We start from the raw sequence: 72,089 nt of genomic DNA on the forward strand, positions 1-72,089 counted from the left end.
CCAGCTTCCTCACCCCTTAAATGGGGTGTTCACACAATCTCCCAAGGGTCTCCAGTGGGATTAACCACTGTGAGTTGCTCACAGTAAAAACTCATTAATGTAGCCACATTAGCGTCTTTCTCTTCCCTGTGTCACATCTCCACTTCTTTACCAGTGCTTTCTGGGATTATCTTTCAAACAAACCACATATACTCAAATCCTATCTCAAGGTATGCTTCTGGGAGAACAGACAGCTCAAATCACATGGTAACTTGATATCAGGTGCTCAGTTTCTTTTCAGAAATAATCAGGAGCTTTATCTCAAGAAAATATTTGTATACGAAAGCATGTTTGGCTTTGCTCTGAAACCTAAATCTGCACATAGCTAGTAGACTAGATTTCCCATCTCCCTTGACGTTCAGTGTGGAAGCAAATCTGAGTTCTTGTCAATGGAATATAAGCAGAAGGAATGCGTGCTACTTTTATGAGCCCACCTCTTGAAAAAACAGCAAAACACCTCCCATGAGTACTCATCCATGCTCTACTTCCTTTCATGCCACCTTCAGTGGCAGTACTCTATGCAGCATTGGAAAGCACATGATGAAGACAAAAGACTTGTCAGCCTGGGTGCCTGAGTGGCCATATGGAACAACCCTTTGCTCAGCTGCCCTAGAATTTCACTAGACTGTTATGTGGATAAGAAGTAAACTTCTATTTCCTTAAGCCAATCAAAGTATAGATTTTCTTTTTACCTTCCCTGATATATATATATTTACTTGAAAATTAATATTTTGAGTATAAAAGATGGGAAACAAAAAACAATGAAAACAGTTTCAGAGAAAATCAAATCACTAAACTAAGCTTGATTTTGTTGTTCTAAACCTCTAATTTTCTCCACATGAAAGCTGCTCACAAACAAAACACAACAGAGCAAACAAACAAATCTATAAAAGATCATCAAACTTAAATCTCACCAGCGCATACTGGTCATCCCAGAGTCAGGCAGAATCATTTTGCTCTCTCTGAGAACAACTGCTCACAAACCATGTGGCCTTTGCCCACTTTACCAAGAGGAAATCTTTATTCTCCTCTCCAATATTTTCTACTCAATTTGCTTTTCTGTCAGGAAGATGTCTTTTTCAGTCATCTATAGAGAGTTTCTCCAAATATTGTACTCCCTAGTTTCCTCATGGGGCTGCCCATCCCACCACTGACAGATTCAAATTATAGGTTGGAAGTCTCTCATTGAATAAATGGACTAAAGACAGAATAAATGGAAGTTCCAATTCTCATAATTGTGAAATAGTTTATATCTGATTAAGCTGTATGAAGATAACAATGATAATATTGGGACAAAAAAAATAAAACAAAACAAAAATAACAAAGAACAACCTTTCTGATGGTACTGGAGAACAATCAAAAGCAGGTAGAAATGAGAATGGACTCAATACTTGAATGAAAGAAAATGCACTGGGTGAGAGCTATGTTTATATAGCTTTTCCCCTGAGGGCTATTCCAGTATGCTCACCATAGATTGCCTAGAACTCAGACAAAAATATACAGCCTTCTAGCCTGAGGTGTCAGAGGGAAGAATTTGGGGCTTCCAGATAGCTGAAAATTTAGGGAGAGGAGAATGTTTAAAAAGAAGGATCCACAGAAAGAAAAGTCCTCAAATCTGTGTGTAAACTCCCCTCAAATCCTTGACTGACATCTGAATTATGCATATGTGGAGAAGATGGAGAGACACCTAGCAAAGAGCAACTGTTGAAAAGTTGGAAAACTTGAGCAAAGATTTCAGCTGTGACTATTTGAAGAGAGAGTTCAGAGTTTGAACCTCATCAAGTTACAGCATGTTGGTAAACACCTTGAGCTTCCTGTTGATTTCTAAGAAGGGCCATGCCTTACATGTAAAGACTATTGCCCAGGACCAAGGATTCATACTAAGACTAAAAGAAAAACTGAAACAGACTCACTCTAACAAAGAATAAAACAAATTATCCACAAGTTCAAGGTACAGTCATGTGCTGCATAACAATGTTTTGGTCAGCAGCAGACTGCATATACAATGGTTGTCCTAGAAGATAAGTCCCATATAGCTTAGGTGTGCAGTAGGCTCTACCACCTAGGTGTGTGTTAGCACAAGGTCAAAATTGTCTAAAGATGCATTTCTCAGAACACATTCTTGTTGTTAAGCAATGTGTGACTGAAATTAGCCAGGAATTAGATCAATGCTAGAGCAAAAACCAACTCATCCAAAGAAGATGATAGAATTCAGAGTTTCTGCAGCATCCACAATGTCCAGTACACAATCAACAATTACAGGACAGGGAAAGAACAGTGAAATGCGATCCACAGTCAAGAGAAAAATCAGTCAATAGACTAAGGCTACAGATAACTCAAAGTTGTAATTAGTAAACAAGGACTTTAAAGCAGTAATTAAATATATGATCAAGCACATAAAGAAAATGGTTATAATTAGTGGACAGAAAATGAATACCACCAGAGAAATAGGAACTATAAAAAAGGAAAGAATCAAAATTAAATTCAAGAACTTTGAAATATAATATTTGAAATAAAAAATTCACTGGATGGCAGATTAGATACAGTAAAAGAAAGTCATTTTGAACTTGAAAGAGCAAAAATTGAAGTTCTCAGAAACACGTGGGACAATATCAAATACTCTAAAATATATATAATTAGAGTCCCTGAAAGACAGAGAAAAAGGCCAGAAAAAATATATGAATAAGTAGTTGCTGACTCCCCAAGATTTGGTGAAAACCATTAACTTACAAATCCAAGAAACTCAGAGAACCCTCAGTAAGATAAATATAAAGAAAACCATAAGTAGGTCATCACAGTTCCACTACTGTAAACCAAAGATAAAGAAAATGTCTTCAAAGCCAGCAGAGAGGAATGACACATTATCCACAAGGGAACAACAATGCTATTTTTATAATTAACTTATCTTTTGAAACAGTAGAAATCAGGAAACAGTGAAACTGTCTACCTAAAATTCTATATCTAGTAAAAATATTCTTCAAACACGAAGACAAAATAAAAAACATTTCAGATAAACAAAATTTGAAAGAATTCATTTTCTGCAGATCTGGATTTAAAGAAATGTCCTCAGGTTGAAAGTAAATGAAACCAGCTAACAGTCAAATTCTGAAGAAAGGGATGAGGAATGCCAAAAATGATAAGCCCAGTCAATCAAAATTATTTATGGATTCTACTTGTGAACTCATCTATTTGCTAACATTTCTGTGTAACTATAACCCAAAAACGAATACTTGTGGCTTTTCTTCAGTCCTTCACAGACATGTACAGAAGGGTGAAAGCTCCGAGCTGTCAGATGGGCATCTTCACAGCTGAGGCAACACTCTGCCTTCTTGTTTTAGCTCTCATATCATAAAAAACTGACTCTTCCATATTTATTTAGTGCCGTGTTTTCCCCATTTTTGTGGTTTTGGTTGGTGATTTTGCAGTTTAGAATGGTCCCTAAGTGTAGTGCTGAAGTGCTGTTTAATGTTCCTACGTGTAAGCAGGCTGTGACGGGTCTTAAGAGAACATATGTATGTGGGTGATCTTCATTCAGACATGAGTTACGCACTGTTGGCCACGAGTTCAATGTTGGGAAGCAGCAATATACACGAACCAAGGTGTCTTTAGACATAAAAACACATAAAACAAGGATAGCTATTGATCACTTGGTGAAAACGTTCTGACCAGAGTCTCCCAGGAACCTAACCTCATATTTCTCCTAGGAACAACAGCTCAGTATTCGCTAACTCACTGTTCACAATGACTTTATAGACTTTCTCGGTGTTCAAAATGACTTTATTTATTACCGTGAATAATGAACACCAACTATTTGTGAGTAAATAGAGAAGTCAATTGCTTCTTATTAAGTTCTTTAAAGACGCATGACTATTTGGTGCAAAAATGTTGATACTATTTTGTGAGTTTATAAGATAAGGAGATGTAAAATAATACAACAACAATATAAAACACAGGGGAACTGTGAACGGAGTTCTATTGTACTGTTGCAGGATTCTTATATTTTATGCAAAGTGGTGCAATTTTAAATCCAGGTAGATTATGATAAGGATGTGTGTTTTAATCCCCAGAGCAACCACTACAAAATTAATACAAAACAATTACAGTTTAAATGGCTATTTAGTGAAGTAAAATGGAATATTAAAAATATTTAACTAATTCAAAGAGGTCAGGAAAGAAGGAACAGAGGAACAAAACACCAGGGAGAGATATAAAACAAATAGCAAAATGATTGGCTTAAAGACAACCATCTATCAATGAATACATTAAATGTAAATAAACAAAACAGATTGAAAAACAAAGAATGTCAGACTGGATAAAAAGAAGGATGAATGAATGAATAAACAAATGAATGAACAAGCTGTCTTGGAAAAATGGATCAAATGGAGTTAGTGAACATTTTGTCATTACTGGAACCCACTTACAGAACTCTTATCCCTCATTCTCAGCTCGCACAATGTAATGCTGTCTCTAACCCCAATCCTGGCTCCAAAACTCAGCATGTAACCCAGATCTGGGCAGTCAGAGTACAGTTTCTCCCTATCTATAGTTATTGATTAAGAAACAGGCATATGGGGGGGCCGGCCTGGTGGTGCCGCAGTTAAGTTCGCACGTTCCGTTTCAGCGGCCTGGAGTTCACTGGTTGGGATCCCGCGTGCGGACATGGCACCGCTTGGCAAGCCATGCTGTGGTAGGCATCCCACATATAAAGTGGAGGAAGATGGGCACTGATGTTAGCTCAGGGCCAGTCTTCCTCAGCAAAAAGAGGAGGATTGGCAGTAGATGTTAGCTCAGAGCTAATCTTCCTCAAAAAGAAAAAAGGAACGGGCACATGACCCAAACTATACCAATGCAAATCACAGCCTACACTTTTGCTGGTATGCGGGTAAAGAGAAGCTCTTTTCTCACAAGTTTCTAAGCTGATAAAATGTAAACCTGGATCTTCTGGTGGCCATTTTTGCCTGTTTGATGATGAAGAAAACACAGAAAAAAGCAGAGTTGAAAAATATAAACATGTTTCTGATGTCAACGTTTTGGCCATTTGGATCCAGGCACACCTGAAGCCTTATACACCCTGTCTTTTCAGTTATTCTGGTAAAGAAAAAATCCTCCTTTTGGTTTCTATCATTTTCAGCCAAAAGAGACCTGACTAACACAGGTAGCAAACCTATTGTTTTCCAAATAATCTGTAACATCAATTGAAATAGGATAAATTTGTTAAATGAGTTTGTTTCTAACTTCTGCCTCAATTTTTCAACCAAGGAGTTGAGAAACAACTAAAGGAGTTTGAGGAATCCTTACAAACTCATAAACGGGAGATGACATAAAGAGCTGCCTTCAAGTCAGTTGATGGGTATCCATCCTCCAATTGATGGATATTGTTCGTGAAAACATTGTGCCTTCTAATTTGCGCATGATAACTTAGTAGGCCCCCTAGGGTATGCACTCAACCATCAGCAGTTGCTTCTTGGCTGTTCCCCTTACAAGGATTCTTCACCTTTTTCCCAGACTATTTACTCAATGTCCAGGGCTAGATCTACATATAGGAACATTAACTCTCTCTTCCCACATCACTGACTATTTATACATGTAGAAACTAAACCAGGAGGAATTTCAAGTAGATCCCTACTTGCCTATCATTGATGTTTTAGGAATTTGACATTATCAGTAATTTGCATGACTTAAAAGGGAAGTTATCTCCTAATCTTCATAAATTACCTCTCAAATACTAGACTTTCTGCTATCTCTTTACTCTGTACTGGAAGAATGAGTTTTTAGGGTCTCGCAAGGTTAGCTTCTCTGTTTTGAGATCTTTCTCTACAACTATCTACTGTCACAGATAAAGAGAACAAGTCGATGCTAATGGAGTAATAAGAGTACACCAACGTAGATATGATTTATTGATCAGCACTCACGTTGCATTTCATTCAAGAAGCTGTCTTGGGAGGTTTTACAAGTAAGAGCAAAATTGCTAGAGCGCTATTTGTTTATTCATACAACATGGTAAATTTTCAATAAAAGTCCGATGTATTGAATTAAATATGCATATGTTGGTATAGATTGTGCACAGAATATAAGAGGAATTCGTTGTTAGTGCTCTCAAGGGGATTCTGACTCCTACTGACCGTGTGTACAGTGGGGCAGTTTTTCGGCACCCTCCTCTCGTCTTCCAGTGCTGTATTGGACAATGCTCCACTGTTATTTATAAGGTTTTCATGGCCAACTTTTTGGAAAGTGGGTGGCCAGTTTCTCCCTCCTAGTCTTTCTTAATCTGGAAGCCCTACTGAAACCTGTCTACCATGGATGACGCTGCTAGTATGTGAAATACTGGTGGCATAGCTTTCAGCATCACAGCAACACACAGCTACCACTGTATGACAACCGGCAGATGAGTGGTGGGGTTCCCTGACGGGGTAGGGAACCCGGGCCACTGCAGTGAGAGCCCTGAATCTTAACCCCTAGCTGGCCAGGGTGACTACAATAGGAATACATGTGAGGCAACTACTTTCTGTAGCTCAGGAAGCTGAAAAGGAGGGCATTACTGTCTCTGCCTTGGAGGATAGAAACAGAGTTTCTAAGGAGGAGGCATTAAGCTGGATTGAGGAACAAGGAGGTGACCGGAGCTGGGACAAGGCTGAGAAAATTGAGGGCCCAGGGAACAAAACAAAGGATGCACTTGTTCTCAGGTGCTTACAGGATCAGGAGAGTGAGCTGTGCAGTGTGCCATGGATGCCTCACCTGCCTTGCCCTAGTCCTGGCCTTGAGTGTGGGGCATGCATCACAGCCAAAGAAGGAGGGAGATAGCATAGGGAACAATGTGTGCCAAGGACTAGAGAGATGAAAGCAGGTGTAGGTAGAGAAGGAGAAAGAAACAAGTCCTTTTAATTACAGCAAAGAATGCAGAGGTGGGAGAGGAGGGGGCAGAGATGAGCCTAATGGGTGGGCTGCAGCCAAATTGCAAAGTTTCATATGCTGGGCTAAGAATGTTTGACTGCTTATCATAGACAAAGGGGGAACGGTCTACAAATTCAGGGTTGTTTTTAAAGGATCACCGTGATAACATGGCGTGGAAAACTGGCTTGGAAGAGAAAGACCAAGGCTAGAATGAATGTGATAGGAAGCTGCAGTAACTGCCTGTGGAAGAGAGGACGGATGCCTTGGAGGGGCAGGGAGCTGACTTCACGTGGGGTTGGTCACTGAACGTATCTGATGGGGAAAGTCCACATGGAACTCCACGGCCTCTAGCCTGTACAAGAGGGCAATTCTATCAACTAAGAAAGACGAGAACAGGAGTTGACTAAGGAAGCATGCTGGAATTTTGAGTTTGGAGCATATTTTAAAAGATTTGACTAAGTTAGCTTGCGTCTTACTCAGCTCATGCTGCTGCAACAAAAATACCATAGACTGGGAAGCTTAAACAACAGAAATTTATTTCTCATAGTTCTGGAGGCTGGAAGTCCAAGATCAAGATGCTAGCAGATTCACTTCCCAGTGAGAGCTCTCTTCCTGGCTTGTAGACAGCTGCCTTCTTGCTGTATCCACACGTGAACTTTCCTTTCCTTGGTGCATGCACATGGGGTGGAGGAAGAGACAGAGAGAGAGAAAGAGTGAGCTCTCTGGTCTCTTCATATAAGGGTACTAATCTCTTCATGGGGCTCCACCCTCATGATTTCGTAATCACCTCCCCAAGTCCCTACCTCCACCAACCATTACAGTTGGAGTTAGGGTTTCAGCATGCGAATTTTGGGACAACAAAAACATTCAGCCCATAGAAACTTGGATAACTTTTTGATTTCATTGGCTGAAAAACCGGACTCAGCTCTTTGGCACTCCATAAACACAGCCAATAGAGCTGTCTTTAATCTATTTTTCACATTTTCACAGCTGGCCACTAGGACTTGATGGGCAAATGAGATCTCATCGGTGACTTGAACCACTTTAGCTCAGGAAATATAAAAGAAGCAATTCGCAGTTTAGCTTGGAAAAAGTAAGCAAGCTTGTCCCTGGAAGCCCAGCACTGACCCCACGGCCCCAGCTGACAATCTCTTGGCTTTGGAAATTCATGTAAAGTGTCTCCAGGGTCTTACCATTTTTCATAACCTTTATTTTCAAATCAGCTCCTTGTTTCTGATCCTCTAGGCCTCTGCTGAAGAAAAGCTGACATGTCTTAGAAGAAAAGCACACACACACGGTGCATACCACTCTAACATTAATCAGTCAAATGTCCAATTCTCCTACTGCCTGTTTTCAAAGTTAACCTTCCACCCCCTTCTCCCTCAGCATCCCGGAGCTAAACTCCCATATTACTATTATTATTTTCTTTTCTTTTTTTTCCCCCCACATCTCTTGGATCTCCAGATTTAGCTGAAGGCACAGCATTGTTCAGGGTTGATTTCCAAAGCCATAGAAACCCAGGTATTGTTTGCTTTTTCCATTCCACCTCTTGTTAGCAGAAATGCACACACTGAAATTTCATTCTCAGCTGTGAACATTATGAGACAAAGTACCTTTTTTTCCCTCTAGAGCCCCTCCCCTGTGGAATTCCTCCAGCCCCCATCCTGGCAGAGACTCTGCTCAGAGCCCTGTGCTGTCTGCAGCTCTGAGCACACTCTCCTCTCCAGTAATTTATCCGTTTCCTCCCCCTGGCTCCTCCATGAGAATGGGATCTATGTTAGTACAGAGACCCAAACTATTTCACATCCTGGCCCTAGGACAGCAGGAGACACAGGTATGGGCTCGAGAAACGCCTGTTGACTAAATGAAAGAATGAAGGATGAGCAGGCTGTCCTGGGTGGAGTGAAATGCCCAGCCCCTGAATAGCAAAGTGCTGCCATCAGTGGGGCCTCTCTGCTCCGCTGTTTGTACCAGCAAAGGCCCTGCCCTCCCTGGTCCTTCACACCCTCCTTATTGACAGGCTTGCAGGGTAGCCGGTGAGGGTGAGAGGTGCCTTGAGGGACCCACCCAGAGCACAGGCGGTGGGTTTACCAGTAAAGGAAACCCAGCTGTGACCTTGTTAGTCCTGAGCCCTGGCTGCAGTAGCTGGCAGTGGCTCCCCTATGAGGACCTTCCCTCATCTCCTTCCCAGGGCACTCCCAGGTAAGCCCTCTGTGGCCCTCCACTGGGCCGTGAGAAAGGCAATTTCTCTCCACAGCTGTCTTCTTATTTACCTTGAAGCCTATAAGTTCCAGGACTGCACATTCCAATTCAGAAACAGCCAGAAAAATGATTACAAAAGGACATGCTGATGTTCTGGTTTAGAAAAACGTATGTTCTCTTCTGATGCATTTGAATATGCTCTTTCTGCTGGCTGATCTCGGTTTTTCAAGTTGATAAAAATCTACTTGGGGGCCAGCCTGGTGGTGTAGTGGTTAAGTTCATACTCTCTGCTTTGGCAGCCTGGGGTTCATAGGTTCAGATTCTGGGCGTGAACCTACATACAGCTCGTGAAGCCATGCTGTGGTGGCATCCCACATACACTATAGAGGAAGATTGGCACAGATGTTAGCTCAGGACCAATCTTCCTCACCAAAGGAAGAAAAAAGTACTCTGGCATTCATGTACTCATGCATTTAATCAACAAACATGGCCAAATACCTGCCATGGGCCAGATCCATCTCACATTTTACTCCCTTTGATGGATGAAGCCTTCTCTGACTTGCTAAATGGAAGTTAATGATTCAGCCAAAGTGCATTTCACATTCATTTTCATTGCCCTTTCATGCCCTTTCTTCCTGCTGAGGAGCAACTGAACCTCAGAAACCTTTAGATGCCCAGCCCCCAGCATGTCGACTGGTGCACAGGAGGAGCGCGGCAAGGGAGAACATGGAGTTCCCAGTCCCACATTGGATGTGAAAGCCCACTCTTCAGAACTGGAGATTTTTCAAGGGTAAATACTATATTTTTTCCCACAGGTTTTAAATGTTGCCCATGGATTTCCAGTGGCTTCTTTCGATGCTAACGAGTGGCTTCTTTGTGAAGAACCCCCTGTCATGCACCCGCGTTTCAGGCGAGTCTCACACCATCGTCTATATTATCGAAGAATAACCTTGGTCTACAAGTGTTGGGTCCTAAAAGGAAAACAGACAAACAAACAACAAAACTACCATTTCCTGAGAATACTTACGGGTCAAATCTGGAATCCGCAGGAATTTCAAGGTTCAGAGGATAAGCCAATAGTTCAAAATGTGTGGTCAGGTCACAGCCAAATGTTACGTTGGAATAGCAGGTGTCCCAAGTTTATGAAATGGACCATTGTGTTACCAAACGCCCTAAGTACTCCACATTGTTATTAACCCCTGAGATCCAGCATGCCTGAGAAGGCCCAGCCCAGGCCAGCATCATCCTCAAGATGGGACAGAGTGTTGAGGAGCACCGTGATTTCTAGGGTATCTTCCAAAAATAGGCATGTGCTCACTTTCCAAATCAGTAGCTGATAAGTCCCTTATCAAGTGGCAGTGCTTTGTTAATGGCCTTGTGGTCAAACAGCTAGGTTTTCCACAGACACAAAGGAAGGAGATGAGAGAGAAAAAAAGAGAAGGGGAAAGAATTAGAGACAGAGAAACAGAGACAGAGAGAGACACAGAGACAGAGAAGGGGAGGAATGCCTTGAGGGAGACACGGCTGACGCTAGTGATGCTGCTGGAGGTGGGGTGGAAGCAGAAAAGAACTCTGGCTTCTTCCAATTTACTGCCTTCAGTTTCTCACCGATTCCTCCATTGTCTGAACCCAGAGAAAGTCAGGGAAATGCAGTCTGCAGGCCAGGCCCCACAGGACAGAGCAAACTGGGGAAGGTGAGGCAGGCTCTAAGGTTCCAGAGACCCCAAGCAGACACAACAGCTCTGGAGCCTGCACAGCTCAATGGGACCAAGGGCTGCAGGTGCAAAGAGCAATGACTTGAGCATTGTTTTTCAGGCAGCCACTGCCTGTAGCAAATGTTCTTGAAGATATTTATTCACCTCGGTCAGAGTAATGGAGAACTGACCGCAATACCTTGCAATTCCTCTTTGCCTGCATAGACAAATGGATGTTGAGTCCAGAAGTCCCACCCTGTCTCTGGGAAGCAGCCTGGGCTCTTCTAGGACCTCAGGGACTCCTGAAAAGCTGAAGCATCAGAAGACCCCGTGAGAAGGAACTGCTGAGCCTGGACCAGCACACAGTCTCCCCTGCGGGGCTCATTAGAGCTCCAGTTGGACAGAATATATTAACACCTCAGAGAACCCTTTTCCTGTGCAATGACACAGTGAGGAAATGTCTCATATCTTCCTCCCAGCGTGTGTGCTAGTGTGTGTTGGGTGGAGGAGGTGGAGGTGCTTTCCCGCCAGTTCATAGAGAAGAAGGAGGACCCTTTCCAGACGCTAGTTCTTGGTAGTGTAAGAGGGTAAGAGCTAGAGGCCATGAGCACCAGGCACACACCAAGCTCCCCGGCCCTGCCCCAGCTCAGAACCTCCCCCCTGGATGCTGCAATCACAGGGGTACAGTTCTGAAACTCAAAGTTTTTAGGTCCAGAGGAGAGCTAACTATTAAACTTGCTAGATTTAGGAGACCTGGGTGTACGGCTTAGCTCTGCCAATTTATTTGTTAAATGACTTTGAGGCAGATGATGTAAACCTCCTTAGTCTCAGTGTTCTTATCTGCAAAGTGCCATTTCTCACATTGTTGGAGAGATTTAATAAATAGCATCCCAGAAAAGTGTGAGTGCTAAATAAATGCATGTATGTGTTTTTGTTAACTTTCCAAAAATGAGATTATGATAGGTATGCTTGACTCAAAATGATGATGACAGTGATTTCTATAGTTGTTTTGGTTGGAGCAAAGGAAATGATTCTCTATATTTTAATTTGATAAACTGAGGCGTCTGAGCATAGGAAAATGGGGAGGACACTGCTCCCAGGATGTGAGGGGGGCTGCACATCATCCCTGCTCTGCCACTCTCCTTCTCCCCTCAGGGGAGCATCGCTTGTTCACAGTGGCTTGGGGAATGGAAATTTTGTTGGTCCGTAACAGAGTGACTTGAAATGAAGCTCTACTGCTCAGGAGGGATGTTGACTGGCAGCTGCATCCTCCAACCAGATCCATTCTGCTCCTGGCTCTCTCTCCAGCTGGTCCCTTCCCACTGCTGTCCTCAGAGCACAGCCCCCTGTTTACCAGTCTCCATGGCAGCAGCTATGAGAGTGACAGGATAGGCCACAGGGAGGTGACAGTCACATGATTGATATGTCAGGATCTGCTCATCTCTCTTGCGTCTTGAATCCTGCTTACAACCATTTACTCCTGAACACTGGAGTTGTAAGCAGAAGACTAAAGACTAGCTCTTATTTTCTTGGATGTCCATTCCTTTTCATCCTTTGTCTCTTTATTTTTCCCTTAAGTCCTCCCCTACTTACCTGCTCCATAATATATTTGCAAGATATCCACTTTCATCCATCTCTCCTGCCTCCACCCTAATCCAAGCTGCAAACATCTCTCAACAGAACCATTGCAATCGCCTCCCAACTGGTCCATAGGAATCTCCTCCAGCCCCCATCATCCATTCTCCAGGCTGCAGCCAGAGTGAGCTTTTACAAACACAAATCAGGTAATGTCATCCCCTTCTTGAAGTTCTTTAATGACTTCCCATTGCTTGGAAGATCAACAGGAAAATTCTCAATACGGCCTCCCTGCTCTTGTGGGGTCTGGCTGAGACCTCTCTCTTTATCCCCACCCTCAACCCCATCACCCCATCATCAACCATCCAAGCAGCCACACCAGCCTTCCATTCTTTAGATGCTCTGAGTTCTCTCCCCTCAAGGCCGTGGCACATGCTGTTCCTTCTGCCTGGGATTCTCTTCAAAACCTGCCCCACTTCTGTTCTTCTTGAGAATGCCTACTCATCTGATCTCAGCTTAACTGTTTCTTCCCCCTAGGAAGGCTATTACCTCCAAGAGGAGCTCACTACCTCTGCCCACCTCTCCAAGACCAGTTGGAGTCCCCTGTTTTACACCCTCCCAGCTTGTTGTTCTTTTCCTTCAGAGCATTTTATCAGGGTTATAATTACATAGGATCTTTGGTAACCAGGTATGTGCACTTAATGAATGCAGGGATCCGTTCTGTCCTGTTCTCCACTGGATCTCCAAAGACTGCACAGGGATTGGCAATGGTGGACCCTTACTCAGTATTCACTGGATGAGTGAAGGCATGAATGGTGTTTGGCAAGAACAATTAGCCTCTCTGGGTCTCAGTTACACATTCTGTAAAATCGATATAGTATTACAATCATCCTTGTCTTCTTAGAGGTGCTGCTTTGTAAAAAACCGGAATCCCCCACTACACGAGATACACTTCCTCAGCCCAAGGACCAAGGCGCACCCACCAGCCTGCACTTTGTGTCGATCCTCATTCCAAACTTTTCATTGATAACAAAGAAGCTGGAAATCAATGCCCAGTCCAGGTATTCCCTGCCTGTTTGTATATCAATTATTAAGACTGATTAATTCCTAAAGGCCCTTTAATATCTGACTCATTTCAACACCAATTTCCTCTCCTTTGGTTACCATCCAAAGTCCTGGCATGTCTCATACCAAGACTGAACAAACGTTATGTCAGCAGAAGTTCCAGGAAAGCCACGAGGAAACATTGCCTGCTCAAGTCAGTGGTGATCTCCTGCTCATTCAAATGCCACTTCCCCACACTCCAGGCAGCAGCTGGCATATGGATGCCCTGAACTGCATGTTCCAGCTCTGGTGTGCTGGCCAGTCCGCAGACTTACTCTGGGAAGACCTGGCCAGTCTCAGATCTAGAGCACTTACCATTCCATGGCTGCAAAACAGAGGACTTGATTTTAATTTCTTTGGCCAAGACTGTCCAACCATAGGAACTCTCATAGGACCTCTCTCATAAGAACTCTGAAGCCAGTTTCTATCCTTAATTATGCAACTCAAAGGCCAACCCTGACCACATTCACTGGGCTTGGGAATAGAAAATCTTTCTTCGCCAGCAAAGGTCTATTTGACTTTTCAACCTATGACATTTAAACCTCTGTGTTTGTTTTGTTTTAAGCAATTCTGGAGCTTCAAGTGCAGCTCCTCAAGATGACACCTCTAACTGGAATGGTGGCTTTGCAAATTGATGTGAGAGTACTTGGCAGTGTCTTGAGATGCTGAGTTAACAAATCTGTCCTATCAATCATGTGAATTCAGTGTGATACCTTTTGGCCCATTGTCAACAAACACTGTGAATGCATGTGGTTAGAGAGCAGGGAGCTTACTCAGCTTAGTTAGATATAGATTAAAAGAAACAAATGTTTGCATTGAGAATTGGATTTAGGATTGTCCTCTATTTCCAACATGTCTAATGTTATTGCATAATCTACATTTCTATGAGCATTCTCGTCAATTTCATGGATTAATTTATCCTAAAAATATTTTTAATCATGTTGCCCACAGGATATATGTGTAATTCTCTCTTTCCTTTCTTGAAACATAATTGAGATCTAGTTTTGTGACAAGCCTTGTGTTATGTCCTTTGATAAAGAAATACTGTTGGCCCGGCCTGGTGGCACAGCGGTTAAGTTCACACATTCTGCTTCGGCGCCCGGAATTCGCTGGTTCAGATCCCAGGTGCATACATGGCACTGCATGGCAAGCCATGCTGTGGTAGGCGTGCCACATATAAAGTAGAGGAAGATGGGCACGGATGTTAGCTCAGGGCTAATCTTCCTCAAAAAAAATAAAATAAAATAAAGAACTAGTGTTATTACGTATTTCTCTCTCATTTTGCAGTAAAAGAGAGAAAAACTAAATGAATGATGGCAGTGCATTACAATACACCTACTATGGGTATAAGCAAAGTCCTTAGACACTCAAAAGAGGGAGGTTTTAAATCTCTGTGGTAATCAGGGAAGGTTTCAGAGAGGTGGTGACATTTAGACTGGGTCCCATGTGAGGAATACGGAGGGGACTATTAGGAGAAGAAGAAGGCAAAGTCAAGAGGAAAGGGGGCAAAGGATATAGACAGGAAATTGACAGAAGAAATTTCAAAAGCCAAGGAGCATATGATGATATGTTCAAAAATCACAGTAATTAATTCCTATCAGACTGGGAAATTTAGAAAGCTAGATGGTGCCAAGTGTTTCTGAGATGCGGAGGATATAGATATTGGTGCAGCCATTCTGTAGAACAACCTGTTAATATTTAGCCAAATTAGGTACACTAATGACCCCTGGGCAGCAGTTCAACTTCTGAGCCTCTATGTCCCAGGGAAATTCTCAGTACAACCTCATCGCAGCATCATTTGGGGTTCTGGGGAGCTAGAGGCAACCTCTTGCACAGACAATAGCGTGCAATGAATTAAAACTGAGCTTAACATAACTCTAAACCTGAGACTATGAAAGGAGAGAGACAGAAAGAGATTGAAAATGGGTGAAAGGCATTGGAGACAAAGGCAATGAGGCTTGGGAGAGAAGGTGTATTGTTTTCTGAATATCAGAAATTTTGGTATTTCTGCTGCATTGGGTATGCTTAGAAAGCAAAGGAAGAAAGACTTGGACAGATAGGTTGAGGAGAGATTGTAAAGGGCTTTGTAAGTCATGCTAAAGGGATAGATATCTTATTTCATAGGCATTCAAGTTATAGGGCAGACAGTAACATGACCATATTTGGATTTTTAAGCTAATCACTAAAGTACCAGCTTGAGAGAAGAACTGAAAGGAGGTGACAAGTGTCGTATACCAAGGGCCAGTGGAATCCTAGTAGCAGTAGGGAAGTTCTCGGTGTCTAGCTGCATTTTTCTTCCATTGATAAGTAAAATGGCAATGACATATGAACAATGTCTCTAAGGCACCCAGAGGCCCACCTCTGTCCATCCCTCAGGGGCATCTCCTATCTCTTCTCCAAAAGCCGTGAAGCTATCCCCAGAGCTCTCCCTACCCTTCAGCCAAACTCCATTCATCAACTTCTTCGTATTGGCACAATGCAGATAGAGTCCAGGGAGTGACTGGCTAATAAGGCTTGGTTTTTACCTTTCATACTTAAAATTTTCTTCCTCCCACCGCACTTGCTCTGGGTCACATCCCAACTCTTTCCTCAGGAAATGGAGGAAAATGGATGGTGACTTATCTTGATAACACAAAAAGACTTCTGAGGGAAGTTTTTCTTGGGGTTTAACATTAGAAAATCAATCAACGTAATTCCCCATATTAACAAACTTAAAACACACACACACACACGAACATCTCAATAGATGGAGAAAAAGCATTTGACAAAATCCAACATCCACTGCAGATAAAAACTCTCAGCAACTTAAGAATAGAGGGGGAACTGCCTCAACTTGGTCAGGACGTCTAAGCAAAACCTAGAGCTAGCATCACATTCTTAAGAGAAAGGCTGAATGCTTTTCCCCTAAGGCCAGGAACAAGACAGAGATAGTTTTCACCAGAGGTTCTAGCAATGCAATTGGGTTAACAAAAGAAAAGATTCTAAAGAATGAAGTAAAACTGTCTTTATTACAGATGCCATGATCGGAATGTGCTGCCCAAAAGTCTGCCACTTTGGTGTGTGGATTATTTTGAGCTGAAGGCTATTGAGAATCAACAGATACAGAAAGAAGCATTTTTGGGGATTCCCTTAACCGACTAAAAGCAGAAACTTCTGAGAAATGAGACTGCTCTAAATCCCCTCTCCAGGGGAGTTTTATGGCCATGAGGAAGACCAAGTCGGAATCAAGATGAGTCTGTGCAAACAAACCTTACTAAGATAACTCTCATCTTCCATTAGTTTCCCCATATATTTACCGTCTTATGATTTACGGCCCCTAGAAACCCAAATTCCCCTTTCCTTTGTCTAGTTACTTCTCCTTATCATGCTTTGTTAAAATGGTATATAAAGTTCAGAGTCTAACCACTTCTTTGGGTTTTCACTTCCTTTCTGTGTATCCTTCATGCATGTAAAATTAAAAATATTAATCAAATTTGTATTCTCTTTTACCCTATTAATCTTTCTTTTATCAGTTAGTTCACAGGCCCTAGCTACAGAACCTAAGAAAGTCAAGGAAAAGCTTTACCTCCCCTACAATTGATAATGTAGAAAATAGTATAAAATCTCTAAATACCTAAGTGAGATGAGCATGGTTGCTGCATATAAGACCAATACACAAAATTCATTATAATTTTATGTATTATAAATGAACAATGGAAATCTGAAATTAAATTAAAAATATATTTTATTAAACATGAAAAAATATTAAATATTTAGGGAAAATATGACCAAAAAAAAGACCTGTATACCGAAGACTAGAAAACACTGAGGGAGATTAAAGAAGGCTTAAATAAATGGAGAAACACACTAAGTTCATGGGTCAGAAGATTCAATATCATTAAGATGTCAATTCTCCCCAAATTGAGCTATGCATTCAATGCAATTCCAATTGAAATCTCTGTGAGCTCTTTCTATAGAAATTGACAAACTGATTCTAAAATTCATATGGAAATGCAAAGCACCTAGAATAGCCAAACAACTGTGAAAATGAACTAGAAAGCTAGAGAAGTAGCATTATTTGATCTCAATACTTATTTTAAAGCTACAATAATCAAAACATATGGTTTCATGTCAAAATAGGTGATTAGATCAATGGAACACAAAACAGTCCAGTAAGAGATCCACGTATATATGGACAACTGGATTTCAACAAAGGTGCAAAGGCAATTCCATGGAGAAATGATAATGTTTTCAACAAATGATGCTGGAAAGGGGATAACCCCACACACAAACACACGTCTATCCATATTTAACAGCATATAGAGAAATTAACTCAAATGGATCATACAACTGAAGGTCAAACATAAAACTGTGAAACATCTAAAAGAAAACAGAAAATAATTCATTATGAATTTGGGTTACCCAAAGACTTCTTAGATATGATACCAAAAGCACTACCTTTAGGGCCCTGCCTGGTGGCATAATGGTTGAGTTCACACGCTCTGCTTCAGTGGCCCGGGGTTTGCAAGTTTGGATCCCAGGTGCAGACCTAGCACTGCTCATCAAGCCATGCTGTGGTGGCATCCCACATGAAATAGAGGAAGACTGTCACAGATGTTAGCTCAGCAACAATCTTCCTCAAGCAAAAAGAGAAAGATTGGCAATACACATTCGCTCAGGGTCGATCTTCCTCACACACACAAAAAAATAGCACTAGTTTTAAAAGAACAAATTAATAAATTGGCTTTTATAAAATTAAAATCTTCTGCTCTTCAAAAGTCACTATTAAGAAAAGCCACAGACTTGGAGAAAATATTTGCCAAACATATATCTGATAAAGTGCTTACCTCCAGAATATAGAAAGAACTCTCAACATTCAATTAAAAGAAAACGGACTAAAAGAAATATTTGCAAAAGATCTGAACAAAAAATGTGTAAGGTTGGCAAATAAGTGCATGAAAATACGTTCAACGTTATTAGTCATCAGGAAAATGGAAATTAAAACCACAATGTGAAATGGCTAACATTAAAAAGACTGACTGTACTAAGTGTTGACAGGGACTTGGCAGAACTGGAACTCTTGTGCCTTGCTGGTGGGAAAATAAACAGGTACAACCACTTTTGAGAATATTTGGGTTGTTTGATTAAAAATTAAACATGCATCATATGTTTTGGCCATGCCACTCCTAGGTATTTACTCATGAGATTTTTTTTTTTTAAAGTCCATAAAAGACTTGTACATTCTGAATGTTCATGGCAGCTTTGTTTGTAATAGCCAAAAACCAGGGACAATGCAAATGTCCTCCAGCAGGTGAATGGATAAGCAAATTGTGATATATCTATACAACAGAATACTACTTATAAAGGAATTAACTACTGATAGACACAACAAGAATGAATCTTAAAATAGCCCCGCTGATTGAAAGTGAGACAAAAACAGAGTACACCTTCTATGAAATTCCATTTATATAAAATTCTAGAAAATGTAAAGTACTACCTCAACTCAGTGACTAAAAGCAGATCAGAGGTTGCTTGGGGTGAGGGTGGGTAGGTGGAGAATGCAACAGGACACACAGACACAATAAAACTTTGGGGGATGGTGGGTATGTTCATTACCTTGATTGAGGTGATGGTTTTGACAGGGTTCAGGCTAGGCTGTCCCAAAATATGCCACTTTAGCATATTGGATATGTTGAATTAAAGTTACTTAAGAAAGAGCCAATGCAAGAAGGACACTCCAATCCTCCTTTGTTCCCCTGAAAGAGGAAATAAATCTCTCATGTGAAAGTTATCCTCCGCAGGAGGTAGAGAGACATCCTTATCACCAGAGATATGGAATTCAGGGCTAAGAAGTCTGTGTAAACAAACCACTTAGTTTCTTCACTAATTAGTACCCAAACCTAAGTTTCTCTGTCTTGCCAGTTCTTCACAAATTCATTGTTCTTTGTCTAAAATGTATAAAAGCTGCCTGCTTTGATCACTTTTCTGGGCCTCATATTCTTGTGAAGTCCCGTACACACAAAATTAAATTTGATTTTCTCCTCTTAATCTATCTCATGTCAATTTAATTCTTAGACTAGTCAGAAGAACCTAGAAGGGTAGAGAAAATTTTTTTCCTCCCCAACAGTTTCACAGGTATATTCATATGTCAAAACTTACAAAACTGTGTACTTTAAACATCAGTAGTTTATTATACACCAATTACACCTCAGTAAAGATGATCAAAATATTCTTATCCTAATTTTGAAAATGGAAAAGTAATAGAGAGTGCCGGGAAAGACCAGGAGATGCTGGTGATAAAAACCAAAGGGAAGATAGCAGCTAAGGAAAGAGAGAGTGAACAGGAGCTGGAATGCCAACAAGAGGTCAAGTCAGAAGAGAAAGAGAGTGTTCTCATGTATAAAATGAAGCCAGTAAGAACATCTAACTCATAGGACTACTGTGAGGATTAACTTGAACTCTATGTAAAGTAGAATGATTGTAATATGCAACCAATAAACGTTAGTCATTGATATTAATGAGACATTCAGGTCAATGCTATGGAAGTTGAAATTATAGAATAATTTCCAGCTGGGAAGAGGGTGGAAATCAAGTCTAGCTTCCTGGAGGAGGTGCCATTGATCAAAGGCACAAAGGACACAATGCACTGTTATTAAATGTTAATGACTCTGTGACCTGTTTGTACTCATAAACTCTCCCTCTCCGTGGCATATTCAGCGTGTTCTCTCTTTGTATCTTCCCTCACCAGCTCAGCCCCAGCCCCCAGCACAGTACTGAACAGTGTTAAGATGTCAATGAATGCTATAGTCAGAAAGTCATGGAATTTTAAATTTGCAAGAGACCTCAGAGATCAGCTAGTTTGACTTTCTTATTGTTCAAGCAATTGAATTTTATTCTGAAAACACAGAGCAAAAAAGAAAGACACTGAAGCAAGAGGCAGGTTTTTTGACCTCTTGGTAGCCTCAGGCAAACCTCTTAACCTTTGTGGGCTTCGAGTGGGTGTTTTGCACGTAAAAGTAGGGCAAACTTACTGCCTGAGGATAGTGGGCCCAACCTGACATCTCCCTCCCCCCTAAGACGACAGCAGGAATTCTTCTATCTTCCTCCTTTCAAAGTCTGAAGAATATTGGAGTTTCAGGCCAGAGGTTGCTTAATCTTATAAGTGATCAAAAACTAAAATAAAAAAAGAATCTACAAGAGAAGGCGCATAGATGTGGAGAAACCATGCTGGAAATTCTAGAGTCTCAATTTCAAAGCCGGCTCCAGCATGTGAATCTGAGATGACCTTGAGCATATCAAAGCATGCTAACCATTTCGCTTCTTAACCGGATATCATCACCAGGAGATCCTAAGATATCCAAGGATGAGCCTCTCGTCCTCACCGCCACCGACAAGAGGACTATAAGCTCGGAAACGTATCAAAAAGGCATGGGTAGCATCTCTGATTGTGAACTTTGTAAATATTACAGATGATTCTCACTATTCTCCCAGGCTGCGTGCAGTGAAGTCACGGCAAGCACTGGACTGGCAAATACTGAATCGCTGCTTCTAGAGGACGTGCAGAGTTATTTTCCTGCAAGCCTCTGCTCACATGTCCATCAACCAATCAATACACAACCTTGTTTTGTGTGTGCTTCTGTTTAAAGACACCTTGGTTAATATATATTGTTGATTTATTACCACGGAACAGCATTATAACTCATGCCTGAACCAAGCTTGTCTACCACATCGCGGCCATTTTGCACTCAGGAACGCTGGACAGCACTTCAGCATCCTGCTTGGGAGCCATTTTAAATAACAAAATCACCAAGAGAAAAGCACAAAAATGAAAAAAATTTTTAAAAAAGTGGCACTAAATAGACCATGAAAAGGACAATTGTTCAAGGTATGAGAACTGAAACAAGAAGGCAGAGTGGCTCCTTGTTCGACCTCAGCTGGAAACCTGTATGTTGAGCAACTCAGATTTTTTGCTGCTCTGCATATGACTGCTAATGACCACAAAAATACTATGAATATTGATTTAGGGTTACAAATAATTTTTAGTGAGCGCGTGGGTGAATTTGCAAATAGAGAATCTATGAATAACAAGGATCGACTCTATGCCTTGGTAGTCAGTATTTCCCCCCTTCTAAGCTCTCCCCTGTGCTGCCAATGACAGGAACTCACATTAGGTGTGGAGAGGGGAGGGAAGCAGGAACAACAACAACCCTTGGAAGTAGGTGGGCAGGTGCATGGATTTCAGGGGAAGACTGCGACGTTTGCACCCCCAGCTTTGCCAAAAGTCCTATGGAGCAACTGTGATGTTGTGATTTACAATAGGAAACATATATTTGGTCTTTGGCCCCATTCCTGGCACAGAGTTCCTGAAATCCTTGTAAATTCTTAAGCGATAAGAGTACTAGGAGCATCTTTTGTTCTGATGAGGTGACTCTGGATAGGCTCCTAGACGTTTCCTGGGTGGGAGTTGGTCACCAGAAGACCAAGCCATGGTTAGAAGCTTGGAACTTTTAGCTGCACCTTCATTCTCCAGAGAGGGGAGAGGGGCTGGAAATGGAGCTAATAATTGATCATGTCTACATGGCATGGCAGCCTCTGTAAAATCCCCATAGTAGGGGTTCAGAGATCTTCCAGGTCGGTGAACACATCTGCACCCCAGGAGTATGATGTACCCCAACTCCACAGAAACGGAAGCTCCTGTGCTTGGGACCCTCGCATGCTTCACCCTGTGTATCTGTTAATCTAGCTGTTCATCTGTATCCTTTATCATATCCTTTAATAAACTGGTAAACATAAGTAACTGTTTTCATGAGTTCCGCGAGCCACTCCACCAAATTAGTCAAACCCAAGGAAGGAGTCAGGCAAGCTGTGGTTTATAGCCCAGCCGTCAGAAGCACGGGTGGTGATCTGGACTTGGTGATTGACTTGTGAAGGCGGGGCAATCTTGTGGGACTGAGCCCTTAACCTGTGAAATCTCCAGGCAGATGGTGTCAGAATTAAGTGAAATTGTAGAATACCCAACTGGTGTCGTAGAGAACTTCTTGGAAGAGGCAAATTCCCCGCAGATCTGGTGTCAGAAGTGTGTTGAGTGTGGCAGTAGTGTGAGCAGAAAGGGGAGACACGGGAGGTTTTCCTATTCGGCACCTAATTCCCCATGTTAAAGCTCCTCTTGACAGCAACACGGAGAGTGGTTTCTGGGTCTCAGCCTGAGATCACAACAGCAAACCTGTATCTAATTGTATCACCTAGATAGAGTGAAACCTACCACTTTATTTCAGAGTAATACATTTGGGGACAAACACTCCCAGTGAGCGTCTAACGAGAAAATTGCCCTCTCAGCATCCCAATTTGTTTCACCTCGATGGTCATGTTCTGAACAGTATGTCAAATGATTTGTGTTATTACATATTCAGATAGAAGCAACATTTATAGGTTGCTCATTAAGTTCCAGGCATGATGCTAAGTACTGTAGAAAAATTACCTGATTTGATCCTTACCACAACCCGGTGGGGAAGGCAATATTAGCTTTCACAAAATGAGTCTCATAGAAGTTTAATTCCTTGACCAGGGGCATGAAAATAGTAAATGGTGGAACAGTGATTCAATACAAAGTTTCCCACAATGACCTGCTGCTGCTTCCCACAGCTGAGTCCTTCCAGATGATTCCATATCCCCTCGTTCCTTCCCACCACCTCCATCTTTCATTAGCCTTTAACAATCTAGGGGGAGAAAATTGAATGAAGCCAAGTTTTGATTCTGGGAAAGAATGGTTTATGTGTTTTACATTTTATCCATTGCTAACAGTTAATGACAGAGGACACAGTTTTCTCAATGACTGAGGCAATTATGAAATAATCTTAGGGACAACAACCCTGGCTTGTATGTCCCATCTAGACTAGTTAGAAAATGAATGCACCCTTTTCAAACTTGCAAAGTGCCGGTGGGGATTGGAGAACATCTCCCTGGGTAAATCTTTGTAAGGTACACAATTTGAAACACTTCTCTACCGACTCTCAAGTCTTCCAGGCTCTGGGTCACCCACTACACAGCTCTGAGTTTATTCACCACTTCATCTGAGCCTTAACAGTCTGAGCAGTGTTATGGGTTGAATGACACGTATTCATTTAATTCATTTATGAGCACCTACCATGGGATGGTAGTGATGCTTATGACTGGATGTGCTCTTAAAGTGGAGGAAAAAAAACTTCTTTATGGACAAGCATGAACATCTCATTTACGGTATGTAATTTGCCCCTTTATGGGACTCTTAGAATCTTTGATGGTAGAGATGGTGAATGATGCTTTGAGCTCTTACACTCTTAGAATAAATGAGAAGACTATCGTTGTGGACTGAATGTTTGTGATTCTCCAAAGTTCACGTGCTAAAAGTCTTAACCCTCAGTGTGGCTGTACTTGGAGATGGGACCTCCAAGGAAGTAATTAAGGTTAAATGAGGTGATAAGGGTGGGCCCTTGACCAGATGGGATTGGTGTCCTGCTCCTTGGCAGGGAGGGAGCAGGAGGATACTTTATACTCTTCTCCCGTGGCAACAGCAGCCTTGGGTTTCCTGGGAGCGGAGGGATGAGAACTTCCTTAAGAAAGTCAACTCAGAGTCCCTAAGGAATTCATACAGGAGAAAGTAACCAGGATGCCTGAGATGGGAAAACGTCTAGGTAGCCTTTACGAACTTCCTTGGCTCAGTAGATAAGGTTGGGCTAAACTGGAAGGTGAGGGAATGATTGCAATCTCCTCCCCAGTCTCCAGGGTTCCTGTACCTTCAGCTCTGCCCAGGCACCACCTGGACATTCTGCAGGACGTGCTGGCTGGATACCCACAGTTCTCTTTACCAACAGCCTTACCTAAACAGCAGCATCGAGGCCCTCTCTTTCGTCAAAAAGCTCAGTTACAAAAATGTCTCTTCTAAATGCTCTCTGTCACGCTCCACTTATCTCTTTTCTTAAGCTCATTTGTCTTGATGCTAATCGTTGCTAAATAGTCATTAATTGAGTGAACATTTGCTGCTTCTCTATAACGTGAGGTGGAGGAGATGGCAATGCCGGGACAGGTGAGCTTTTCATTAAACTCCCCAAAACTTTGCTTTCTCACCAATCTCATCATACTCACAAAAGTTGGAGTCATAATATCAGTATCAAATTTGTTGACATTTCTTAGTGGGAGTGGGGGTGGGGAGGGTTCTGATCAATCAACTGAGTTGAATCCCATCCTGCCTAAAATATCTAGAGTAGTTTGTGATTTCCTGATCAAAACCAACAAACATAAAACTGAAATTTATAGATTGATTTCAAAGTAGTAAATCTGAGGTCAAAATTTCCCATTAACTTTTCATTCCTCGGGTCTTATTCCCTTGTGTGTGAGCCAGGAGGCCTAAGGGTGCTGCCTTAGGGAAATCAGTCATTTTATTTGGCCTCAGTTTCCTCAGTTGTCTCTGATATTCCAGAGCTATGCTGTCCAACACAGTAGCCACTAGCCTTACATGGCTATTCAAATTAATTACAATTCGATAAAATTAAAAATTCAGTTTCTCAGTTGCACTAGCTGCATTTCAAGCGGCTGGTGGCTACCATATTGGACAGCGCAGGTACATCATATTTTCACCATCACAGAAAGGTCCACTGGATGACACTGAAGCTCTAGTGAGGACCACAGCAAAGATTTATATACAGGCAGTTTGTCCAATGATTAAGAGCACAGAGTTTGGGATCAGACAAGCTTGGGTTCAAATCACAACTCTGTCTCTTTCATAGTAGCTGTGTGACCCTGGGCAAGTTGTTTACCTTCTCTGAGCTTCAAGGTCCTCATCTGTTATAAGGAGATAACAACATTCACAAGGTAAATTGTGAAAATTAAATGAGATAGGATATGGAAAGGGCTAACTTCAGACTTCAACACTTGAAGCCACGATCCTCTCTAGTTCTAGGGCTTTGTGAAATAGGCAGAGTGGGTCATTTTGCTCAAGTGAGAAATCTGGAGGCTAATAGTAAGGGACTTGCCTGCGAGACTTGTACGGTGAAAGGTAGACCTAACACGTTTAGGGATTTAGGAAGAAGATTTCCCATCTGGCTGGCTTCCTTGGGCAAGTCAACTTGAACCTTTCATTTCTGAAAGGGAAACAGCACAGGAGGTCAGAAACTTGGCAACAGCTGGGTAGAAACGCCTATTGGCAGCACAGCCAGCAACTTTGGATTTCTGCGGGACGTCCAAGTGAGTAGGAGAAACAAAAGCTATGAACATTACCTTATATCTGTGGTTCGTATTCCTTTAAAAAATATCTGACTTTTAGGATTAATTCATCACTCTTTCTTCAATATTTGCTTCGACATTTGTGGCTTGCCTACTTCACATCAATGGTAGCCTTTGAGTGAGTGCAGGAGCCACTGGGTGCATGAGAGGATGATGGGTTGGTGGTTATGCAGGTGGCGGATGGGGTGTCAACAGATGGCTAAGGCCATGATGCAGGCAGCCGATTCACAATGGAAGGAGGTGAGAGGACAGAAGCCACACATGTCAGCTCTAGATGCTTGGACTATGGTGAGAACACTGGACGAGAGTCAGCAGATTTAGATTTTGTTCTCTGGATTACTGCATCTTACCCACATGGCCCCCAGAATACCGTCATTTAGTCTATTCATGCCTCGGTTTTTTTCTTTTTTTAAAGATTGGCACCTGAGCTAACAACCGTTGCTAATCTTCTTTTTTTTTTTCTGCTTTATCTCCCCAAACCCCCCTGTACATAGTTGTATAACTTAGTTGCAGGTCCTTCTAATTGTGGGATGTGGGACGCCGCCTCAACGTGGCCTGACGAACGGTGCCATGTCTGCGCCCAGGTTCCAAACCCTGGGCTGCCTCAGCAGAGCACTCGAACTTAACCACTCAGCCATGGACCCGGCCCCCATGCCTCGGTTTTATAGAGGAGGGCATCTATAAAGTGGGACTAATGATGTCTGTTCAGCCTGTGTCACAGGTTTATATTGAGGATCAAACGGACTCATGCACGTGAAGTGCTGTGCAACCGTGGTCCACCCCGCCCCCACTCCTCTGTTTAGCACCCCCCTCCCTCTGCCTCTGCCAAGATGACAGTTCCCTGGATGCAAGTACACTAACGCTTCCATTTAGTGCTTTTACAAATACTGTTTACTTATCCAATGTCACCCTCCTATCTTCCTTACTAACGGAAGTCCGAGAGGGAGCATGACAGGTCAAAGCTAATCATGACAGCCCTGTCTCCTGTCCAGGTTCCCTCTCACCTAGGGCGTGACCAGTGACTTTATCTTGACCAATGATCCATAAGGAGGAATTGGCTGAGAGTGAGTGATGTGGGGAAGTTTATGTTTTCTTGATAAAAATGTCCTAACTTGGCTGACAGCCTTTCCTTCTTCCTGCCTTGACGTGGAAATTATGGCTGGAGCTGCAGCAGCTATCTCGAGATCATGAGGAAGAGGCTCAGCAAGAGCAGAAATATCATCCCAAACATCATAGAGCCTATTAACTAATACCAGTAGCTATTTGACTCCAGCCATCTTGACGTATAAGAAAAAGAAAACCCTTATTTATTTAAGGGACTTTCGTTAGGCTTTCTATTACTCCAAGCAGAATGCAGTCCTAACTGACATACAGCTCCAGTTCTAGCACCTGCTAGTAACTGGTTAATAGCAGGTGCTCAAAAAGGCTCGCTGAATGAAGGACTAGATGAATGCATGAATGAATAAATCATTGATCTTTATACCTTCTGCAGCTCTTAGCTCAGAACCTGACATCTAATAGGCACATGATAAATATTTGTTTAATTAAATTGCAGAACCAAAAGTTATCATTTAGAACATTGAAGAGAGGGGTCAGAAATACTTCTCTGAAAAACCCAACTGCCCTTTTAAACAACACAATAAAAACTGCCAGATCTCTGAGTTGAAGGAAATAAGAAATTGAGAATATCAAGTACCCAAAAGCAGTGCTCCAATTTAGAAAGCCTAAAATAATACCGCTCATCACTCTCGTCTCCTGGCAAAGTACAAATTAGTGGCTTGGAAAATTCCTCCAAGCTCGAGGGTGACATAGACGTTAGCCTAAATAGGAAAAGCCCTCGTGGCCTTCTAGGCCTGCTCCCCAGGGAGGGTTTACTGGGCTCTACGAAGTCCAGAGAATCCCAGGGTGCCTAATTTAAAACAGTCGCTGGGAAATGTGAGATAAGAGAGAAATGCTCAGCAGCAGAGAACGTCCCAGCGCGGAGAGCGGCAGCTCCCTGCAGCCGCCAGGCTGCCAGCACAGAGCACGAAGGGCCCCTAAATGAGAGGCTGTTCTCCCCCAGTCCTTCTCCCTACCTGCACGGGAGAAACAGGCTCACCAAGCCCTCCACGGAGACAGCTCTGCAGATGGCCTGGCCTTCCCTCCAGGAAGCATCATCCCTGGTCTACTTTGTGCCCCAGCAAGGAACAGGGATGGAAAACACCAGACAGATTACTGACCCTGAATTGTTCATCCTTATTAGCATATGAAACTGCTCTCAGTGACAAGCACTGCCAAAATATCGCTCCTGGCAGCTAGGCCCTCGTGCGTGGAGTCAGCGAGACTCACATGCGTGGAAACTAAGCATATGTTCAAACAGAGTAGTGATGACTGTGAAGTGGCCGCTCTGCCCCAGACATAGCATTCAGAATGTAGGTACAGAGATAGCAAAGTGCGGCTGTGAGTTTGGTCCGACAGGCGGGATTCTGACGCCAGCGAAACCGTCTGTTAGCTAGCTCCTTTTGTGAGCCTCAGTTTTCTCATTGATAAAGTAAATTTAATAATATTTAAACCCCAAAGCTAAACGTGACTATTAAATAAAATAGTGTTGATAAAATGCATTGCCGAGTGCCTAACTACTTGCGTGATCAATAAATATGCACACATATGCACACACCTACTTACAGAACAGACACTGTTCTTGACAATACTCCACAGAACAGGAAGCCGAGGCTCCAAGGGGAAACATGCAAGCAACAGAGCCAGCAGGCTGCCAGGGCTGGAACTGGAGCCCAGACTCCCTCACGTCGTAGGCAGGGCTTCCCAGGGCTCCCTCTCAAGAGGTGGGAGCCCAGCAGAGAACCAGGCAGGGAAAAAGTCTTCGAGACACAGCGCTGCTGCTCTTGGAAGCCATAGAAAGTCTCTTTCCAGATCCCTCCTCACCCGCAGCCCAAGCTTAGTTCTGGACGACACCTGAGCCCAGGAATCGCCCAGCTCTTTCGGGGTCCTCAAGGCTAAGGAGCACGCTGAGCCAGATCAAGTGGAAATTGAAAAGGGCCTCGGGGACTGCAGGCCCAGGCTTCATCAAGACCTAATGAAAACCTGCCATGAGGCTCAGCACAGCCACTTTTTTCCTCTTTCCTTTATGGCGGCCTTTTATATGAATCCATGTCTGGAAGGCCACAGTGAACCTAATCAGAGGCAGAGCCAGCAGCCTGGGGCGACTGCAGCCACACTTTCCAAACCAAAAACCGGCAGTGTGGCCTGATGTGCATGCCTGAGGTCAGGGCAGTCCTTAAAAAGGTAGAGCACAGGTCACTGGGACAAAGGTCACTTCTGAGATGAACGTGAGTGGTTATCACATTATCAAAAAGTAAGATCAGCAGCTCAGGCTGTGCACAGGGAGATGGATGGGGTAGAGAGAGAGGTGGGTGGTAGGAAGCATCCAACATTTATTATGCACCAACTCTCTGAGTTCCTGACTAATGGTCACTTCACCCCACCACCCAACCATCACGACCCTCCCCACCAAAAGACCTCTGAACACCTTGAAGATCTTCAGACCAAGAAGTCCAATATAGGGAAACTTGTCGAGTTTATAGCTGTTTAGTGTCCCTTTCGCCTTAACATTAGCATCTTGATTTCCTTTGAGGAAATTGCCTCTCTCTCACGAGATGCAGTCTGGAATAGCCAAGAAGCAGAGATATGGCACCTAAGCAGGCTCACTCAGATCCTCCACACCAGGACGAGAGTTTTGAGCAGTCACAACGAGCACAAAGATGGTACATGCTGATTTATTCCAGAAGCTGTGTTCTGATGGGGCTATCAAAATTCATACTACCTTGAGTTTCCTTGGTCCTTGTTCTTTCGGGCTGTTTTTTAGCATTCTGTCATTCCTTGGAGCTCCCCCTCCTCCAAATCATCATAAACAATGGCAAAACACAACTAATTATGTTATGGCCAGCGTGCCGTCACCAGGGGTGACCAGCTTGGACTTGAAGGGGTTGGCAGTGTGATAACATACCTCTAGGAGGTCCTCCAGCTACCTGGTGGCAGGTTAGTTACGATGGGCCCTCCTGTATTGCAGGGCTCTGCAATTTGTCCAGTTGAAGCAGACTTTTATTCCTGGATTTGATTTTACTTCTGCTTCCTGGCCTGTCAGGCCTCTGCCAGCACTGTCATCTGTCAAGTTACTGAATACATTATTCACTGTCTCACACAACATTGCTTCTGACCAAAGAATGTACTCCCCAGGCAGAGAAGAAAGGCAATGAGCTGGTGCCCAAGCAATGCAGTCTTCTCATGACTCCTGTCAGCCAGAAGCATCTGCCTTTACGGCTTGGCGGAATGGCTTACTGATGGCTCAATTACAGTGCCAGCTGGAAGATGATACATTCCAGCTTGGGCACTGTCTTTCTGAAGGCTGTGCACCAGGGTCCAAGATATGGTGCTATTTCCCCCATGGTTGGAGCACATGGGCCCAGTACAAGGAGGGGCAAGTGAGAAGGGCCTCTCTCATGAACATACCTAATGACCCATTTACGAACGTTTTACTTCCTGTACCCATAAGTCTGACTCTCTTAGGAGAGAGATTGGAATTGGAAGCTGAGACTGCCACCCACGTATTTCCTGCTATTCATTTCACTGGGAGGAAAATGGTTACCGTGCTGGCTGGGATGATTGACTGGAGTATTAAGGGGGAAATCGGGCTGCTATTACACAGTGGGGAATAGGAAAAGTACAGACAAAACTCAGGGGATCCCAGGGAAAGTCTTAGCACTCTGACCTGCAATAAAGGTAATGGAAGACGGCAGCAGCTCTGCACAGGCAGGTACACCAGATTCAGGTCACGCTAACCTTCCCGAGAGCTCTCCATTGGCTGAAGTGCTGGGAAAAGGTGAGAGAAAGTAGAATGGGCACTGGAAGAGGGAAGCATTACAGACTGGTGGAATACCAGCTACGGCCCTGTAAGCAATTCAAGCACACATCCATTCATTCGTTCATTCATTCATTCAACAAATATTTATTGAGCACCTCCTATGTGCCAAGCACTGTCTGGTCCAAGGGGCGAGTGATGAATAGAACAGGCAAAATTCCTTTTCTTCGTGGAGCTTATGCAGATAATAAACCATATAAAAGTAAAACATATTATGCTGAAGACAATAAGAAATATGGGGGGAAATAAAGGCAGAGAAAGAGAATTTGGGCTTGGAAGAGGGTTTAAACTATGTGGTCAGAGCAGGCCTCTTTGAGAAGCTGGCATTTGAATAAGGACAAGAAGCATTTGCCAGGGAGCAAGCCCCATGGATATCTCCAAGTAGAAGGGATAACGTACGCACACATGGTGTGGTGGGGACAAGCCAGGCGTGTGAAGAGGCCAGGGCTGCTGGAGTAGAGTAAGCGAGAGGGCTGGGGTCACCATCAGGGAGTCACAGGCACCTGATCAGGCATACCCTGCAGGCATGATGAGGAATTTAGTTTCCAGCTGCAGAGTACTGGAGGCCACTGGGGGTTAGGGCAGGATGCTGTTTAATGATCTGACAACCTTTTCACAGTTTGCTCTAGCTGCTGTGTTGAGAATAGACTATAGTAGGCAAGACTAGGAGCAGGCAGAGGAGGTAGGAGGTCATGACAACAATCTTAGCAAAAGTTGATGTGTTTGCATCAGGGTTTTCACAGAAAAGGTGCAGAGTGTTTGGATTCTAGATGGACTTTGAAAGTGAAACCGATGAGACCTGCTGATAGCTTTGACATAATATGAAAAAGAGAGGGGTCAAGGGGGTCCCCAAGGTTTCTGGCCTAGGCCCAGAGGTGGGAAGACTGCACAGGTTTTAGGGGGAGGTCAAGACTCACTTTAGACATAAAAGTGGCACACAGGCATACAAGTGGAGATAGAGAGGGTCAAATGGATATAAACAAGGCGCGTGGCCAATCTCAAACTGCATTGTTGTATCTTATTAATTTCCCTCCACTTTCCTCCTCTTTTTGCCTCACGTAGTGTGTAGGCTGGGAGGGTGATAGTTAAATTAACCATCTGCCTCACAGACTGTCGAATATCTAGATGGGCTCACACAGAAGTGGCGGTGAAGGAAACACCAAGCAGAGATTCTGGACGTGGAGCTGCAGGCGTGATTGACAGGAGTGTCATATGCTCCTTTTTGGTAAAGAAGTCAGAGTGTTGTCAGTTGTACCCAGAACATTGAATTATGTGAAGTGAAGGTGTTTGGAGAATACGCATAAGGGGAGCAGGGTGGCTATAGATGCTGCATTGCAGTGGACAATGGTTAGCTTCTGGTCTTTTGGCACCCATTCCACCTTCCTCCTGCTTCTTTCTGGGGAGCAACCTTTTCCAACTTATGGACCTCAGGTCTCTCTTCTGTGTAACAAGGATAATGATAATGCCTGGGCCCACGTTCCAGGTCTGCAACTTCCAGCTTTGGGGACATTAGACCAGCCTCTCAACCTGCATCTTGAAAATGAGGACTGTGACACATGAGTGAGACTCATTCTGAAACATACCAAGCATGGTCTGTGTCTGGAGCATTTGTCTGGCTCTCTTTTCACCCTGAATCTGACTTACCTTTTATTTCCCCAGTGGACATAGCTCTCACCTCTGAGCCCGATCTAGTGAACTGTGTGGGTCTTGTCCTTTTTTCCTAGCTCCAATAAAACTTTTCCATCCGACCAACATAGGATTAGACCCTGACTGCTGTCCTTTATCGGAATTCACTTTCCTGGAAGGGTCGCACAGGGTCAGGGTGAATGGAGATGTGGAGCCAAAAGTGTTTGCCAGAAAAGAGTCAGGCTGGCCAGACGAATACCCTGCCATCTGAGAAATCCAGACTATCACGAAAGCAAAGGAAGCCTGAGGTGGGTATCAGGAGCCAAAGAATGACCTAAGGGCTTAGAGATTTGGGGAGAAGGAGTTAAGAGATGTCCAGGACAATGGGTTCATGGGAGGTTAATGAGAATACATGCCAGCGCCAGAAGGAGGGTGATGCTGCTCCTGACCGGTCTTGGTGCTCTTCTCTGCACTGAGTCACATGAATAATCTGGACCCATTTAACTGCTCAGAGAGTCAAAAAACACCCATTGTCTCCATCTGAGTGGCTCTCCTGGGTCTATGATTTCGACAGTCCTCCAAAGGGAAGTATGATGCTGCCAGAAGCTTCAGATGCCACACACCCTCTGCTCAGATACTCCAAAACTGCCTCTTAGCCACAATTAGCCATGATCTTTGCACAGAGAGCTTTGGAATCTTGGCACTCACTGCTGAGAGACCAGGTTCTCCCAGTCCCGGTGCTATATTGGCCCTAGCTCAGTGCCACCCTCACTGTCCCCTCCGTCACCACCTTGGAAATGAACCATTGCTGTCAATTTCCCATCCAGAGTGACTTTCAGAGTAACACTAGGGAGCATTTTATTGAAGTTGGGAAATTGGAAAGCACTTCAATTTCTCTTGCACCAAGATTTTATTATTTCCTTTGAAGTGAATTTTCAAATATACCAGACGAGTCTCTGCTCAAATGGAAGTATGAAAATGCATGTAAAAATCAAAAAGAAGAGGGTTTTTGGTTGTCTCCTGTTTTATATCTGCCACGCCTTTGCTTGCCTGCCTTGCATTTGTTCATGGAAAGATTATCCCTGTCCATCCCCATGCAGATGGTCAAACAGAGCACCAAAATCCTGGGGACAAAGAACTCTGAGATTTGTCTTATTTCATTCACAAATTTTAGCTATTTATCCTTCAGAGATAGTGGTCATCTTAATAAAATACTGCTTATTTTTATGAACACTTTTCTCTGTGTTCTATGCTGACCATGTATTATATTTATAATCAAATAAAACAACAAGCTATTTTAATTACATACCATAGGTCTCCGCTCTGTAGAATGGAATAATAAAAAAACACTTATCTTGGACTTGGAAGTGACATTCTAGGTCATGAAGAATCCTTCCACAGCACCCCTGACAGATGAAGATCCTTTCCAGGGAAATTCTGGAGGTCAGTCAGGAGACTCTTCAGTTACCATTACCAGCCTTCTGGATCTAAGTAGAAAATGTCTCCGTGAGAGGGTCAGGCCCAAAGGCGCTCCCCCCTGGTGGTCTTCCTCAGCCCCTACTGCCTGGATATTGAGGGATCCCACAGGGGAGCCAAGGTAGGCATAGGTCTGCTCAAGCCAGGTTCCCACTGACCTAGGATGGGGTGAGCCCTGACACCTGTGCCGCCTAGAAGTCAGAGCTCTTCTGGCACACCTGGCCTGCCCGGCACTAGCAGCCAAGCACCAGCCTCAGCTGGAATCCCACTCTTCTCCTCGCTGTCCTTGCCTCAGTAGATCCAGTATTTTCGCTCTGAGTATCTTTGCTCTTCACATCTTTGCCACAAGTATTTTTGCCACAAACATTTTCACTAAATAACTAATTGGCTGTAAGGCAGTTTCTCCATAAAAGATAAAATAACAAAAAATAAAAGAGGGACATTAAAAAGAACATAATGAAACATGAAAAATGGATAACAAAATTAAAAAGATTTTATTGTGAAGTACAAAATGTTTGAATATGTTTAAAAAGTGTGTAGACTCATGACAATACTGCACAAATAACTGATTTTATTTGGTAGGTTGCACCCAAGCACTTGCCTTTGAAGTCTTTTGTTCATAGTTTTATACTTTTCGGTAGTTCTTTCGTGTGTGGATTAGTCTCCTCATTTGGCATCCATCACACTTTTTCTTTTTTGCTAAAATTTCTTCCTTCATTAAGAGAGATATCAGTTTCCAAATGCTAGGACGCATGTTTGCGACTGTGCTTTGCGTTGCATTGTGAAGCCCTCACCACTGCTGCTGTTCTTGGCATACTATCGTGTGTCTGTTGATAGACGTTTCAAAGTTCTACAGGAAATGTGGAACTAAGACATAGAATACAAAGGCAGGAGTATGTGTCAATGGAGAAATGAAATCAAACTGTCAACCAGTTGAAACCAAACTGTCAACCAGTTATTTTATCTTTTACAGCAAAATTACCTTACAGCCGATTAGTGATGTGGTGAAAATGCTTGTGGCAAAGATGTTTACAGCAAAAGTACCCCAAACCCCTGCCTCATGCCCCAATCTTTTTCAGGGTTCCAAGCCCTTCCTGGAATGCCAGCCCACCGAAATGAGATCTCCATAGTTCTGCAGCTTTTGTAGTCTTTGCAGTGCTTAATCCTGGTCTCTTCCTGGAAGCTCACTGGATCTTACTCTGAATGGAGAGAACTCACCTAATCTGGCCCAAGTCCACCCAACCACTCGCGCGCACCATGCCCCCGTCTCGCTGAAGCTGGTAAAGATGCTGCTGGTACCAGTGTCTGCTCAACAATATGTGAGCCTCTGATCACCTTTAAACACCATGTCTCAACCTCTGGGGCAAATTTCTGACACTGGTGCTGTCTCTGGGCCTTCTGCCTACAGCCTAGTGATCACTCTTGGCTGCTTCTCCTCCCCACTGACCCTGAGTGGCCACCTCTGCCTCACACATACTTGAAGCTTTTCAGATATGTGCAGACGAAATCTGATCTGTTCAGTGTTGAGTGGCACTCAATGTACTCACATTTCATTGATGTACACATCGGCAGCACTTGAAGATCATGTGCAGAGCTCATGTCTCAGCAATTCTAGACCAATCCCTGCCCAGAAATAAGACACAGCCTTCACGGCGACAGGAATGGAGACGATTCACTCTCCAGCCAGAATATCTCAAGCCAGTAGTTGTTTGAAGGCTTTGACAAGGAAGCAAGAGTAACTGGGACTTTTCCTAGCTCATTTCTTGCTATCAAACTCCTGACTCCATCCAGCTGTCATCATTTCTTGATGAGTCAGCATTTCAGAGCTAGGTTTGTTGCTCTTCCCCCATATGTAAGAAACTCCATTCTAGGCAGTAAATGAAGCCACTCCTCAATTCAAGAACCAAGGTCTTTTGTTCCCCTAGTAAGGATATTCAACTCAAAGTAAATGAATGGGAGACAGGCAGAACAAAGTTTGGAAACCCTTGGTCACTGGCAGGTGGTACAAATAATTCTCTCCCTTTACATAAGGCAGTTTAGGTGGCAACATGACAGGAAGTTCCACAAAGCCCTCTCCAGCACTAACGCTAGGGGAAGCAGGATGTTCTCGGGAAGGAGAAGAGCTGGTGTGCATTCTCCAGCAAAGAGCTACAATGAAAGTCCCTGTGGACTCACCATTTTTCACGCTCTTCACCGCAGGCGTATTTATTAAAAGAGAACTAGAGCTTGGCTGTTGGCTGAGTTAATATACAGGTTTGGAAGCTCTGATCTGCCAAGACAGGTCTGAGGAGCCCCCTCTGTGGGGTCAGGAGACCAGCAGTATATTTCAGGGAAGCAGAAGCTGTGAAACAATACTATCTCAGCCTCTTCTATGCCTTCCCCACATCGGCGCTCTCAATTAAAACTAGCCATTATTGTGTAAGTAAAATACTTTCAAAGTGAATGCTTTATATTATTCCCTCTATCCTACCCAGTTTATCTGCCTGGTCATTGTTTGTGATAAAATCTCAACCTTTATTTCTATCTAATAGGTCTCCTTTATTTGAATCCATAGTGACTGGATTTAATGGAGAGCTGGTAAAAAGCCAGGGAAAGTGATATGATGAAAATCATCTACTCAAAACCCACTGGTGCTAAATATTATCTCGAGCACAAAGATTATACATCCTAGGTCAGCATGCAATGAGCTCCATAATCTGACTCTGATGAATCTTTCCAACCACCTCTTCCATAACTTATACTTTGTATTTTGAGGCATCTTTCATTTCATCAGCCTACACTCTTCTTATTTCACCCAGGGAAATACACTTTTTATTTTTACCCCCTCCCTCAACTTCTTCTCACAAATGCTCCTTCCCAAGTCCAAATATGTGGTTTGAGAAGTGACATCCATATTCTTTCCAACTTTATGTTTTTACAAGGTCCACCCTCTCTGTAGTTGGTACAGGGTTGGGCAGCTGACCTAAGCTAGGCACCAGCATAGGATTTTAGAACTTGAACCAGAGTCTGAGTTTCTGCTTGGTAGCACACTTGGAAGGTGGGCTAACAGAAGAAGTAGAGCCATGATTCCAACCAGGAGGATAAAGACAGTCCAGAAGAATGAAAATGACAAGCTGAGAGAATCAGAGGGGGTGGAGAGTGAGTTCTGGTGATTTTCAAGCCATTTGTCCCATTTATCGTTACAACCAGCTGTACTTCTGCCTGTCCCACAATTTTGTGAGCCTTACTGTTAATTTCCATTTTTACCTGAGCTATGGCAAGTTGATCTTTTTAGTCACTTGCAACCAAAATAATTTCAATGAACACATATGCTCGATGCTGTTTCCTCTGTTTGCCTGCCTCTGTAGCTGCTGTTTCCTCTCTGAGAATCCATCCCTCACCTCTAACTCACAGAATCCTACCTTTCTTTCAAGACCCAGTTAAATGCCAAAGTCTTAATTAAAAATGGCAGCCAATATTTCCAGGCGAAGTGATCACGCTCTCTTCCGCTCTTTTGCACTCAGGACTCCTTATGGCAGTTCATTCTCCTGTATAATAAAGCTACATACGTACTTGTCTGATTGTACCACTTGTCCTCCATTAATTATAAAGTTTCCTAAGGGAAGAGACTGTGTGATCAGTGGTTTGCCAGTCCCCATAAGATCTAGCACTGGACTGTCACGTGAGAAGAAATATTCATTTAGCTTTTTCTTGAGTTGTATATCCATCTGAGTCCTCCAAGACACGGGAGGAGAGTTCTAGAAGTAGATAAGTTTCCTAATCAAGCAAATTCCATCTAACAACAGTATGTTCTAAGCATGAGTTTCAGGCTCCTGGAATAGGCACTTTACCCACAGCAAAGCCATTGGCATACAGCCTCTTTCTTCAGTTCCTGCTCAAAACAGGTATGCAAACACATCGTTTCTGCAGGGCAGCATTACCCATGGGGACCTCCCTTATGAGGTCCATTATGAGCCATTATGAGGTCATGGAATGCTGCTGCTGGTGGGCCTCCAAAGAATACTCCTCACTCAACTTTGGGACAGGATCAGGACATAGGACCAACCTAGGATCTGGAAACTAACAAGAACCAGCTATCTATAGAAATTGCTGCCCTAAGAGATCCTCGAGATTCCATAGCATGAAAGGTTAGTGGTGCAGATGAAAGATATCCCATGCTTTTGCACACTTTGTTACTTACTCCTGGAATGGCCTATTCCAACCCTTTTTCCCTGACTATTGAAATCTTTCTTATCTTTCAGGATATCCCTCAAAACCCAAGTCTCCCTTAAACATTCCCTCTGCCTCCACCATTTAAATTATTTTTAATAACTAATAATTTTTAATAATTAATAATTATTTTAATAATTTCATGCCCTCTTCTGTACCTCCTCAGTATGCTCCTTGCCCCCCTCTTGTAGCTTTCATTGATTAAGAACATACATCCCATTCTGCTTTACGTTTGTACTGCCCGAGTCTGCCTTCTCGATGAACGCACAGGCTGAAGTTTGTTCTTTTTGGTGTCCTATTTCCCAGCATGGAGCCTGGCGCAGATTAGGTGCTCAGTCAATATTTATTGTTGGCATCATCCCATAATTAGATGATGACAATGGGAAATATTTATCTTCTTGCATCTAGGTAAAACTGAACCTGATTAAGCAAGGCAGATAGGTGTGTGGTCAACTCCTCTGGCATTCCAACAGAGGGAAAATTCGTACCTTATCTCGGCAAACACTGTAACAGTGGTGTAGTTTGTTCAGTGATGATAAATATGTTTGCATTGGCATTTCGTTTTTCATCTGCTATTTGTCGCTCTTTGCTGCATTGCAAAATTCTTGAGCAGGTAGACACCATTACCTTTCTTTATACCCTTCACTGCAGCTAACGTAAGATAATAAGCAGCAGACAAGTAATAAATGCTTGATTAATTGATTGACTCAGTTAATAAACATTTCTTCAGCTTGCCACAGATATATAAAACTGCCTGCCAAAGATATATAACCCAGGACGCTTTTCTTTAAGGGCTCTGAGACCAGTTAGAGAGATACTGCATTTGATTGTAGTTTGTTTATGAATTTGATGCACAATGGAGGCATTTGCCAGGCCAAGAGGAAACAAAGGAGTGTTGAATTATGCCCTAGGAAGTGCTCCACAGAGGAGGAGGTATTTGAGCTTCATTTTGCCAACACGCTGGCCACCCAGAGGAGAAAAGATTTTGGGCAGATGGTCTCCTATGAAAATGTCAGAATTTCATACCTAAATACAGCATGGCTGTGTTTGCCTGGCAAAACCAACCCGTATAATGCCTTGCATGCTACTGAATGGGTCTCCACCCTGAATACAGCATGACGAAGTGGAGACGGCCACATATAGAGCATCAGAATGCTGGTCTAGTGCCAGCAGTGCCAGGGCAAGAGGGGCTTATCCTCTCTCTGAACCTTAGTTTCCTCATCTGTAAAATAGGTATGATAACCTCAGTTAAGTGAAAATTCCAGTATGAAAGTATTTTGAGACTCTCTTACCGTCTCTACATGAGGTTCCTTCTTTCTTTTGCTCTGGTGCAAACGCTAGAGTTATTTAGGGTTTATCAGGAGTTATTGCTTTAGTCTTATTTTATTCCTCTCCTTCAGAGAGCTCACTGCTTTCATGTTGAAAGAAAAGCCACAGCCCCATTGCTAACCCAAGGAGGAGTGGACAGAGCAACAGTATGGAAGAAGCAGTTAACATATAAAATAATGGCAAGGGGCTGAAATTGCCCCTGACTGCCCATTGCTGCTCTCGTTTTTATAGTCTATTAAAACCTACAATCACTGTAATGTTTATGCATTATTAGGGAGATAAATTGCATAATTTTCATTTTGCAATTTAAATGTAATTATGATCTCACTAATGACTAAAACCTGAATTTGCTAGACTATCAGTTTTTCTAACCCTTGCCAAAATTATAGGTAATTACTTAAGGTTTACAATAATTATAAGTCCATCTCTTAAATAATTAATGTGCACTTTCATAGTACAAAGCAGCTAGTAATCAAACGACCTCCGCTTACACTGCAAACCCATGCAATTAGGTCTATTGTGTAGGTTTGTGGAAATATACCCATTTGCGAGAGTCCTTTCAGTTGACAAGCTGAAACACACGGTTGCTGCGTGTTATAGCATTAAATAAGGGAGAATTCCCCTGCTGCTATAAGGCTGGGAGAAGAAAGTGATCCACAAAATGGTGGGAGATTCAATAGGAATCTACACAATACTATTTGTAGCTGGTGGGAGTTGAGTTGAGGAGGGGAGGGAAGTGCGGAATGCTTTCAGTGCTGCACTTGGGGAAATGGGAAACGATCTAGTTTTCACAAAGGGACTAGGTGTTGGGGCTTGGAGGATTATCACCTGCCTTCTAGTCCCTCTTCTTCTTTAGAGGACATGCCAATTCCATCACATAGCAAACATAGAACATCGTGCCGGGCTTTGAAGACACACAGGGATAAATAAGGTGAGGTTTCTGCCCTTGAGAAATTAACCCGCCAATGTGTGTTATGAGATAGGCAAATCAAGTTAGAATATACTCTAAGTGCCATGATTTTCTACAAGTACTGGCAGATATGAGAGCACTGAGCCATGAATAGTGTTTCTCACTAATTATTATTCTACTCACAAAGAGCTTCTAAAGGTTCCTGAGACTGGACTGGGACAGTAAAGAACATTCCAGGGGCCATAAACCCTCACGCTCCCACTCCTGCCCCAGGGTTATGGTTCACGGTGAGTCAGAGCAATGATGATCATCTCCTGGTTACAATGGCAAGTGTCTTGGACTTGGGAAACACTGGAACATGAGTTCCTGGAGTCATCCCCTTCTCAACATTCTGTATTCACTATTTTCCTCCTCTACTCCTTCTATCCTAATCATGCTCAGCTCCACACCTGTCTCCTCCAAGAAATTTTCTCCAAATACTACAGAGCACCTTGACTTTTCCCTCTTCGCAGAAAATTTAAACTATTTGAAACATGTTGTGATGTTTATCTTTATGTGTTCACTTGGCTGGGCCGTGATGCACAGATACGTGGCCAAAAATTATTCCCTGTACTTCTGAGGGGTGTTTTGGGATGAAATAAATATTTAAATCAGTGGACTTTGAAAAGCAGATTGTCCCCCCTAATGTGGGTGGGCTTCCTCCAACCTGTTGAAGACCTTAACAGAATAAAGACTGACCTCTCTCCAGCAAGAGGGACTTCTGAAGCACACAGCCTTTGGACTTGAACCCCAACATAGTCTCTTCACCGGGTCTCCAGCCTGACATCCCACCTTGCAGATTTCAGATTTGCCAGCCTCCATAATAGCATGAGCCAATTCTTCAAAGTAAATTTCTCTCCATGTACATTCATAAAATATATATAATTTTATGTTATATTATTAATTAATATATTATATATTATTAACTCTATATTATATAGAGTTATAAATTCACACACATCTTATTGGTTCTGTTTTTCTGGAGAACTCTGACTAATACAGAGGTTTCAGTTTAATGTTAGTAAACTTATCTATAGTCTCCTGCTCTGGGAAGAATTTGGACCCTGCATCTCTAAGGCCTTGCCCTTGGCCAGCCGAATCCTCATCCCTTCAGTAAATGACCCTAATATGGGCTTAAAATGATCCCATCTCTTCTTCTTTAGAGGACATGCCAATTCCATCACATACACTCTGGAAAAACCAAATACCTTTAGGACTCAAAGCTTGGATTGAATAATCAAGTCATTTTGGGGAACAGAGGAAAAAAAGTGAGATAGAAAGCATTGCCCAGTGCCTGCCCAGATGGCCTCAGGCTTCATGTATGTGTGTTCTCACAGAACTGTGGCATTTTTCAATTATAGCACTCCTCACAATGTATCAATTTTGAAGAGTACTATTTGTCTCTTATCCCTCTCCCTGTAGGGCTATAAAACTCCAGGAGTATAGCGACCAACCATATCTGCAGTCAACTCAATGGTTCAATAAATACGTTCTGTGTAAATGACCAATCAATTCCATCAAAATGGTCAGGGTGAAGATCTGTGGTGACATTTCTTTTTAATGATCCAATTCAAACATGAACCTGCCTCCACCATCCTCACAATTTCCCTCTATCCAAGCCACTGAAATGCCAGCCAATCTGACCTTATAGAAGAACAACCATCACAGAACCCATCTGATCTGGTTTATCTTCTCTCATCCACACTCTTGAGTCTTAACTAACGGGCTGGGTGGGGTTCAGTCCATGGAGGACACATTTGCCTGAGCAGAAGTGACCTGAGTCATGAGTGACCCACGGCCCTGTATGTGAAGGATGCTCTTCCTGAACCATGTTGATCAGGTCTTTCCGGTAGACTAAGGACAACCTTAAAAAGAAGCAGAGGGGGTAACTATCCAATGAGGTGACATTTGGGGATCCTGGCTGCCGTCCTCTCTAGTACCTTCATGACAAAAGTGTTTTCAAATCAGTCACTAAGGTGCACCTCTTCTACATGCCAGAATCGGGGAGAGGGGAGAAGACATCTACGAAGACATTCCTTTTCATTTCCACTTTTTAGAACTGTCTATCCTTCAGTGATTTGTGTAGTATCATGTGTGCCAGGGAGGTTTGTAGGGTGTTATCAGTACCCCTCCTTTGGATTTCTGTTAGAATTTGTTATTTTATGTCCTTGTTCTTATCTGATTCTGGAGCAGAGTGTGACAGCAGACGGCAGTTGTGAAAGGGGTGATCATGCTTTCTGTTTCTTGTTATCCCAGCAATGCATCCTCTGATGACAAGGAGGGCATCTGTTCGGAAAGTGAAAACTGGGCAAGAGCAAGCAGGGTCATCCAGAGGAGACCCCTCTTCAGGCACCGGAACCCCAACTCCAGCCTGACATTTAAGAGGACCCTGTGCTTAGCACAGAGGCTATGGGAGGCACATTAAAAAGGTGAGACCAGGGGCTGGCCCCATGGCCGAGTGGTTAAGTTTGCGCGCTCCACTGCAGGCGGCCCAGTGTTTCGTTGGTTCGAATCCTGGGCGCGGACACGGCACTGCTTATCAAACCACGCTGAGGCAGCATCCCACATACCACAACTAGAAGGACCCACAACGAAGAATATACAACTATGTACCGGGGGGTTTTGGGGAGAAAAAGGAAAAAATAAAATCTTTAAAAAAAAAGAAAAAGTGAGACGAGGGGCCAACCCCGTGGCCAGGTGGTTAAGCTCGCACGCTCTGCTTCGGCGGCCCAGCGTTTCACTGGTTCAGATCCTGGGCCCAGGCATGGCACCACTCATCAGGCCATGTTGAGGCGGCGTCCCACATGCCACAACTAGAAGGACCCACAACTAAAAATTCACAACTACGTACTGGGGGAATTTGGGGAGAAAAAGCAAAAAAAAAAAATATTGGCAAGTTGTTAGCTCAAGTGCCAATCTTTAAAAAAAAAAAAAGTGAGAGCAGAAAGCCTCCTTCTTGGGCTGCCTAAGCTGAGAGGCAATCATGCCAGCTTGAAGCAAAGAAAGGAAAGTCTAGGACCCTGGAGAGAAGTGACTGACTGTGAGACCCAAACATGGGCTTCCATATGGTGGCTTCACCTTCCTCACTTGGTGAAGTTATGGAGTCCTTGATGGGATGCAGTGTGATATGGTAGACTCTATCTCTTCCGAAAAAAACAAAACTAAAAACAATATTCACTGATATTCAGGGAGTTGAGTTTGAATTCCAGCCCAAGTCCTCCGCTCATTACTGTGTCTTCCTAGCAAAGTCATTTTCTCTCTCTGGCCTCACTTTTGAAAAAGTAGGAGTTAAAAGGCTCTAGTCCTGGCAGTCTTTGATTCTAAGATCTGGCTCTTTACTCCAGAACTTCCAATAAAGGGTGGAGATTTACATTTCTTACCTGTAGTCAACAGCTCAGTAAAACATCTAGTCTTTTGCAGCAAGGAAATGTCATGTCTCCGCCCTGCCATGTTGGGGATTTGCAGGATGTCAGAGTGGAGGATTAGCCCAAAATCCGCAGTTTCTGGAGAAGCCATCCAATACCTTCTCAAAATCCCCCAGAGCACCTTTGGTTGCACCCCCACCCTCTTCTGCACAAATGGCAGCCCCATGCCAGTTGCTCTCAAAGGGATGCTTGACAGATTCCATCTCCTCTGACAACAGAGCTCTGCACTGGCATCGCTGAAGTTTAGAAATCCGTGGGAGGAAACCTTATCCATGCTGTTACCTTCACACCTCATCACCCTCCAACAAAGGGTCTGACTCAAAGGACAACACAGACTGTAGCAGGAAATTGTCTTCTGAGATGAATCAAATTTCTCATCACTCGGTATGTCACTCCGCAGTGGGAATCAGCCCCCTTGAATCTGCAATGTGATGGCATATCAAGACCCATGGAGCATCTCCCTCCTGAGTTAGAGGCGTGAAACCCATCAGCCCCTGGCTGCTCCAGTCCCACCCAAACTCATATCAAAGATCTGAAAACGAGCTCGCCCCCAGTTACCCCACCTCTTACCAGTCTTCCCCTGGGAAGCATGAGCCTATTGCCTGTATCCAAAACCAAGTTTTTTGGCCCAAACAAGCCACTGCTTCTTGCCTGACATCACCCCAAGTAGTTACAAGGCCCGGAGGACCCTATCTCAAGAGCCCACCAGCTACGGAAGAACAGATATCAATACGAACACTGTTTACTGCAAGCCTGGGCTGACTGTAGCTCTTCAAACATTTGTGTGGACTACTGGTCCCTCTCTCCGGGGGAACTTCTGGCCAGGTTTGTCCCTATCATTCTCCCTCTTCTTCAAACCCTGAATGCCAAAGTTGTATTTGCTATTCGCAAGCCCAACAAAAAAATGGCATCTCTAGGCTATGTAACTTCTCCCGTGTAGCAGCATAAGAAGGCAACCATGATTTCTTGTCAAGAGGAGATTAATTTTAAACCTCCACCAGGTTCTGCATGAAATAGTTGATACTTTCACTGTGCACTTCTATTTATTTTATAAAAGAAGACATAGCAGACCAACTGGGAAAATCCCAGGGAATAGACTACCACTGATTATAGGAATGGATGAGATTATTCTCATGCATACAGCTGGAAAACAGGTCTCTTGTGTTCTCTGAGCCTGTTACAGAAATTGTAATCCAAGTCACAACATTTTCTGAGAAATTCTTGTATATGTCTTCAAAGAATAAGAAAATGTTTCCAGGGACATTTAACTCTAGAGCCTCTGCAAGTGAACCAATCATTTTAAACAGTATCCTTAGTTGACAGAAAGAAAGGGATAGCTTCTTCCTTTACCCAACCTCCTCGTTCTTCTCATGGGTGGAGGTGCAAAGAGAATGTAAAACTGCTTTTATTCTCAATTGACTGTAATGGGGATGCTAAAGATAAATTAGAGAATCACTTTTAAAAGTAAGTGAGTTGTCTTCATTGTCTTTTTCCAGCCCCATTTCAGTTGTTTCTACTGCAGCCCACTGCCCCATGCTAACAGACCTTCCTGCTCTGCTCCTTCTTTGCAACTCCAGTGACCTTGGTGGGGTCAAGCCTCTCTAGGCTTGGGTTTCCTTCTCAGATGGCTGAAAAAGCAGCCCTCATTCCAGTTTGCCATCATGGGCCTATGATGGCCACCATGGTGGTCTCCTCAAAGATGCTGGCTGTCAGTACCAGGTGTCAAGACTTCCGGAGCTGCTAGAAAATCAAGATATGGTGTCGAAAGAGCAGCACTAGAGCCTGTGCCGAGTTCAGGAGTGACTCTGCTTCTGGACACCAGGTCATTTCCAGAGCACCTCTCTCCTTCTCTCTCTCCCCTCCTGCACGGGAGCCTACACCTTCCTGTCTGCTGCCCAGTGGGTAGCTTTTCATCCAGTAAAATCAAGTTTTCCTTCAAGGTATTTAATGACAGATTGGCTTGGAATAGCAAGCCAAGCCATTGATGCCTGTTTCTGAACGTGACCAACAAATCTCTATCTCTGTCAAAGTCTAAACGCAGCTACTTCCAGCCAATTTTGCATTCTCACACGAAGGAGTGTGATGGGGAGAATCAAGGATCAATTCTGGAATCTTCTTTACTGTGCTCCCTGTTGGGTAGTAGGCACTGTGTACAGAGGGTCCGGGCAGGGAGTCATTAACACGTGCTGTGTGTCCACAACAGGGCCAAGTACTTTCCCCGGCTTCAAATGCAGCCTTCCACTTTAGTCCGGAAGAAAGTAATCTGTTTCAGAGTTGGTTTTTCAGGGCAATGCTAAATGGAAAAAATATCAGCAGGGCTGGTTGTGGGGGAGGCTGGGGGAAAGCTGTGATAGCAAGGCCTGCAGACCCCACCCTCAACCAGGAGGAGGGTGTCATCTTCTATTGCATTTAATTAAACTTAACTCTACATTCAGTTTCTAAATTGTGACATTTAAAATTTTAAACAAGATGTAAAACATTTTCATTTTGTCATAAAAAAGTGTCAATCTTTATAAGAAATAGAAACATTCCCCCCACCGTCACCCCTCCCAAGAACTCTGTCACTGTCCCTTTAATTAGGTGCTCATTAATAAATCTATCTTGTTCTCAAATCCCCACACACTTGGTACAGTAGTTCATTAGCGCAGGAAGAGGCAATTTAGATTTCCTCAGATAATAGCATCTGTCGCTAATCAAATTAAGGCAGGATGTGCAAATGTATCCAAAACCGGACAAGCTGGTGTGGAGGAGGGGAGAGAAGGGTCAGGACAGAAAAGATCATCTTTAAAATTACAGTCCCGCATCCTCACTCAATGAGGCAGTCCTGGTGTCAGGAATCTTGCTTTATTTTCCCTATGAAAACATTTTTATTGATCACAACATCCATGTTGACACGGGGCCTGTCAAATTTGTCACTGTACCTAAAAGCAATAGAAAGTCACTACCAACAGACTCTCTGAAATCTGTTCATTCATTTATTCACACAGTTAGTATTGACTGAGCACCCATTCTGTTGCCTTGTGCCAGGTCTTGGAGATGTGGAAGGAGAAGAAAGACACAGGGAAGGTATTCTGAATTCTGTGTCCCTCGACATGAAGTCAGATGGGACCACACACATGCCCACCTCTGGCTGCCACCATAGCCACCACCACCACACACTCAGTTATTCATTCGTTCAGTGAGCAAGTACTGTGAGCCAGACACCCCAGGGAGCTTCCAGTAGGCGAGTGGGGAGACCAGCTGTCCACCAAAAGGCGGTAAAGGTGCTGTGAAGACAACAAAGCAGGAGAATGAAATAGATCGAGAGGGGCGTGGAGCAGTGAGGGTGCTGATCTCATGGGGGGATCGGAAAGATTTCTGAGAAGACGAGCTTCGAGAAGAGACCATAATCAAGTGAGGGAGCGAACTACAAGATCTGAGAGTCATGCCGAGATCTGCAAAAAGACCCTACAAACTATAGGTGAGAGGCAGAGCAAAGGCAGCCTGGCCTTCGAGACTGCACTGCCCCGCAGTACCATCCTGCCCATCTGCCCTTCCCATCTGTGAGGACATGGCTAGACCTGGAGGGCATTATGCTGAGTGAAATAAGTCAGACAGAGAAAGGCAAACACTATATGATCTCCCTTATATGTGGAATCTAAAAAAATGCCAAACTCATAGATAAAGATTGAGCAGTAACAGATTGGTGATTGCCAGAGGTGGGGGCTGGGAGGTGGGTGAAATGGGTGAAGGGAGTCAAAAGGTACAAACCTCCAATTATAAAATAAATAAGTCCTGGGGATGTAATGTACAGTGTGGTGACCATAATTAATAATATTATATTTTATATTTGAAAGTTGCTAAGACAGTAAATCTTAAAGATCTTAAAAGTTCTCATCTCAAGAAAAAATAATTGTAACCATGTGTGGTGATGGATGTTAACCAGATTTATTGTGGTGATCATTTTGTGATGTATACAAATATTGAATCATTATGTTGCACACCTGAAACTAATATAATGCTGTATGTCAATTATATCTCAATAAAACGAATAAATGAGGCAACTGGTGATACGCAGTGTTAGTCTCATGACCCCCCGGGCAGCGTCCAGGAAGCCAAAGTCTTTGGGTTCCAGGCAGAGTACGGTTGCAAAGCTGAAACTTAAAGGACCAAGGAGCCACATTGAGGCTGGAGAAGAAGCAGGAGAACACAGTGATCCAGAATCTCAGTGAGGAGAGTCATTCCAGACAGAAGGTGTGAGTAACTGTGGCAGCTGCTGCTAAAACTTTGAGTCAAGTGAGCAAAGAGAGGTGACCACTGGAGCTGGCACAATGAAGAGCATTGCTGAATTGGGCAAGAACAGTTTCTGTGGGCAGTAGAGACAAAAACCTGATTGTTGTGAGTTGAAGAGAAACTGTGAGAGAGATAAGTGGAGACAGCCAATAGAAACAGCGTTGCTAAGGAGTTTGTCTGTAAAAGGGAGCAGAGACCTGGGCTGGGAGCCAAAGGAGAACTTAGGCCCTAGGGAGGGAATTTTTTAAAAGAAGTGAGCTCTTACAATATCTTCAAAAGCTGATAGTAATGGCTCTGGAAAGAGGGAGAAAGTAAACAATGAAGAAAACATGATAATTGCAGGAGGGGAGTGTGTTCAAGTGGTGACATTCGTCTTAGATAGTGCAAGACCATGTCATCCACTCTGTAAAGAGGGAAGGCAGAGAATGTGTGTAAAATGCAGCCGGGCAGGTAGATTACATGGTGGCAAGGTCAGGCAGTGCTCCCATGGCTTCTATTTTGTCAGTGAAATATGATGCCGAACCACTCTGAGGAAGAGAGGGTGTGAGAGGTTAGGGGATGTGAGAGAATTGACTCTGGAAATCTAATAGGACACCTGAGCAGTGCTGAGGTTCAACTTGAGAATGTAGTCATAAATTTAAAGGGAAAGCTGTCAACCCTGTAGAATGGTTTTCTCTGGCTATGTTCAGTGGCTAGGCACAGGGGGGAGGTTGAAATTTGAGCTGGGGGCAGTTAGGATGGTGGGAAGTAAAAGAGGGGATAGTTAAGGATGTGTGCAAGGGAGGGATGATAAGAATGGAGCATGGGATCTAAGCTGCGCCAGGAATGAAGTGAATACACATGGCGGTAGAACAGAAAAGTCAATAGATTAGAGGACCCAATGGTGTCAAAATTGGGGTATGAGAGGAAGTGAGCAGGAAACATGGTGATGGTCGCCATGGTGATGGTTGCCCTCTGCAGGTGGAAATCATGTGTCTTAGTGGTAACACGGAGACCTGTCATTGTCTTGTCCATGTACTAGAGCTAGTCGAGGATAAAAGATGAGACCAAGACAAATGGAGTCCTAGGAAGTTATTGACTAATGTAGGAAACCCTAACAGATCAACTTTGACTGACCTCCACTAAGAATGTAGGATAAAAACCAAAATAAGTTGAACCAGGAACAATGAGTTTAATCTGAGGGCAAGAACTTGGTACAAATTGGGAATTGAAAGCACATCCAGAGCAGAGAATTGAATCTAGAAGTGAGTAGAAATCAGAGGGTATGGAAGGAGCACGTAGTCCAGATGTGTCTATATGTAGACCTGTCAATACACAAAGGCCCAGACAGAATATTCTGGATTTGCCAGTGTCTATGCAGCTTCCATACTTAGGCGTCTCTGCCCTTGGATCTCAAAGGCACGTAGTGTGTCTTTTGACAACAGTAAGGTGTCACAGTCCCGTGGAAGGTGAACAATATGGTGAGTTAGAGATAGTAGGTCAATGCCCACTGGGCTATGAGAAAGTTAAGGTGATTAAGCAGTATAAGAGCTGTTAGGAACACCAGGTTCTAGACCCCCTCTGCCACAAAATAATTAATAATGATATAACTTCAGCAGATCCAATAGCTGCCAAACAATGTCGGGAGACATTATGGTCTAGAATAGTGTACTTCAAATATTAACGTACATAACAATTACCTGGCAAGTTTGTTAACGTTCAGGCTTCTGGGCCTGGCAATTCTTATTTAACGTGTCAGAAATGGAACCTGTGCATTTCATTTTTACCCAGCTCCCAGGTGATGAGATGCTGCTACACACTGGACTACACTTTGAGTAGCGCTTGTCAAGGAGGAATGATGGGATAAAAAAGAGGAATCCAGAGCGTAAGTTGTTAAAAGACCCCAAAACAAGGAGAGCCTGAAGGTCATTACTCGGGGCTTCACAATTTGCTTGTGAAGTCGGACTGAAGTCGGACTTTGTGGGAAGGTAACCATCCTTTCCCAACTGAGGGTAAAGTTGAATCACGAAGGCCTGGCATAGCACGGTGAGAAGTTTGGACTGCTTCCTCCAGGCAATAATTTTTGAGAGTGGAAGTGTTGACGGAATGAGAATAATGTTGTAGGAATATTCTTTTGGCAGCAGATTGCAGAAAAGACTGGAGCCAGCCTAAGGAAGACTAGACTGAAGGTTATTGCTCACTGAAAAATGGGAGGATTATGCAAAGGCTTAGGAGAGAGCGGTCAAGGGAAAAAGGATAGTGAGGGGGAACCTGGAAATGACGGGGAGGAACAGCATAGCTGAATGACAAGTTACTGCAAAGGGAAGAGCTTAGGATGACGCTGAGGCTTATTGACCTTCTAGTGACAGGATTAGAGAAAAATCACCAGAAATATATCTTCTTCTATTTGGGCATGGAATGATGGTTGATAGAGTCTTACTTTGCAAGTCAGAATCGGAGACAAGCATCATGAAGGTAACTTGCAAAGAACTTGTGGCTTTTCAAGTAAGAAACAGAACAGTTACTTAAAATAAAGCCCCACAAAATTACCAGTTTCACAGTTATCCATTCATGGTGGAGAATGGTTTTCTGACATGATTATCATATCCACAAACGTCATGACCTATCCTTAGAGGTTAGAAATGTAAAAGTCAGAGCTAGGCTTGTTCTGTGGTGAGTCTGGAGCGTACAGGAAGAGCTCTGCTTGGTTCTGATTTGATGGGGGACTCCACGTGCACGGTGGCTCGGAGCGGTGCAGGAAGGGGCTGCTTCGTTTGCTCCCTTCCTACATTTTGTTCTGACTAAACAGACAGTGAAGTAGAGTGGAACAAGCCCTGGGGTGGGCTCAGGAGACCTCGCTTGGGAACATGGTGGGTCATTACCTATGTAGCTCAGAGCCCTATTCACAAGGGAATTCGCTTCCGAGGCTCCCAGGTAGCTTCCAGAGCCGACAACACACATGTACCTAGTGCTGGACTTCTAGCATGGTCACTGCTGTCTTAGTGGGTACTCCCTTCCAAACACGGCCTTTCTCTCCAGAGCATGTCAACCTCAGCATGAACTGCACTCTACTGGGCTACTGGGTAAAGCCAAAATCCTACCTTTCCTTCCTTTCCCTCCCACCTCTCGCCTCCTCTCTTCTTCCCTTCTATCCCTTCCCCTTGATCCCATCCTCTCCCCTCCTCTCCTCTCATCCTCCCCTGTGCCCTCCCCTCCCCTCCTTTCTCCTCCCCTCCCCTCTTCTCCCTATCCCTCCTCTCCTCTCCCCTCCCCTCCCCTCCCCATCCCTCTGCTCTCCACCCCTCCCCTCTCTGCCTCTCCTCTCCTCTAGTCTCCTCCCCTCTCCTCTCCTCCTCCTCTTTGCTTCACTTTCTTCTCTTCCTTTCCTTCTTTTTTCCCTTCTTTTCTCTTCCTTTTTCTTCATTTCTTGTGCCCATCCCTTTCTCCTTTCCCTCCACCATAGATACGCTCTTCCGCTTTCTCTTTTGCTCTCCCCTTCTTCACAATAATAATAGGAATTACCCATCTGTGTGCCCCAGGCAGTCCTCCTATATCTAAATTTTTCCTTGATAAACATGCTACCAGTAGGTGAAATGCCCACACTTGAAATCCATCCTTTTGTGTGGAGACACTGTCTACAGAAGCTCTTTATGAAAATGTGAGTCATTCCCAAAAGAGCGATGTTACCAAAAGGTTTGCTCACTCATCAGATGTCCAGCAGTCATCTCACCGAGCACCAAAGCATTGGAAGGCAGATGAGAGAAGAGGCATTGCTGAACTGAGCCGGGCTCGGCAGACGGGCAGTGTTGGACCCTGGCTGGTCACGGCTGTGGAAAGAGCCCGTGTTCTCTCCTGAAGAGAGGAGACAAGTTCTAACCCAAACTGCGTGTTATTGTGTAACCAAATGTCTCCATTTGCCGAGTTCTTAGCTTCCTCAATTATAAAATAAGATGTGGGGAAATGTTCCCATGAAGCTCCAGAATGACGGCTTCAGAGTATGAGGCAGGGGGAAGAGAAGTGTGAGGGCAGAGAATAATGTCGACAAATCCACTTCACGGTTTTGCCCAAGGCCAGCCATGTGGAGTGCAAGTTACTCACAGGTAGACGGTAAATTGAGACAGTCCAGATTTGTGCCCAGAATTTCAACGTAATTATTAGCAAAGCCTCTTCACTTTCCGAAGTGTCACAGTGTGGATCAACAATTACGTTGATCTGTTCATCTATTCATGGTGAGTGTTTCCCAAGGACTCAGAAGCACCAGAAGCACAGGCACACTCCTGCCTCTACCACGCAGAGGCCTTTCACAGCTTTTCTTTTTTCCCTTAGTTGAAGTCAAGACAATCCAGCCCACCTAATCTGACAAGATGCACACATACAAGGCAGTTAGGGAGCAAAGTAGCACTGTAGCAGCTGTCAGCCCACATCAAGCATCCCAAATGCATTCTTGCATCCAGAGCCTCATATTGAGAAAGCGGGCATTGACCTTTGTTTGTTGGTCTCAGGGTACCACATACCCCAAAATGTTCAAAGCAAAAAAGCTTTGTGCTTTGAGGCTAATGTGGATAAAATCAGCTTACTATGAAACTGCTTGTGACAGAAAGGTTTCCACATCAGGTATTGCTGCAGAAAAGCTTGATGAATGTTTGGGGACTTATTAACCCAGGCACTTGTGACCACTTTGCAATGATGACTGTCATCCGTAAGGTTGCAAGTGGAGAGGTGCTAATTGCCCCTCCTGTAGTAGCAGCCACAATATTCAGTCTTGTCATTGGTCATGAGCGGGCATCCGCCCTCCTCCTCCTCACTCTGAAGAATTCTTTTCCCCAATACGACAATAATTTCCTCATCTCAACTCTGCAAGACCTCCATTTTATGAGATCTTGGAGGCTCAAAGCAGCTATCTACCATCCCAAACAGCCTACACTTTCATCCTCGGCAGGGGACCTCCAGCCCCTTTTCAAACAAGCATTATTACAACCATTTTATAAAGCCCAGACTGAGAGAGCTCCCTGGTGCCTGGTTAGAGTGGTCTACCACGGCAGTCTTCTCAGCAGACCACACACAGGAACCCCTCCTTCCCTCCTGCCCATCCAACCTCTGCTCCTAGAAGGAGCCAGGAGAGCAAGAAACCCGGTGCCTACAAGCCACAGCTAAAGGAAGGGCAGTCAGGAGACAGCCAGAAAGGGCGGGTTGGTAGGCGAAATCATGACCCCCAAAGGTGTGTCCATGTCCTAATCCCCAGCACCCACGAGTGTTTCTTATATGGCAAAAATCATTGCAGATGTGCATAAACTAGAGGGCTTGAAATGGGGAGATTATGTTGGATTATTTGGTGGGCTCTAAATGCGATCGTACGTATCCTTATAAAAGGGAAGCGGAGAGAGATTTGACACGTACACACACACAAGAAGAGGAGAAGGCAAAGAGACCACAGAGGCAGAGATGGAGTGATGTGGCCACAAGCCAAGAAAAGCTGGCAGCTAGAGGAAAGGGCAAGGAATGGATCCTCCTCTAGAGCCTTCAGTGGGAGCACGGCCCTGACAACATCTGGGTTTTGACACAGCGAAACTGATTTCAGAATTTGGCCTCCAGAGCTCTAAGAGAATAGACATGTGTTGTTTTAAGCCACCCAGTGGCAATTTGTTACAGTAGCCGCAGGGAACTAATGCAGGCAGTCATTGCAGTGTGTGTGATCTAAAACCAGGAGGGGCCGAGCAGAGAGTCAGAGGGTGGCAGTGCTGGGGAAGGACGGGGTCGACCGAGGGGTGAGGGAACTGGAACCAATTGAATGTTGGAAAGACTGGCTTTGTTATCAGGGAGCCATGAATTCCATCCCTGGCTTTGTCACTTATCAGCTGCATGATGTCGGGCATCCCTCAGCCTCAGTCTCTAATCTTTGAAAAGAAAATGATAAGACCTGACTCTCAGAGTTGTGGGGAGAAATACAAGAATTTAAAAAAATGAAAAATGTCTCCCAAAGGGTGAGTGCTCATTGAGAAGTAATGCCTATTGACATGCGAGAAGACATACTTATGTTAACAGACTGGACAGAATCATCTTAGGGAGAGAAGTGATTTTGTTTGGGAAAATACTTTGATGCCTTCTTTGGATGTCAGTGGGGAAGACCCCTCCTGTTTTCTGCCACCTGTCCCTTTTCTCTTCCCTTCCTCTATCCCGTAGTCCATATGGCTCTACTGGGTTAGAGCACAAACAAAGAACACTGAACTTGTCAGCCCAATAAGGAAAGGCGAATTCAAAGTTTCCAGAAATGAGGAAATGCTGTGTCCCCAAAGAGGTATGTTCAGGGCCTAATCCCCAGGACTTGTGCCTATGGCCTTATTTGGAAGTAAGGTCTTTGCAGATGAATCCATTTAAGAAGTCGTATTGGATTAGAGTGGGCTCTAACCCAATGACTGGTGTCCTTATAAGGCAAGAGAAATTGGGGCACACAGACATACGCAGAGGAAAGATGGCCATGTGAAGCCAGAGGAGACATGCAAGAGGACACCATGTGATGACAGAGGCAGAGATGGCAGTGACACAGCTGCAAGCCAATGAAAACCAAGGATTGACCACCAGCCGTCAGATGGCCATCACGAGAAGCTAGCAAGAGGCAAGGAAGGATGCTGCCCTCCAGGCTTTAGGGGGAGCATGGCCCTGCCAACAGCTTGATCTTAGACTTCTGGAGACAATGAATTTCTGCTGTTTAAGCCACCCAGTTTGTGGTACTTTGTTATGGCGGCCCTAGCAAACCAATCCAGGGAACTGAGATGAGAAGACAAGAAGCGACCTGCCCCCTAGGCATGCCATTGTGGAGCCAGGAGAGCAGCTGGCCGGCGAGGAATCCCTGCTGCTGGAATGGCCCGGGGGCCTGTCAGAAACATGTTGGCCAACACTCCCTTCTGGAGGGTTTGCTGTGAGACTAACCCACAGTGATCGGCTCCACGTGGATACCCTTGGATCCTCCCAGTGGGGAAATGCAGCAGGTGCTGCCTATTTGCTTTCTCTGGGAAGCACTTACTAGGGTAAGACCTGAGAAGGGACAGGAAATCAGAACAAGAGGGGCCACAAGACACAGACATGTGGCCGCTTCAGAATCTCAGGGATTTTGCAGGAGAATCGTTTTGATTTTCCAACTAAACGACAGGTGACAAGTCAGGGCCCGAAGACTTGGGGACCCCACCAGCTGACAGACAGTACAGGCTCCAGTCTTATTAACGCCATGGCCTGAATATAAACCAAAGCCAGAGCAGGAGTACAAACCACACAGTTCAGGACGATGAGCTGAGCGACTGTTTGTTTCTGAGAACTCTACCACCTCCCCTCATGGCAGAGGACCCTCGCTGGTTTAAAAAGCCAAGGGCCGGGCTCTGGCCTGGGAGGTCAGCTTTGCTCAGACCCTGCAGCCCTTCCTCCCTCTGCAGAGTGTCATGGCTCGCAGCGGGCGCCTGCCTCCTGGTGCCCTTCCTGGAAAGCCTCCCACACGCTGGCGCACGTGCCTGTGCCCGACCTTGGCCGTGCCTGGGAGAGTGTGAGATCAAAGAAATGAAAGTGCTCCTTTCTGGTACTTCAATCAGAGAGAGAAGCAATTAAAATATGAATTAATCTGAGTGAGATGAAAATGCAGATGCAGAACAAGAGCATTTCGATCACCTTGAACCTGCACTGCGCGCCGTTGAGCTCCAGTGATTAAAGACATTTTCATGCCATTAAAAACCTTCTCTTCCAATGTTACAAATGCTATGTCAGTCAATCGCTCCGAGCAGCCTCTGTGAGGACTGCCCTCTCCTCACTTCAGTCCCTTGATCCTTTCAGAGCACTGCGGTGGGGGGGACCCTCTTAGGAGGGGACACTGAGGATTGGGGAATTATGGGAGTGCAAGATTCCGAGCTAAATGGAAAGAGTATTGCATGTGTCTCCTCTCAAGCAGATCCTTTTGGGTTCCTTGACTCTATTGTGCAGGCTGAGTCCTGGCTGCCAGGTGGCACTGGGAGGACAGAGCTGAGGAACCAAAGAGCACATTCCCAGCGCTCCACAATCTCCTCGTCGTTTGTGGTTCCCTGATTGTTTCTTTGAAATGAGTGATAATTGTAGAATTTACTTCTGGAGTTTTGCCTCTGCTTCTCTATGGTCTTAAGGGCCTTCTGTCAATCCTCTGCAGGGAGGGGCCGGGCTATGCCCCCAGCGAAGGGATGGAAGGGAGGGAGTGTCAGTTGATAACCTTGTGAATCATTGGGCTTTCCAGGCCAGCCGTTTATGCTATTGTTTTGGTTTTGCTTCCTTCTGTGCATACCCTACATCTGACTTTGGCTTTTCCTCCTATTTCTGGCCATACATTCTCTCTTTGCTGTTGTCAGCAGTATTTATCAATCTCAGGTTTTGAAGCTTGGAACTTGAAATTACCCATCCTGAATCTCCCTTTGTTATTTTCCAGAGCCAACCTCCCCACTCCCTCCAGCCCTGGGAACTGCTGGTCTCGATCTAAGATGGTTTCTTTTTCTTTCCTTCTCTGACACTCTTTAAGGACCTACCAGTCAGATTCGCCCCAGTGGAAATCAGAACCTGTAATAATACCTGCTCTAAGAATAAACCAGGAAAGATCACCCACGGAGGTTGTGAGGTCCACTCTAGGTGGGGAAGTGGCCCTCTGTCATTTGGCATCCTGAGGCTGACAGCTCACTTCTGCTCTGCTCTTGCCATCTCTAAAAGCTCCATTAGGCCATGCAAGACACAGGTCCTAAGCACACCCAGGATTTCGTGAAAGAGCTCTCTTACTCCAGGACCTCTTAAGAGATGGCCAGAATTCTGACTTAGACAAATGCAATGCAAGATGCTTCCCATGTTCCATCTCTACCTCCCATGCATTCCAAGAAGCAGAAAATGTACTACCACGCTATGACATCACACTTCTTTGGATTCACCTCTCTGCTGGCTTCTGCACCCTCTAAGCTGTCACTCAAATTCATTCTCCTTGTGTCCATGTGCCAACTCTCCCCCTGGACAGCTTCAGAGGGAGCCTCAGGGTCTCTTCTCTGAGTTAAAACCCAAAGCCCAGAAGACCCCTGAGTAGCCAGCCAGTTTCCTGCTCCCTCCCCACACTCACCCTATCCAGCACCTTAGGTCTCCAGGGGAAAAGAAGTCTTCTAGGCAGAAGGCACCGCCAGCCACCAGAAGGCTCTGCAAAAGAGCCTCCTCTTTAATCTGAAGACTTAAGTAGAGTGGCCCAAATTCCTGAAGTTGTTTCCACTTGAGGAAGGAGGAGAGTGGGGTCTCATGGCCCTCCTTTCTGAACTTTGTGCATCCTTGTCTTCTCCTGCTCCTCAGCTCTGCAATATTTGAGCATGTTGGGGGGTGGGGTGGGGGAGGAGGACCCCTGCTTCGTTCTCTGCCTCCTGCTGCCAGGTTATGAATCCTAATACTCCTGACCGCTGCTTTCATTTTTCATTGAGTGCCTTTGAAGGCCACCACGTGTAATAATGATTAAGAGAACAACCTTCAATTATAATCCCATCTTCATTAGTTACTTAGCTATGTGTCCTTAGCTTGAGAACAATAATTGTGCCTACCTGAAAAATTGTGACAGTTAAATCAGATAATACGTGGCAAGTGTTTAGAACACTCCTGACACATAGTAGGTGTTCGATAAATGTCACTTGTTATTCTTGTCACTGTATTATCAGTATCATTACTACTACTCTACCATGGCCAGCTGCCCCTCCTTGCAACTAGTTTCCCATATTAGTGCGGATTCCTGTCTCTTTCGGTTTGGGTTCCCATGCAGAGCACCCCCTACCACTTCATTTTCTGCAAAAAGCCCCACCTGCACCTGCCAGATCTGTAACTCACGCCTGGTCTCCCCGCCCCGGGCCTGTCCAGTGCCTGTCACAAACACCTGAGAATCTATAGTGCAGGATTCACCGCGCTAGAGTGGTACAGTCTCGCGAGAGTTCCCCATCCATTTCCTTCATGGTTTGATCCTCTCAACCCTTCATCATAATTAGGTTCCAGCCGGAAACAGCCTGGGGAAATCACTGCATGTGGAGACCTGCTTCTCTCTCTAGCACATTGAGCTTTTGGCAAGTTGATAATTGGCCTTGATACTGGGACTAGAGCTTTCTTTCACCCAGTTGGGCAGCCTTCTACCCATGTTACTGGAGGGTAATGGAAACTGAGGGACCTGCGATGGAGAGCACTTTTCTTCTTTCCACTAACTGTAAATAGGAAGGTGAAAGCTGGTCGCTGGCTGGAATGTAGGACCCAGTATTCCAGAAACATTGAGCCAAATGTGTTGAAATGGCTGCAATTGATAGCTTGCTTATCATTAATCAATAAGCCAACTTAAGCTATATCGAATTCCTGCAATGCAAGAGTCCATGCACCCCGAATGCATGTGTGTGTGCACACGTGCTTGTGCACATTTGCCGTCTGAAAATGAGAACACTCCCACCATCAGTGACAGGGAATGGGCCATAATTGATTTTCCATAGACAAATGCTTTAAATTGTGGTAAACCCTTTGTAGCATCTTAGTCAAATTGAGCCTTTTCAAGCCAGATTTATAGTCCATAGGATTCCACTTAACTGAGACAAGTGATGCAATTTCAGGGCAATTTAAAGGGTATTTCATTTAGAGACAGAACCAGTCCTTGTCAAGGGCCTGGAGGAAACAAGAAATCTTCCTCCTCTCATCTGCTTAAAAGCAGTTGCCATCCAGTCCATGGGGACTGAGCAGCATTGTGAGTGACTTAGTGTAGTAGATTTTACGACCCATGTTCATTGAAGGGGAAATGACCAAAAGGAGGGCATGGATAGAAGGCAGGGTCTGCCGGCAGCATTCAGAGCCTTTCTAAGACTTAGGAAAAGGTGTCCAGTCTGGGTACTCAGATTACTACGAGGCACCTCTTCATCCCAGGCTGCAGCCCCTGTCAGGGCATAAGACTTGGGATCGGTGAGCACTGGCTGGATTTCTGTCCCTGTTTGCCCCCTGGACTAGCACCCTTGAGCAATGTGCGATGTGCACGACTGCACGCAGCTGCCCTGGGAGAATGACATCCTGACTTTACATACACATACTACCTTTTTTAATGCTCAATCACAGTAGGAGGTTTTAATCACCGTCCTCATTTTATAAATGCGCAGGGCTGGAAAAGATTAAACACTGTGTCCATATTAACGTGGTTTGAGCTGTGATTCTAGTCCAGGTCTGTTGGATTCTAAACCCCAAGCGCTTTCCTATTCACTGTGGAATGTGAGTTCAAACGAAGGGCTTGGTCATCTTTTTCCCAGGGAAACAGGAAGATGCGGCAGGATATGAGCCTCAGCTCCTGGAAGGCGCTATTGGAAAAGGGAGCAGACCCTCTCAGGTGGCTGGCCGTCCAGCTTCTGCTACGTCTGTGAGGTGGCTCAGTTTCGTCTGTCTGCAAAGTCCTGCCTTCCTTCAAGCTGATGCCTCCCTCCTGTTGGTCCAGAGGAAAGACAGGACCAGTGGCTGGAGCAGGGACTGCATGCCCCTGCTGCCCAGGACCCTCGGGGGAGCCCGGGAGAGAGGACCTGGAGCCTGACAGCTCTCCCCACTGAGCCTCAGGCCTGCGCTTGGGAGCACGGCTGAAAGTCATCGTGCTGCTCTTCTGTCGTACAGGACTGGGAGACTCAAAAGAGGAAGCAAAGGGACCATGACGCTCTCACAAGTGAAATGAGGAAAAATAATGAATTTTTAACAAAGCTAAATTTATTCAGTTTAAAGGACTCTCCTTTATGCTTAGATTAAAACTTCCTGTTTTTTTAACTATCATTTATTAAATTAAAGTAATTGATAGTCGTATGTGTGTATATGAGTATGTACGTAGTTTTATTGTAGCTTATTTGTTTTTTATAAGTCTCTTGATATGTAAAAAAATTAAAATTTGGCAAGTCTTTGTCAATATAAAAAAAAAAAATGTGTGTGTGTGCATATGTATGTGTGCATGTGTGTGTGTTTTAAGTTTACCGGTCCACGGTCCCACCAGTCTAGGAACCATCATCTTAGACGTGGAGAACTGACATTTCCTGTCATTTAACACTCATGATGACCCTGCAAGATGAGTGTCTCAGACTCAAGATGATGCTGTTTCCCCAGAACTTGTGCGTCTTGTCCAGTCTGTCACAGCTAGGCAGCGGAAGATTCCCACACAGTTCCCTCTGAGGCCACAACGCCAGAGTTTCCTGTTTAGTTTGGCGTCTGTTTTCCACTTTGCTACATTGTTAACAGCTTCCCTTTGTTCCTGCAGTCCCACAGTAGGGCACTAAGAGGAAGTTTGCTGGGTTCGAATATAATCAGTAAAATTTCATTAACCCTTTCCACTGGTTTCCACAATGTCAAATATAGATGGCCACTGCAGAAAACGTTTGACCTAACTAGAGACATGGAATCTATAACTCAGTGCAACCAAAAGAGAGCTATGGGAACAGTTAGACCCTACTCCCTGGGCTTCTCGGATTGCTTCCATGAGTGATTCTCAGGAATGTTCAAATTCACTAGAAATTAAACTCTATAGAGGCAGGAGATTTTGTCATTTTTTACTCCCTGCTGTACTTTTACACCTAGGTCATAATAAACACTCAAAAATGTTTGTTGAATGAATAAAGAAAAGAAAATAGACTTATCCAAGTATCTGATAAAAGCTCGGGACTATCTTCCCAGAAAATGTTCACAGGCACACAGACAATACCGTGCACAGCATTTTCAGGTTCGACGACCCCCTGAAACCTCCGCAAAAGCTTAGACTATCTCTTCGTGGAGAGACCGCCCTTGACACCGCCCCTGTGGAGAGGAGCAAGGCCCTTGGCTCTGCACTCTTTCTTCCACGTTGACGGGACCCACACGCTGTAAGGCCCGCAGCACTTCGGAGGACCTGTGCTTCACCTATTCGACCTGAACGCCTAGGGCTTTCTGGACCTGAGAGGGTAAAGAGGAATTGCAGCCGCCCCTCAGTGAGGTTATATAATCTGCCAGGCACCATGGGACCCACATTCATCTAATCCTCAGGTCAACCTTACCAAGTAGGGGTTTTTATCCCTGCTTTTCACTTTTTAATTTAACTTTTTTGTTGTTGAGGAATAATTGACATATTACATTATATTAGTTTCAGGTGTACAACATAGTGATTTGAGATTTGTACATTGCAAAATGAGCACCCTGAGAAGTCTAGTTAACATCTGTCACTATATATACCTACAAAAGTTGTTTTTCTTTTTTTTCTTATGAAAAGGATCTCAAAAAATATCTACTCTCTTACCAACTCTCAAATGTGCAATACAGTATTATTAACCATAGTCACTATGCTGTACATGACATCCCCAGGACTTGTTTATTCTATAACTGGAAGTTTATACCTTTTGATCCCTTCACCCATTTCATCCATCTACCCCACCGCCCACCTCCGGCAATCACCAAATCTGTTCTCTGTGTCTATGAGCTTGGGGGTTTTTGTTTGTTTGTTTGTTTGTTTTAAGTTCTACATGTGAGATCATACAATATGTACATTTCTCTGTCTGACTTATTTCGCTTAGCATCATGCCCTCAAGGTCCATCCATGTTGTCACAAACGGTAAGACTTCATTCTTTCCTACAGCTGAATAATATTCCATTATACATATACTACATCTTCTTTACCCATTCATCCATTGATAAACACTTGTGTTGTTTCGATATCTTGGCTTTTGTAAATAATGCTGCAATGAACTTGGGGATGTGCATAACTTTTTGAGTTAGTGTTTTAATTTTCTTCAGATAAATACCCAGAAGTAGAATTGTTGGATCATATGATGGTTCTATTTTTAGCTTTTTGAGGAACCTCCATACTGCTTTCCATAGTGGCTGCACCAATTTACATTCCCACCAAGACTGCACAAGTGTTATCTTTTCTCCATATCCTCACCAATGCTTGTTATTCATCCTTATTTTTCAGATGAAGAAATTGAGGCCCAGATAGGTTAAGCAATCTGGCCAAGGCCACACAGCTAAGGATTTGGACCCTTGTTTGCCAAAATCCAAAACCTGTGCTTTCCCAGTGTGGCAGACTGCCTCACTGCTTGCAAGCAACCCAGAAATTTTGAAAGCTCTGTGCAATCAAGTCTAGGAGATGTCCCTAGTCCAGATGTGTTCCCGACTTGGACATCTAAACCAAATAAGCAAATAACTAAGTAAGCAAATTAGCAGTTTTAGGGTCAAAAATTTGGACTTTGAAGGTGTCACTCTTCTGTTTTTTTGAATTTTAAATGTATTTTCACTTGTGCTTTTCTTAAAAGCCCCATAGAAAATTGCAGCATGTTTCAGCTGTGCTCATGAGAACAAGGGGAAGAGATTGCCATCATTTAGGAACCTGGCCATGAGACAAGCGGGGCCAGGATGATGAGAATTCACCTACAGGAGGTCTAACTCTTGAGCATGTGGCCAAAATCCAAAGTGTTGTTCAAAGAGATGCAGTAAACTCAGGCCACAGGGTTCTAATTCAGTGAGTGGGAGGAGAGCAAGACTGAAGATCCTGCCCCCTATTTAAGAATCTGGGCTCTAAATCCTTGTGTTGGAGAGAGACGTAGCATAAACAAGTAAGGAATCAGAGCCCCCACAAAGATGGCTGGGAATAAGGTCACAGTTCTGTTCTCAATCAGATCCAATGAAGAAGCCAGACATGATCTGGGCAAACAGGTGAGGGCTACAGGTGGGCACAGAGTTTCACAGGCTCCCAACTCCCCAACCCACTTAATACTAGACACAATATGAAGGAGGGCAAGACCACGCCTATTATTGAGGCCCAACTTCCTGAGACACAACATGTCCTAGTCTGGGCTGGTCAAGAACTGGGCGAGGTTTGGATTCAGGTTCTGGCCCCAAGATCATCATCAGAGGCAGAACTTGGGCAAGCGAGGGCAGATAGATTTTGCAGCTTATCAGAGCCTTCATTCTGCACAGCATGGGGGCACCATTTCTATTGGACTCCATCCACACCCAAGGCAAGAAAGGAAGATTATTGAAAGATGACAACAAAGAAACCTAAAAGGCAAGTGCATTTTACCTAAACATCTGACAGTCAGACCTTGCAAATCCCAAGCCAGTTGCTCCATGGTTTGATAAGACAGCAAAAGCTGAAGAACACGGGGCTCCAACGTGCTCTGTGAAATGCGGTCTCCTGACAGCCATTCTCTCATTTAAGAAAAAAATCCAATAGAGACACAAAGCAAATCCCAAAATAAGATTTGGGTTCAAATCTGAGTTGATACACTGCAGACTTAAAAATTTTTCATTTTTATTATGAAAAATTTCAAGCACACAAAAGTAGAGAAAATAGTACAAGGAAGCACCACGTTGCCTCAGCAACCATCAGCTTTCTGCCAGTCTTGCTTCATCCACCCTGCTGTACTTTTATTGCAGTTTCTTAACCATCTTATGTCCTCAAAATACATCCCAGTGAAGACATCCCAATAGAGACAACTGGACACATGTTTAAGGTAACCATCATTTTTCATAGTTTAAAGAGCAAGGAATTTGTGGACAGTGTAATCTACTCATTAAATCTAAAGAGAATGCAATTTTAAGTCGTGCATATGCAAAGGAAAGAAGCCCCACCACCAGCACACTAAGGAGACAGAAAGAGTCTTTCAATCTGGCAAGGCAGGTTCCCTGGGATCTGTGGAATCAAGCTGTATTCCCCAAAGTTCTCGGGTCTTTTATATTAGTTTCACTAGGGTAGTTCTGGTTCTTACTTGTAGCAGAGCTTGGTAAATGAGAGGCCACCTGAGAAGCAATTAAACTAAACCAGAAAATCTTTCCTGTTCATTTCATCTTGTCCTTAAATAGTTTACACATCAATTGAACTAGGAAGAGCTCATGGTGGTTTATGATGATTACTCCAGTAGGGGTCAGCGCCTAATGAGTTGGGTACTTATCTGTGACCTCAACAAGATGACTGTAAATGAACAGATAAGAGGACCAATGGGACTAGTTCTCAGAGCTGCCCACAGAATCGAGATAACAGACACTGATGAAGTTAGGTAGACTGAAAAGCAGAAGCTAGTGGAGTTAGGCAGATTGAAACACCTATGGTTTTTTAGTTAGAAAAACAAGGTAATTATCTTAGCTCTAAACAAATTACAAAATGCCTATTTAACGTACTCTTTCCTTTGGTGCCGCACTTCCTCTTCTTTCTTCGTAATATCTGGTAAACTTGTCATTCCCATTAGATGATCCTGTTGAGGTGGATATCTTCACTTATTACAGAAGATGAGTGTCAGTGTCAACCTAGCGGAGTGGTACAATAATGAAGCTTACTTGCATGTACCATCACAGAAACATACTGAAAATGGAAAAAAAAAAAAAAAGTCTTGGTAAAAGTGCATATGCAGAGTAAACAGATAAAATCATAGTGATACATCCTACGACGTAATCAAAATTCTCAATAATTGATAAGCTACAGCGAGTAATCTCCCTTTTTTCCTGTTTGCTAGCTGTATTAGCGAGGATTTTTCTGTGAGAATGTTGTATAACAAACAAACAAATCTCGTCAGCTTGCAGCAACAAGTATTTCAAGCTTGTGGGTTGAAGTTCGGCTCATCGTAGCTGAGCTTAGCGGGGCTACATCGGATCCAGGTCTATTCCCTGTTCTTTCATTCCAAAACCCAAGCTTAAGGAGCAACAGCTGCCTGGGGCATATTTTTCTCATTACAGAGGGCAGATGCTTAATAGGGCTGGTGGAAATTTGCCAGCTTCTTTAACCCTCAGCTAGGAACTGGCACATTGTCACTCATTACCCCTACTCCAATTATCAAAGCCAATTGCGTGGTTGAAGTCAAGTTGGGTAGAGATGCACACTATACTGATTGTAGTGGAAGGAACTGTGAAGTCATAGGGAAAAGGGTGTGGAAATATAAATTTTCTTCTGAGAATGAAGAGTTTGGAACACTAATCCAACCTTCTACAACAACCTTGAAAAGAGCCAGTTTCTGCCCAAATGGGCAGAAATGTATGTCAATGTCTCAACACAACTCATAACCAAATTTGCTGACTTGCAGCCCTTTTGGCAAGACAAAGAGTGCCCTCAAGTTCGGAGCATCTTATCCTTTAGCTCCTTTGACAATGGCGCCAACCATTCTATTTAAACACCCTCAGTATGGAATGAGGCTGGGATTTTCCTCCTCTCAAACAAAACATCCATTACTACCTTTGTCATGGAAAGGGGTAAGTCAGATAGCAAGCTCATTGGAGTAGGAAAAGCAGCACTGCTCAGGCTAAGATAAATTATTTGGGATGGGCACTACCCACTCACTACTAAGTGGTTTAATAGAAAGGGTGTCTTTTTGGTTGAAAAGTTTGAAGTGAAATGGTTAGACTCCTTTGGCAGTTAATTTTCAGGATTAATATTTGTCAATCTCTTTCTGTCAATCTCTTACTTGAGAGAAGATGGAAAGTTCTATGGGCTTGACACTAGGCGTAGAGCCATTCCGTCTCGCACCATATTCACTGGGGCCCTGTCAGAGAGAGGACACCAGGAACGTGGGCCATGCAGATAAGCTGGAATGACAGACTCAGCCTGACTGATTTGCATCTCCTCGGACAGGATTCATCAGCTCACAGGCTTCAGCTGCTGGTGCTGTGATGGGAATGAGTGGCACTGGCTGGGAGTCAAGGAAACAACTGTCTCAGCTTGAGGATTGGTGGCAACTGACACTCAACCTTGGTGTCAGGGGGTCAACAAAGGGTGGTAAAGACTGAAGTCAGGTGGAGGGCATAGGCCCTGTCCAGAAGAGAAGCCTTTCATTAATTAGCTCCAGCTACCTGCCAAGTGCAAATGTGGGGCCAAGTTTCCAGATATTGTAATTTTTCCAGATAAGTCAGAAATCTAGACAGAATCTTCTAATTTTTTAATTAGACAAGGATAATAAATTCTACTGCAAAGAAAGAAAAAAACAGGAAGGAAGGGAGGAAATCATTTTGCAGGAGGGAGAGTGAGAGGGAAGAAGGAAGGAAATCACTTTGCAGGTCCACCTTGTGGGTGAGTCAAACAAAAGCCATTCACAAGCCAAGGACAGCAGGGATGGCCAGTCTGTGACCTCAGTGTACGAGATGATGCCTTTACTCCCGAGGGGTACTGGAAATAGCAGGACGCTGAGCAGAGGTAGATAATTACTCCCAGCTTCTGAGTCAGACCATCACACTATATCCTCAGTATTTTGTAAGAAGTGACATGAATCCCATAAATAGCAAACCTGCATTCAAACATAAATACATAAATGCATTTTTAAAGCAAAGCATCCATGATCGAGTAATTACTCCTTTGAATTACCCGTTCTATTACTCCCAGGGGTGTGGATAACAGAATTTAATATCAATACTTAATTTAGGATCCGGGAGCTCAATAAAAAGAATGAGCCTGCATTTGTGGAACATCTATTGGGGGTCAACACTATGCTAGGCACTGCGTAGACTGTAGAGTAAGTATAGATGTCCCATGAGCTGGCACTCCAGCGGGGCAGGAGATGTGATATAAAGAGCGATACTCTGGGGATGGCCAGCCCTGCTTGCTTTCCCGTTCTCGCCTCACAGGCTGTGCGCCCCCAGCAGTGACTTCATTTCCTAAGCTTCCGGGTCTTCATGGAAAGCTGAATACTTCTCAGATTTGCAGAGAGAATCCATGAGAGTATATTTAAAGTCCCTAGTTTAATATCTGGTACTTATTAGACGCTGGGAAAACTTTATAACAACATTTCTGTGCCTCAGTTTCCTCATAAACATAAGGGGATGATAATAGTTCCTGGCTCAGAAAATTGATGAAAGGAGTCAATGAGTTAACGTGTATGCAGTGCTTAGAATGAAGCCCAACACTTAGTCCTAACTAGATAGATATAAATATTAGCTATTATTTTTAAATACTTATTACTATTATTACTACAAAGGCTGCATTCTGGGAAAATATCTCTCTAAATTATAATAGATTATCTATGTGCCAAATGACGTATTTTTTTATAAGCAGAAATGCTTTTCATGATTCCAGGAACTTGCTGGCCCTTCAGCTCATGCCTTTTCCAAGGGCAGAAGTAATAACTAAGTGCTTTGGTTTACAAGAGAGAAAACGAAACCTTCTTCTCTCTGGCTCTGCCAGTGTGCAGGTAGAGGTAGTAACAGTGTTAGCGATGGATTCGCTGCAAGCTCCTGGGGGCAGAGGCCACATCTATGTTGTCTCCTGTGGTATCTGTAGGATCAGACCCATGGAAGATGTCATATGTGTCCATATAAACACTCACACACTCATCTCATCTGGTAGGAGCACATTCCAGGGCAAGAGGCGGCCTGGCCTCTGAACATCCTAATGACCTTTCTGTCCCAGATGTCCTGGAGCACAGCTCTCCACTAGAATCGCATGGGAGTAGGACCCTCGGAGACTTAGTGCATGCAGGCCCCTGGGAAGGGGGTGTTGAGCGGGTAGTGGAAGAAGGGCAGTCAAAGAAAGAGAAGTGTTAGAAGAAGAAAACGAGCTCCATAATTTTGCATTAGCCTCGCTTCTCAGGTTGCAAATTGCATTCTTTGGGAAGGATTGCAAATGAGAAAAGCAGGTGGGCTGGATTCTTCGAGTCATTGGGCATGTGTCTCTGAGGAAGTAGCATAATTTATTTAGTCCTCAGTTTCCCCATTTACAACAATAACATTTAATTGTCTGAAAGGTACTTGGAGATCCTTGAAAAAAAGGCACTCCATAAAAGCAAATGGTTCTCATTATTCTTTGGGGTCTTTGCTCCTGGCATCCAGGCAGCTTGTGTGGTAGATGTTGGAGATGGATGCGGCCTGAGAGAGCACTAAAGGAGAAGGACGTGGGGAAGTTATTTGGGCTACTGGGGAAGAGAGAAAGCAGAATGGCAGTTTGTGGATGTTTGCTTAATTAAGAGCCCTTCCTTCTCAGAAGGAAAAGCTGGCAGAAAGCTTTGTTGAGTACAAGCAGAATCCCCAGAACAGTGAAAGGAGACAAGAAGCGGGCCTGGGCAGGGCTTAGCTGGGGGACAGGCTTAGCGGAGCAGCAAGGGATGCCCTGTGCTGCGTTCCTGCCATCACCTGGCTCCCCACAGCCCATGCCCTGCTCGGGAACTTGAATCATGAGAAGCAGCTGGGCCACCCCTCCCTCAGGCATCTGGCCAGCTCATTTTTCTTGCCCCTATGAATTGTTTAACCTGCCCCGTGAGGTGATGGGACAAGCTGTGTCCTAACAGGGGAGGGTGGGTGGGTTGCAGAGCTACTAAAGGCTGGCTAAAGCCTCAGTCTATCTCCAAAAAGTATCTAGGTCAGTGGGCATACAACGGAGATGATGAAAGAGCTGGAAGCTGAGCTGGATTCCAAACACATGCACACAGTCTGGCACATGTGTCTACCCAAACACAAACACACGTAGACCGTGGACACACACATGTGCAGAGTTGCAGGTTACATATTCAAGAAAAGGAGAGTGAAATTAAAGATGTTTCATTATTTGCCAGGTATAGTGTTATTCAGACTAAGAATTTTAGAAACAAAAAATGTGTTTTGGATCAAAATGAAACATATTTTCAAATCAATGCCCCATGCTAAGGTACTTTGCACATAATTGGAACTCAATGTATTATATAGACAAATGGGGGCAAGGAAGAAAGAAAAGGAAAGAGAGAAGAAGGGAAGGAGGAAGTTTAGCTAATCTCAAAGCAGAAAAGATTCTAGAGGAGGTGAGGATGGTCTGACAGTCAAATTGTTCTTCCTTCATCTTGACTACAAAGAGGTAAGTCCCCTTCTATAGAAATATTTAAGAGGGAGAAGGGTGACTCTGGGTTTAGGATGGCTTAGAACCAATATTTTCTCCATGTCTTTTTCTATTCCAGAATGTTTTCTCTATGTTTTTGATGGGGAGGGTGGGAACAGAGTTAGAATCTTTCTTCTCCGCCTTTGCTTCAAGAAGTGGCCAGGTAACCAGTTCCCCTGTAATAACATCGAAGCAGGTTCCTAGAGGGAGGAAGCTGGCCCTGGATGGTAAAGGACCCAGAGAAGAAGCCTGTGCAGTGGGACCAGAACTCTGGGATTAGCGCGCAGCCATCTGTCTAGGAGTTCTGGACTGCTTTTATGCCTCTGTTGTTTATCTTTGTTCCTCTTTTGCTTTTCCTCGCTATTTTGTTAGATTCTTTGTTTATTTTTAATGTTTCAGCTTCTCTCAGCTGTGCTAAGGAAAACAAGAGAAAGTTATTTGTGTCCACACAAACACACATACACAAGCCAACAGATTAAAGGGGATGCAATTCCCTCCTGGAGGAAGCGTGGTGACAGCAGTGGGAATCTAAACAGAGCCCCTCAACCCAAAAGCGAGATGAACCTCAGGGAATGGGGCTATTCGGAGAGCTGTTGTCCTTCCTTGAAAGGTTCCTTCCAGTGCTAAAGCCTTGAAGATTCTGGCTTTCTTTTAAATAAGGGTGGCAGTGCTCGTATGAGGAGTCCCAGAAAATAACAGGGTGTTTTCAAGAAGCTGCAAGAAAACACAAGGCTAGATGAAGAAAATCAACCTCAAAGAGTGAGCATCCCCCACTTCAACCCAGCCCACAAGTGCCAACTGCAAAGATACAGATACAAGCTGGAAGACACGTTGCTTGCAACAGCCACAACGCAAAGGTGATAGGATGCTGCCACACAGCATGTGCTCTTTTGGCAAATGTTACTTGGAATAACAAGCACAGGTAAAAGTGGAAAATTATTTTCCAGGAGATAAGATGCCAAATCTCTTCCAGCATTTTCCTGGTCCCTGAGAGGCACCTGTTTCCACAGCAATCACAACTTGGGGAGAATCACTGCCTTCAATTTAACTGTCCCAGGAAGGTATTTAGTCTGGGCTATGAATTCTGCATGGGCAGAAAGAGCACAGAATATAAGTCACAAACCTCACCAGGACTTAGGGAAGTTGAAGAAGTTGGTTCTGTGGTTAGTACATCAAGGCAGCTGTCAGCACTAATCTTGAACTCCACCTTAGTGACTTCTTGCTGAGTTTCTGCAGCTCCCATCCCCTCTGAACCTGGGTCCTCACCCTGGCAACCTGATGGTGACAAAGAAGATGGTGGTGACAATGATGATGATGATGATGACCATGACAGTGATGTTAACAATGAAGATGACGATGATAACAAAGACAATGATGATGATGACGATGACCACAACAACGACCATAATAATGAAGATGGCAATGACGATGTGACAGTGATGATGATGATGACAATAATGATGATGACAAAGATGATAATGACAATGATGAAGATGACAATGACAATGATGACAGCGAAGATGAAGAAAATACTAGCAATCATAACAGAAGTGAACATTGATTGCTAAGTGCTTTATACGCATTTTCTTATTTTGCCTCACAAAAGACTTATGAAGTCTTGGCTATTCTTGACTTACTTTACTGATGAGGAACAGCAGCTCTGAGAGGTTAAATAACCTGTCCAGAAGCACACAGCAAGAAGGACCTGATATATGAACCCAACTCTGTGTTAACACCAAAGCCATTTCCTTCAGAAACAGGACAGCTTAAGAGCTCAGATTCTTCAACACACTACGTCGATCCAATCCTAGCTCAACCCTCACCAGCTGTGGGAGCTTCACCAAATCACTTAATCCCTCTGTGCCCAAATGTCATCTGTAAAATGGGAATAGCAATAGTAGCTCCCTCCTAGGGTTTTTTGTGAGAATTAAGAGTTAATATATGTAAAACAGTACTTCTCAAACTTTAACCTGCTTATAAATTACCTGTGATCTTGTTAAAATGCAACTTTCATTTGGTAGTTCTAAGGCGAGGCCTGAGAATCTGCATTTCTGATGAGCTCCCAGGTGCTGCGGGCCTGTAGCTCACACTCTAGTAGCAAAACTGTATGGCACTCGGAACAGTACATGACAATCAGTAAAGAAGTATCGGCTGTTATTTACCGTTATTATTTTAGGCTCTCCTAGGCACAGCCCTGTGCCTGACTGCCTGACTTTTTCTGAGGGTTTACCCCGGCGGCCACCTCACTCTCTAGGAACTGTTAGCTTACCTTAGCATGGAAACCTAAAGAGAAGAGAGCCACAGATTTGGAGTTAAATAGACTACGCCTCTGAACAGCCTTCTTCCTCTGTTGCCTGCATGAACTAACCAAGTGCACGGAGGCTAACTTCCGGTGGAACCCTCACAAAAATGCCTTTGCCCCCAGGAAGAAAACAAGAGGATGTGTCTGCTTCCTCTTCCCTCTAACTCAAGCAGGAGGTCAAAGAGAGAACAGAGTGACGTGGCCACATGCCAACTTGAGTTGGCACTTGGATGCAATGCCTAGATTCCCCTTCAAGCAAATTGGGGATGCTGTCAGCAGGCAGCCCTCACCCATCAGCCACTTGGGGATTGCCTGTGCTGCAGCAACAACCGGTAAATCACCTCGGGGCCTTGGGCCATACTGGATAGTCTAGGTGATTTATGGTGGGGCCCTTGGACCACACAGTATGAGCTCAAACTCCAGAGAAGCTCGAGACTGAGGTCAGCCATGTGGATGGTCAAGCATGTCTACATAATGGAGCCCCAGTAAAAGCTCTGGACACCAAGGCTTGCGTGTGCTTCCTTGGTTGGCAGTACTCCTTGTGTATCATTACCCATTTTTGCTGGGAGAAGATAGCACTGTCCATGACTCCAGGGGAAGCTCCGCTTGTGGAACTCACCTGGACTCTGCCCCAGGTGTCTCTTCCCTTGGCTGATTTTACTCGGCATTCTTCTGCCATAATAAACCTTAACATTGAGTCTAACAGCTTTCAGTGAATATGTGAATCCTTCTAGAAAACAATCAAACCTGAATGTGGTCTTGGGGACCCTGGACTTGCAATTAGTGTCACAAATGATGATGGTCTTCAGGACTCTCAAACTCTGCATTATCTTATGCACTGTATTCAGGAAATTTCCTCCCCGAAACTTCGCCCCACAGGAACTTTATGTCTTCTTTATTTTCCCCATTCTGGCTGCTTGATCAGCTATTCTCTGCAGCCATCTTCAAACTAGAGACTAGCATTTTTCCTCTCTGGCTGTTGCAAAGCATGAAGCAAGGGCAATGCTGAGTCACTCTGGAATCTTCTTGGGACCTGGGAGACAGAGAAATGTCTTGATTCCACAGTTTAGACAC

The 72,089-nt window shown here is 44.0% G+C and overlaps 2 long non-coding RNA genes across 2 annotated transcripts; one reads left to right on the forward strand and one right to left on the reverse strand.

The window, feature by feature from the left end:
* Positions 1-7,449: 7,449 nt before the first annotated feature.
* LOC139074730 (uncharacterized) lies at positions 7,450-27,796 on the reverse strand. The gene is made up of 3 exons (XR_011524421.1): positions 25,737-27,796; positions 8,124-25,600; positions 7,450-7,595 (listed from the first exon to the last, which is right to left on the reverse strand). It is a non-coding gene; the product is annotated as an uncharacterized lncRNA (long non-coding RNA).
* Positions 27,797-37,758: 9,962 nt separating this feature from the next.
* Positions 37,759-50,471, forward strand: LOC103549932 (uncharacterized). The gene is made up of 2 exons (XR_544643.2): positions 37,759-37,886; positions 49,714-50,471. It is a non-coding gene; the product is annotated as an uncharacterized lncRNA (long non-coding RNA).
* The last annotated feature ends 21,618 nt before the right edge of the window (positions 50,472-72,089 follow it).

Source organism: Equus przewalskii, chromosome 12 (genome assembly GCF_037783145.1).
Source record: "Equus przewalskii isolate Varuska chromosome 12, EquPr2, whole genome shotgun sequence".
NCBI lineage: Eukaryota > Metazoa > Chordata > Mammalia > Perissodactyla > Equidae > Equus > Equus przewalskii.